The sequence below is a fragment of the Notolepis coatsorum genome (assembly GCF_963971535.1).
Source record: "Notolepis coatsorum genome assembly, chromosome: 18".
Lineage (NCBI taxonomy): Eukaryota > Metazoa > Chordata > Actinopteri > Aulopiformes > Paralepididae > Notolepis > Notolepis coatsorum.
The window spans coordinates 11,377,004-11,437,951 of NC_140182.1; the positions used below are offsets into that span (position 1 = coordinate 11,377,004).

At 44.4% G+C, this 60,948-nt stretch overlaps 1 protein-coding gene across 1 annotated transcript; it reads left to right on the top strand.

Annotated features, from left to right (window-relative positions):
• The first annotated feature begins 45,768 nt into the window (after positions 1-45,768).
• Positions 45,769-57,506, top strand: ldha (lactate dehydrogenase A4). Its single transcript, XM_084334246.1, has 8 exons — positions 45,769-45,861; positions 50,100-50,225; positions 50,750-50,867; positions 51,554-51,727; positions 51,889-52,062; positions 52,859-52,976; positions 55,435-55,558; positions 56,393-57,506. The coding sequence occupies exons 2-8, from the start codon at positions 50,100-50,102 to the stop codon at positions 56,555-56,557; spliced, it is 999 nt and encodes a 332-aa protein (XP_084190372.1). The 5' UTR covers positions 45,769-45,861; the 3' UTR covers positions 56,558-57,506.
• The last annotated feature ends 3,442 nt before the right edge of the window (positions 57,507-60,948 follow it).

Here is a 60,948-nt window from a genome sequence, read left to right on the forward strand (position 1 = left end):
ATAAAGGAATTAGGTTCAACTTCGATACACCGCCTCCGACTCCTTTATACCAGCGCTACAATTGATTGATTGATTGATAACTACTGAGCTAACATGAAGCTAACTACTGAGCTAACATGAAGCTAACTGCTGAGCTAACTGAGCTAACTACTGAGCTAACATGGAGCTAACTACTGAGCTAACGAGCTAACTGCTGAGCTAACATGGAGCTAACATGAAGCTAACTACTGAGCTAACATGAGCTAACTGCTGAGCTAACATGAGCTAACTGAGCTAACATGGAGCTAACATGCAGCTAACTAAGGGGTACGCGATTGATTGATTGATTGATTGACATGTATTCCATAATATGTAAAGTACATGTGGTCCTCGTTTGGATAATATGTAAAGTTGAAAAATCATGTAATATTATGGTAGTCAAGCATAATTACTCAACACCGTTACTTGAAAAAAATATAGCAAATTATTACTTGTGAATATGATCTTTGTTATTAAAAAAATTTAAATGCTTTCTTAATATCATGCATGCCATGTGCTCTCCTGGTATTCACCACATGTGGAGTAGCAACCATTTTGTGCAAAAAATCACAACCCTGTTACGTTTGAATGTAAAGTTTGAATGTAACAGGGTTGTGAGATTGTAACGGGGTTGTGATTTTAACACTGATTTTGAAGTTATACAATAATAGTTAAATTTCAGGGTTCAGAATAGCAAAAGTGTTGGATTTTACGAAATTTTTAGACGAGCAATTATAGAAATGGTGTGAAGGACATCTAATTATTATAGAAATGTTGACTTTAGCACAAATACATGTTTTAATCTTATTCAGAGAGCTTCCAGAGTGTCCGTAACGGGGTTGAAGAATAATGGTGTCCATATCATACAATAATGACCAAAATAATAGAGATTTCATGCCTGAGATGGGAAAATATATTTTTCTGGAAGTTAAATATGTCATTCATGTTGAGGGGTGTTCAGAAAAGTAATACCTCTTGGTAAAAAAAAAAATCCCAAAGTCCAAATCGGACTGGGTTGGTGGAATGACTCATATACTGAACTTTGTTTGGAGTCTATTACTGTCAGAATGAAGATGTCTTTGCAAATTGAGTATTGAGGGTATTGGGATGATTTTGTTTTGATCACTATGATGGATTGGAATGTGGTGTCAAGGAGGCCTATAGCAGCCAAGCGTCATGTTTTGTTTTGTCACATGTAGGCCACATGTTATCTGTTCATGCTCGCTCTACTGAAAGAGTTTTGTCTAAATGTGTTTGTTTTTTAATAAGTTTGTATAAGGACATGATTTTTCTGCAAGATACTGGTTTTTGTGTTTTGTGATTCTATCTTTCCAGCCTGGTGAAGAGCTTGGAGAAATATATTTTTCACCTGGACACTGTGTATGAATCCACCTTTGACCACCCAGACCTGGACACTGTATTCTGAATCCATCGACCACCAGAGACAGTCACCTGTCAACTAGGGGCACCTGTCATCTGGTAGTATAGAATCCATGGTCTGATTCTGAGGATTGTGTGTAAGTCTTCTCACCCGTCACCACCAGGGGTGTAAAGTACTTGAGTAATTGTACTTTGTTACAATACTTAAGTACTGTTTTGGGGGATTTGTACTTTACTTGAGTATTATTAGGTTTGTATACTTTGTACTTTTACTCTATTACATTTCAGAGAAAAAAAACATACTTTTTACTCCTTACATTTAGAATGCAGACCTACAAAGTACAAATCTCACAGGTCCAACCATTTTAATTAGTATATTTTAATTGTTTATCTGGCCGAACTAACGTTAACGTTATTAATCCTGCGAGGTGCAAGTAAACAGCCAATCAAATCCCCATCAATGGAAAATGAACCCGCCCATACCCATGCTGATTGGTCCTTGTGCAACACTAGAAATGAATGAATGAATGAATGAAAACTTTATTTAACAGATTGCAGAATGGGTACAATACAGTACGGCTCAATACATACAATTGTTAAGGGGATGCAGACCTGAGAAAGACGTTTGTCTTGTTTCCATCAGGGTCCCCCATTTTCAATTCATATAGACATATATGACATACATGACATACAGATAGTCAGTACTGCTACATCTATACATTTATGACATACCAGATTTGCAAATACAGTACTTTTTGTGATACAGAAGGAGTCAAGAAAAGGGAGTATATACATTTGACGTAGAAACTGTACATTGGAGGAGGTTGGGTGGGGGGGGGTTGGGTACATTGGGATATTGACAACCATACTGGGTAATTTACATTGGAGGTGGTTGGGGGGGGGGGGGGGCGGGGGGCACACTGTATAAACAAGTAACACTGTACATTGAGGGGGGGGGGGAGGAGACACTGTACAAACAAACACAATTGTACATTGAACTATTGACAAAACCATACTAGGTAAATGACTGTACATTGGAGGGGGTTGGGTTAGGATATTTACAGGGGATCTTTGATTAAACACCTGCTATCAGAAGAATAGACAGTCAAATCCGCATTATGCTGTGGTTAATATTGTGATATTATTCAGGGTACTCTAGTATTCTGTCTTTAATATTGTGATATTATTCAGGATAATCCAGTATGCTGTGGTTAATATTGTGATATTATTCAGGATACACCATTCTGTTTTTAATATTGTGATATTATTCATGCTGTGATGTGAATGCCGTCCATGTTAGTTTACCTTCAATGGAGAAGTGCATTAAATAATTTTAATGCAAAAAAAGTGTCCTCTGTTCTTTCATTTCAGCTTTGTCTATCGCAGAACACATTCCATTGTGGGCAGAGTGTATGCTTGGTTTCATTCCAGCCTTGCCTAAACACCAGCTGATGATTTCACTAATTGGCTCACCTCTTCAACTAACTTACCTGGTGCAATGTATAGTTAAAATGAAAACTTGGCCCACGATGGAATGAGTTTGAGACCCCTGGTCTATCCCTTTTCAAAAAAAATTTACTTTTACTTTTTAGTACTTAAGTACATTTAAAAGTAGGACTTTTTTACTTTTACTCAAGTGTGTTTTTAGCCAGATACTTTTACTTTTACTTGAGTCAGATTTTGAGACGGTACCCATACTTTCACTTAAGTATAATTTCTGGGTACTTTTTACACCCCACAAGTTGCCACAACCATCAGAACCGGGGAGGACCCGAGCCCCCGGACCCCCCTGGAGGGGGACGGGAGGGAATCGGATCCGACTGTGCGAAGAGGGTTTAGCACCTCAAACGCACAGGGTGAGCAGATCGTGGGACTTACCTTCACACAGAAGGACCCGCAACCGCTCAGGCGCGCATCCCACATGCCACCAGGGAACGGACGGGAAGTAAAACACCCCCGTCACAGTCCCCAACATCACGGGTTCAAGGTCAAGAAACCAACCCTGTGGCAAGGCCGTAGCAGCGGAGCACGGAGGAGGACCCAGCCCCAGGAACAGCTTGAGGGCCAGGACCCCCCGAAAAAGGGGGCCCGGTGAGGTCAACGATGCCGTAGCATCGGGACCCCACCAGACGGTCACTGATGACACCACCCCCCACATCGCCAGCGTATCGGACAGGGCCTAAATCAAGAGTAGGCCCTTCCCCCCTTTGGCACGCCGCCCTGAAGCACTCCAGCTTACTGCACCTGGTATTCCCAAACCTGCTTAGTTTCCGAGATCTGACGAGATTGGGCGTGTCCAGGTTGGCATGGCCGTAAGCCCCAAGAGGCTACCCCCCCACAATACTGTGGGGCCAGACGGCGTGCCGGGGAGACAACCCCAAGGGGGTTGATCCCTCAATCCAGGCAACAGGCCAGAACTCGACCTGTGCCTGGAGCATTGCGGATTAGACAGGCACCTAAAGGGTCTACTGTAAGAACTGTACCCGGCGGAAGGGGTGTTCGGTATGCTGTGCACCATGTCATGACCTCAACAAACCCGACCCCTCCAGCGGGGTCGAGGTTCAAAGGAGAGGCAGACACAATTGGCAGACGTCATGAAAGATGCGGGGGCACACTCTCGGGCAGACGGGGTCAGGCCCGGCCTCAACCCGAGAGTCGACTCTGCTACCAACACACCGGCAAACCAACCACCTCCCTATGTTTAGTTTAACACTTTCGCAGCCACTTGGATGCGTCTAAAATCACTCTAAACGGCCAGCATTTCTAAACAGACTTGCATAGTCCGTGGGGCTGTTTGTAGAGCTAAATCTATGCTTTATAGTATTGCTATCTGTCCATTCTCATTGTCAATTGAAACCATAAACCATCCCTTCAAAATGGCTTAAAGAAATTATTTTTTCATCAATATGTTCTCATTTTATAGCGTCTTGAATAGCGTTATAAGGGATTTCGGCTGGGATATTTCCTGGAAGGCGAGATACAGGCCGCTAAGCTACTAACGTTAAATCCAATGGTATTTCGGATATACAGAAGCTACAGTTAAAACTCAAACTGCATATGATCGGTATGATGGTCCACCATGAATGCATGAAAGGGGGGGGGGGGGGCGGGGGACGTCGTTTCTGATGATTGATTACCAATAACCGCGTTAGCCTCAGTAGCCACATACGCTGATCGGGTGGATGGCTATCATAACAAGGTCTGGTGCAACAGGTTGGTGCAAGGACGTCCATTCTCCATTTTATTTTGGCCATACAGAAGGAGGGCATACTTTCTTGCCACAGGAAAAGCCTCCTCTAGGCTTTCAAAATTGGCCATTTCTTTTAACTCACTCAAAAGGAAAAGGATCGCAACGTTAATGGGAAAGGAAGGCATCAACTGCATTTTTTATAGTGTTTGACAGATATGACCATCAACACTCAATCAAAGACCTTGAAAGGCAAAGAAGAGGCACCATCCAAACCAGCAGACCAACACATATTATCACAGGACAATCAAGTGTTCCTAACCAGGAAATACCTGAGGATCAGTGGGAACAAGGCTGCTCTATGTAGCTTTGTCAGCAACTATATAACCAATACAGGGCCACAGATAATCTCTTCAGAGAACACAGTATGCCCTCCTCCTGTATGGCCAAAATAAAATGGAGAATGGACATCCTTGCACCAACCTGGATGAGCTGAGGTACCGTACACACTAGCATCTACCACAGATTCATCAGCTGCAAATCTACCCCCAACAGAAGATGTCTTCCAGCAACATGTGTTGAGAGCCTTGTACCAAACAGCAGTGTGGTGTCACAGCCATCTGGCCAAGCCTCTTCTCTGGAGGGTGGAGGCTCAGAGAAGATGGGACCATTGAACCTGTGATGTTCCAGAAAGCACCGGCACCTAAGGACATTTGAGACATCACCCACCTGTACTGTAAAGATGGAAACTGCAATGATGCCAGCAAATGCCAATGTCTTTCAGTGGGCTTGACTTGCACTGAGTTTTGCTCTTGCTCTTTCCCTGACTGCCCAAATATGATACATTTGGTCACTGATGATAATGTGGATGAGTGACGGTGTTGTGTTGCTAGAATCAAGAGGTTTATTTGTCACATACATACCAAGGCTAACAGTGAAATGTCATGCCCGCATCGATTGTGCAATAATACAATAATAAAATAGACACAGAAAAAAAAACAGGTAAGACATAAGATGTGCATGATAAAAATAGACATGCTAAATTCCTGAGAAGGCACTGGTTCCTATGTACACTATTATACAATATACAATTTGAACTCCGTCATTATGTTTTACTTACTATATCTAAACTATACTATACAAGAACCACATCTGTTCTTTCCTTTTGTGTTGTGTGTGTGTGTGCTCATGTGTACTTGTGAGTGGAGGGTTCAGTGTTCAGTGTTCTGATGGCCTGGGGGAAGAAGCTGAGCCAGAGTCTCTCTGTTCTCGTAGCGTGTACGTAGGCACTTGCCTGACCACAGCAGCTTGAACAGGCTGTTGTTGGGGTGGTGGGGGTCTTTCATTATTCTGCAGGCTCTGGATTTGTACCTCCTGTTATATAAGTCCTGCAGTGGTGGTAGTGCAATACCTGTAGTACGCTCTGCTGAGCGCACCACTCTCTGGAGGGCCTTCCTGTACTGTGCCGTGCTGTTTCCAAACCAGGCAGTGATGTTTCCAGTCAGAATGCTCTCTACAGCCCCGGAATAAAAGGAGTGGAGTATCTTCCCCGATACTCTGAACTTCCTCTACTGTCTCACAGTGGCGGCTGCTGGATTTTTCTCCACTAGGGGCGCTATACTAAAACATTTTGCAAACATGTACCACGCAACCGACTCATGGCAAGACGTGAGCGATTCGACTCACGCTCACGGCAATGAATCGGCTCTTATGAACGAGTCGCTCAGCTGTTACTACAACAACACACAACAACCAGTCAAATAAAGTACAGTCTAATTCACAACTTGAAACACAATATATAAATAGAAAAGTTAGAAACAAAACTCGCTCCGTCTCCAAACACACGCAGAGAGAGAGAGAGAGAGAGAGAGAGAGAGAGAGAGAGAGAGAGAGAGAGAGAGAGAGAGAAGCGTTAGCTGAGTGGCTGAGAGAGAGAGAGAGAGAGAAGCGTTAGCTGAGTGGCTGAGAGAGAGAGAGAGAGAGAGAGAGCGAGCGAGCGAGCGAGAGAGAGAGAGAGAGAGAGAGAGCGAGAGAGAGAGAGAGAGAGAGAGAGAGAGAGAGAGAGAGAGAGAAAAAGATCGCGACTCACCAGCTAAGACAGAGTATTGCAAATCTACCTTGTTGTTGTTGTTAAAGTACTGTGTGAGATAACAACAAATAGCTGCATCTCACAACAGCATAAACTCACTTTGTTTAATTGAAACGTGGTGGGCTTGATAAAGTGTATAATCCGCTGTTGATGATGTATATCCAGACCACTGTCCACTGTCCAGACTGCATCCGATCCGCCATATAGCTTGTTAGCTGTTAGCACCACAACAAGACAGTACTTGATTTCTTTGTCCATTTCCGCGTCGAACAGACTGCAAACTACCTGGCGTTCTATCGCCATGCTCTAAGACAAACTCTAACCTTAACCAACTTTGAAAGAGTGCCTAAGCTTAACCGTCGAAAGAACTTGCAGTCACGCTCTAAGACAAATAGCTCGCATCTCAGTCACAACAACACAACTATCTCTACCACCAAGCTAGAATTGGAACATAGAAATTGGATTCGGCCAATCAGAGATCGTCTCAGCGAAATGCTGCTACGGAAAAAAAAACTGACGTCGGCCAATCAGAGAGCGTCTCCGCGAAATGCGGCTACAGAAATTCTTGACGCTGCTGCCTAGACCGCTTCAAATCGCGCCCGGATTCCAACATAATAGTCATATTTCAACGCACAACGCGTTACGCACTGATTGGCTGCGACGGATACAGCGATCAAACAGTGACGCGCACTCAGAGCGCTATTGCGTCTAGCCCGGGGCGAGAAATAATAAAAAAAAAAAAAAGTGAGTCACTTCCTGTTCAGGAAAACGAGTATTTTTTATTTTATATATTAACGTTATATTGTGCATTGGAAACACAAACATACTTAAAATTAGTAAATATTATTCATTTTAAACATGTTTATATTATTTATAGGGCTATAAAACAAAAAACAAAAAAAATATTTTTCTTGTTCTTCTCTCATATAACCAGGGGCCTGAGGGGGGGCGGCGCCCGAGCGCCCCTAGTGGCGAGCCGCCACTGCTGTCTCAGGTGATAGAGGCGCTGTTTTGCCTTTTTCACCACAGAATGTGTGTTGTCCATGTCAGGTCCTCTGTGATGTGGACTCCCAGGTACTTGAAACTGCTCACCTTGTCCACGATAGCCCCATTTATCCACAGTGACGTGTAGGGCTGACCTTCAAAGCTTTTTTTTGGCAATCGAAGCTTCGGGGCCGAGCTTCGATTTTAATTCGAAGCTTCGAAAAATTTAAAATTAAAAATTAAACTTTTTTTTTATCTTATGTTGTGGGACTTGTACAGCACTTTGGTAAACTTTGTTGTTTTTAAATGTACTCTATAAATAAAGTGGATTGGATTAATGAATTAAGTAGCCCCTTTCGTGACTGTGACGCAGCCAACAAGGTTTCACTCGGTTGTGTGATTTAATTCAAGGTGGATTGCTGTTGTCGTTTGAACAACTTCAGATTTCATGGGAACTACCAATCCCCCAAATCAAGAATGTTTAAGATGAATGAATGAAGTAAGATTTAGATTATTTGAAATATGGCCTGTGTAGACTAAACTATGCACAGAATTATGTCAGTCTACAAGGTCCGGATTCTACATGGTCCGGCAATGTAGACCTTGTAGACTCCACTACAGACCAATTATCAGTGAATGTTTTTAAGAAGGGCTACTTCCACAAAAAAACAAAGAACTCACCAAAACATCTCAGTAGCACCTTATCTAAATGTTCTATTTCATATATGGAGATTCATATTTATTTATGTATTGCATGCATTTCTACATTTTATTTCCTATTTTTTATTCATCCCAGTATCTTTCTTTCTTATGTGTGGAATTCTACAAGGCATGTAGGTGTATATGTGTTTGAGGATGATATCCTTCAAACAGGCAATAGTGATGATATAATTTGGGCAGTGCTGAGCTGGCTTACTTTCCTCCAGTGTATTTGTCCCCCGGCCCCACCCAATGGCCCCATGCGTGCGCACACACACACACACACACACACACACACACACACACACACACACACACACACACACACACACACACACACACACACACACACACACACACACACACACACACACACACACACACACACACACACACACACACACACACACACAAATCGAAGTAAAAAGAAATTTGAAAAAAAAAATTAAATTTTTTTTTTGAAAAAGATTATTATTAAAAAAAATTTAAACTTTGATTATTTTTTTAATGTTCGAAGCTTGTGCCATCGAACAAAGCTTCGAAGTATTTAAGACAGCCCTAGTGACATGTGTGTCCCCTGCTGTATTCTCCTAAAATCCACGATCAGCTCTTTGGTTTTACCAATGTTCAGGAGTAGGCTGTTTTCCCGGCACCAGCATACCAGTTCATCAACCTCCTCCCGATAGGCCTTCTCGTCATTGTTAGAGATCAGCCCCACCACCACCATGTGTCGTCCGCAAACTTCACTATGGAGTTGGAGCTGAACCTGACCATACAGTCATGTGTGTACAGTGAATACAGCAGGGGGCTCAGAACACAGTAGATTGAAATAAAGGTGTTCTATTTAAATTTCAACCTGATTCAATTGGATCTTTGTTTCCATATGAAGTATCATAAAATGTATCATATGAAATGTATAATTTATTACATGTATCATAAATATATTAACATTATAGACCAGAACATGACCTCAAGTGACTTTACTTTGCAGTAACATTGGATTTGTCAACATGCTTCTCACCACTGATAATGGGCTTTGGACTGAAGACTTCATTATGTCAATGTTTAATTTTCCTTCATTTAGAACACCTCATACATTTACTGATGTAACTCCCTGGCCATGCATGCTATATATACACATGTGGTATTGCTTGATTCAGCACAACGACACCTTTCCGAAAAAGCCCTCAACTGTGTTTCTATGACAATCCATGGCAGAGCTACTACAAAGTAAATGAGAACATTCTGCATAGATATACATTTTTTACATTTCCGCTTATTTTAAGTATGTGTACATAGGTATATATTTCCTACATGCATAAAGATATTCACATCCAGGTTTTTCTATTAGGTTAAGCAACTGTCTGACTGTTAGCATATCAAGTTTGAAAGCTCTTGGAGCTTGTATTATTAATCTACATGAGTTTATATGTCTCAACTCCCATACGGCCAGGCTATATTTTGGTTATTTTTTCCTTTGGGGGTGTATAACAATATCTATCAATTTAACAAGTTTTGCAGTAAAATATTTTTATACAAGAATCCATTTCATATATGGGAGACCTTAGAGATGAGGAAAAACATGCTTGTGTTTTGTTCTACCTCCGGTAGGGGTATCTCAAAAACTAAAGCCCTTTTTGACAGTTTGTCACAGCACTATGAGTTAGGGGTTAGGTGTCTTGCTCAAGGACACTTCGACACGCTGCCCGGGAGGAGCGGAAATCTAACTGGGAACCTCCGGATTACCAGCTCTACCACTATGGCCCCACTTTCTATTTTATTGTGAAGTAACAATTTAAATTCACATGGCCAATAGATTTGATACTGTAGTGTATTTTTGATTGATTATTAATGGTTATTCAACATTATTATAGCATTATTCAGAATGGCTAGTTGAGAGCAGGCCACATTTTAGATTGACCTTTTGTTACCAACTGAAGTGATCACAACACACACACACACACACACACACACACACACACACACACACACACACACTGTCTCACATGACCTCCAGGGACCAGTTTTGGTGTAAACCTGATTAACGACAGACCCACACATTAGTTCATGTGACAGAGATTAAGACTCACACACTTTCACCCATTAGAACCCCACTCAGACAGAGACCAAACCGGTCTACCCAGGTAGTGATAGCGAATCACAGCAGGGTATTAGATTCGAGTTGGGCACATATAAATATATATGTCATATTGAACAGTAAGACACACACGACAGGACAGAGATGTGTGTCAGAGAGATTTTGATATCGTGTGAATGCTGTGGAAACTGCCTTGCTGATTTTTGCCAATAAACCAAATTACCACTTTTGGAGCATTGCTCCGTAACCACTGTTTCCAGTCTTTTCTTCTCCTCTGAACGTATCCTGAATCAAGTGTGCCAAATTAAGTCACGTTAATTGCTGCTACCTTTTTTAATCTAGCTATCCATCCATCCATCCATCCATCCATCCATCCATCCATCCATCCATCCATCCATCCATCCATCCATCCATCCATCCATCCATCCATCTATCTACTGTATCTGTATTGATCCTCATGGTACACCAGGGAAAGCCCGTTCTATCTGTGTATATTCAGAGACTCTAACCAGGAACAAGGAGGATGTGTCTGTTTGGTTTAACTCTCCACTGAAGGGAAAGCCAGGCATTAATCCAAACTCACTGAAGCGTGGCACCTGATAGGTCTGTTTGAGATAAACAAAACATCATAGAATGTCCACTTAAATATATGCGTGTTGGATGATTGTTATTGTAGCCACTAGCCAGTTAGAAAATCATATTCATGCATGCAAGCACACGCGTGCCTTTGCATACTACTACTACTACTACTACTACTACTACATACACACACACTCACACACACACACACGCACACACACACACACACACACGCACACACACAGACACACGCATGTTTGCGCGCACCTGTGTGTTGTAAGGAGGGGGAGAGAGGGTAGAGGAGAGGGAGAGGGGAGAGAGAGAGGGGGAGAGAAAGAGAGGGGAGAGAGAGAAAGAGAGAGACCAGACAGACAGAGACAGAGAGAGATGAATGGAGAGAGAGAGACAGAGAGACAGATAGAGATGGATGGAGAGAGACAGACAGAGAGAGATGGATGGAGAGAGACAGACAGAGAGACAGGAGAGAGATGGAGGGAGATAGACAGACAGAGAGACAGAGAGAGATGGATGGAGAGAGACATACAGAGATAGGGGGAGGGAGAGAGAGAAAGGGAGAGAGAGGGGGGGGAGAGAGAGACAGGGGGAGAGAGAGGGGGAGAGAGTGCCTTTGAATACTACTACTACTACATACACTCACACACACACACACACACACGCACACGCACGCCACAAACACCACACACAGACGCACACACACACACACACACACAGACGCACACACACACACACACACCAGAATGCCTGGCAGCAAAGTCTTCTGGTATAAGCAGATCTGGAGCTAGAAGATGAGTTGGTCTCCCAGAAGCTCAACAGTAAACAGCTTCCAGGGTCTCTGGTTCCACATTAACACTTGCGCCAGTGTGTGTATGAGTGGGGGGGGGGGGGGGGGCATGTGTTTGTGTGTACATGTTTGCGTGCACCTGTGTGTGTAAGGAGGGAGAGAGAGAGAGGGTAGAGGAGAGGGGGTGAGGAGAGAGAGAGAGGGGGGGAGAGAAAGAGAGGGGAGAGAGAGGGAGGGGGGGGAGAGAGAGAGGAGAGAGAGAGAGATGGAGAGAGAGATATGGAGAGAGGGGAGAGGGAGTATGATACTACCTTTGGACATAGTATGTGGGGTGCCTCAAGGATACATTTAGGTCCTCTATTATTTTTTATATAATGTCAATGACATGCCAGCATCTGTGAAATGTAAACTATTATTGTATGCAGATGATTCAGCACTTCTGGTGGCAGCCAGGTAGGGATGTCAGGGAGATTGAGAGAGTTCTGAGTTCTGAGCTATAGAAAGTGCCAGAGAGTGGCTCATAGATAACAAACTGTCCATTCACCTATAGGCAAGACTGAGTTGATCCTTTTTGGCACAACAAGGAGACAGATTAGGCAAAGTCGATGGCATGGAGGTCTCCTGTAACGGAGCAGCAGTAGTCACAGGGAAAACTAGCATCCAATACCTTTAGGACTTTAGCCTGTGACCACACTGGACGACAGGCGCACATCTCCACTCTCCTCCAAACTACGCACCTGAATGAATGAATGAATGAATGAATGAATGAATGAATGAATGAATGAATGAATGAATGAATGAATGAATGAATGAATGAATGAATGAATGAATGAATGAATGAATGAATGAATGAATGACTTTATCTGACAATATATAAAAACAACATGTGACAGAAAGCACAGTCAGGAGATACTGCCAAGGATGAACACAGAGAAACTCAGAGCTTATTTCCATAGTGGTCCCTGTAGGGGGGTAGGGGAATGAGATGCTTAGACATGCATCATGCAGACATGACATCACAACACATCACATATACCATTTACCATTTATATACATAAGGGACTCGCAAGGGTGCCTTTTTGCTGAGTGTCTAGGTTAAGTATAGTCCCTTTTGAGCCATGTCTTCAGGCTGGACTTGAATCTAACAGCATTGACTACGATTTTCAGGTCACTGGGCAGACTGTTCCAGAAGACAGCTGCTGAATACACAAATGACTCCTTCCCCCATACAGCTCCTGAATCTGACTGGCACAAAGTCAGTTGAGCTACGCCTAGTTGGGTATGCATGGGTGTGTCCCTGATTCGGGTTGAAGTAGTTGTTGAAGTACACTGGCACTACCCCGTGCACTTCACCACGCCACGCGTTAGCCGCGGAGCGCACCGACGACATCAATGTCACCTTCTCGTCGACGGACCAATCAGATCAACCCGAGGGGGAGGGATTACAAATCTATGTACGGCACAGAAGTGGAAAGGCTTGCGTGTGTCAGAAGAGGCCTTTATTAAGTGGGCTGACGTGGTTCTGACACACTTCTTCTGAGAGCGACCCGGCCGGGGAGAACCTCCACATGATTGATGTTGTCCTGTTCCCTGGGCCCCACGGGGGGCAGGGGGGGCGGTGGGCCTGGAGCTCACACTGGCTGGCCTCGGGTCTATTTCTGAACAGGACAAGACGGGGGAGGACGAGGTGATTCCATTTCCTCCCGTAACGCCGGCGGCAGGCCCGGGCAGGTGGGACCAGGGCACAGACGCGTGGCAGTCCCAGCGCGCGGTCCCAATGCCCTGCACAATAACAGCGTGTTGCCTGCTGACCCTCTCGCTGTGGAGCGAGAGAGGGAGGGAGGGGAGAGAGGGAGAGAGAGAGATGGAGAGAGAGAGAGAGAGAGAGAGAGAGAGAGAGAGAGAGAGAGAGAGAGAGAGAGAGAGAGAGAGAGAGAGAGAGGGGGACAGGGAGAGGGAGAGAGAGAGCGGGAGAGAGAGAGAGAGAGAGAGAGAGAGAGAGAGAGAGAGAGAGAGAGAGAGAGAGAGAGAGAGAGAGAGAGAGAGAGGGACAGGGAGAGGGAGAGAGAGAGCGGGAGAGAGAGAGAGAGAGAGAGAGAGAGAGAGAGAGAGAGAGAGAGAGAGAGAGAGAGAGAGAGAGAGAGAGAGAGAGGGGGGGTGCGATGATTGAATTGGCACATTCGAGGACATGAGGGACTATGGAAAGTGAGGAAACGAGGAAGAGGAGTAACTCAATAAAGGAGGAAGATAGGTTGTTGTTTTTACATTTAGGAGAATGATGGGATGTTCTCACACACACACACACACACACACACACACACACACACACACACACACACGGGTTGGGTACCGAACTCTGTACTTTTAAGTGTAAAGTGTAAATTACATTGGTATACTACAGAGTACCGATTCACACTAGAGATGATACCTTTACATTGTGTTACAACAATGAATAACAAAATGTTCTAAATAAATAACAATGTTGAAATTGAGAAGTTTGGATGTATTTCTTACAACTAAAATAAAAGATCATTTGTTATTACAGAGAGAACCATAAAATATACCTAATGAATAATGAAAAGACCAGACCATTTATAATAATAAAAAAAACATACCTAATGAACCATGTACCTTACACCTAGGCCTTCAGTGCTGTCAATTAAGCAATTAAACCTACTTTGAATAACCTCACCATGACACCAGCCATAGGGCTACTGTCATTCAACATAACCACCATATTCACAGTGACAACATGATCGAGTGGAATGAAGTGATTTAACACAAGGCTCAACACTTGAGAGTTGCAATACATTAATTGCATTAATTGCAGAGACATGATGGTGACTGAAACAATTATGCACCGCTATTAGCAGCATGACAGGATGCTGCATCACAACTAGACATCATATCCCAAATCAATGTCATTACCAAGAAACAAGGACAAACTGACAAACAGTTACATTAGTCATACCACGACCACCAAGCAAACATCTTGTAAAACACGAACAGGATTCGACAGGCTTCCCACACAGATTCCAGCCAAGCTGCTGGGCTTAAAGAAGGCACATGATGCCCCCAAAGAGCATCATTCACACACCAGTCTATGGGGACAGAATCTGGCGTCGGAGCGCCGTAACAGATTCAACTGTAAACACATTTGTGACGGCGCACGTCGTTGACAGATGAAAACATATTCGGTGATGGCACATTACCACCAATTAAAATCTTGTGACAGCGCAGCAGACACTGATTAAAAACACAATTACCAGCAGCACATTGACAACATCATCACATTAGTACGATTTATTATTATTATTCATTTTGTTTGCAAAGAGAAATCCACTTCATTCCTCAATCAATCCAACTCACTCATTATTTCCAACACACAAAAATGTCTCGTGTCACTTGAAAAACACACAATAAGAAACCAAAAAGCCAAGTATATCCTAAAAAGTGCCCAAATAGTGGTTGAAATACTAATGTAGTCAGGTCGGCATCCTGAATGTAGATTTATTTTACCTGGAAACAGCACAGGTGGACAATCTGATTGGATAAAAGCTCAGATGTATGAGCTGGAAGCAGCGAGGGAGAGAGAATGATGTGAAGAGACGACCTTGGAAAATACATATAACATGAATGAAAATATAGGCTATATTAAATTATAAAGAATAATTAGGAAATATAATTTTCTGATTCCGACAATTTATTCTAGGCCATCAGAAAAGGTTGTGTTGCCCACTAATGAACAATGAAAAGACCAGACTATTTATATAAAAAAATATATACCAAATCAATAATCAAAAGACAGGACAGAATCTGAATCTGAAACCTTTTGTCTATTTCAGTATCAAAAATAGATTTTCTTTTTTATTGATTGATTGGTTGGTTGATTCTTTTTATTTGACTTTTCTTAAATCATCACGTGCCAGACAGCAAATGTCAGGTAAATAACCGAAAACAACACAAACACCAACAACAACAACAACAACAACAACAACAACAACAACAACAACAACAACAACAACAACAACAACAACAACAACAACAACAACAACAGCAACAACGTATTGGGGGTTCAACTGGACAATCTAGAGGTGGTGGCCGAGAGGACGAGAAAGAAGCAGGACGCTATCCTGGAGAACCCCTCCCACCCCCTCTATGAGGAACTAGCCAAGATGAGAACCCCTCCCACCCCCTCTATGAGGAACTAGCCAAGATGAGAACCCCTCCCACCCCCTCTATGAGGAGCTAGCCAAGATGAGAACCCCTCCCACCTCCTCTATGAGGAGCTAGCCAAGATGAGAACCCCTCCCACCCCCTCTATGAGGAGCTAGCCAAGATGAGAACTCCTCCCACCTCCTCTATGAGGAGCTAGCCAAGTGGAGAACCCCTCCCACCCCCTCTATGAGGAGCTAGCCAAGATGAGAACCCCTCCCACCCCCTCTATGAGGAGCTAGCCAAGATGAGAACCCCTCCCACCTCCTCTATGAGGAGCTAGCCAAGCTGAGAACCCCTCCCACCCCCTCTATGAGGAGCTAGCCAAGATGAGAACCCCTCCCACCCCCTCTATGAGGAGCTAGCCAAGATGAGAACCCTTCCCACCCCCTCTATGAGGAGCTAGCCAAGAAGAGAACCCCTCCCACCTCCTCTATGAGGAGCTAGCTAAGATGAGGAGCATGGTCAGCCATAGACATTTATTGTCATCATACCAGTACAACATCAAGTACAGTACAACGAAAATAAGTTTGTCATCTAACCAGAGTGCAAATGTAACAGTAAAGTGCAATAGTAATACAATGTACGGCCCTATTCCCTGTACCTGGTTCAACTAAGTCGATCAAGAGTCCCATTATCCAGATTCAATTAACCCGATGTTTGAAGCCGGGATTTTCCTGTTCCTCGAAGGTGGATTCAGTCTCGTTAACTCGAACCAGACTTGAGACCCAGGAAAAGTGCGCGCGGCCGCTTCAGTTGAAAAGCCAGCACGTATCGATAGCAGAAATCCTGATTTTCTAACGGCATTGATTGATTAATTGATTTAAAACTTTATTAACAGATTGCAGTACGGCTCAATAGCCTCGCCGACAAGTTAAATGCATAATCTATAGGCTAATTTTAAGTCCCTCATTACCCCAATCAATCAGATTATATTTCTTTAAACTTGCCTGCTGGCAGTAGGTTTATGCATTGGATAATCAAATGAGATCTTGCTAGCGAAAATAATTAGTTCAACTGTTTCAGAATAAGGATACGGCTCTCTTATCCATTGATTGATGTATGGTGGATCTTTTACTTATCTGCACTGTGGTGTGACGGTTTGTGCTTATGACTTTCATGCAGACGGCCCGTGTTCGAATCCCCCTCCTTCTAGTCTTTTTCTTCTTTTTGCAATGTAAATACTTTGGTGCACGTTTAGAGCTATATAAAGAATGACATCCTCAATGCATGTAGATTTATAATATTTTAACTTAAAACTAGGCTACTTTTGCGTATAATCATTAATATTATATTCCAAAAAAATTATATTGGAAACACAGGGTTTCAAACACGGGCCGTCGGGTTGACAGGTTTGCGCACTTGCCGTTGGACCACTGTGCCAGACGGGATATATACATTGTTTATCCATCAATGGACAAAGACCCGTGTTTCGAATATTTTTTTTTTGAATGAAGTTTTATCTCTTTATTCTCAAATGCATTAATGTGACGTCAACGGCTCGTTCAATTTCTCAAATCCGTCAAACAGCGCATCTCATCAGACATTTTAATCCCAGTTACAATATCACACAAAAACCACAATCCACGCATAGACACTTCAATTTTATGCTTGAATGAAACACAATCCGGGCGCTTCGTTAAGCAAATATACAGCGGAGAATATATGAAACTAATCAGAGCCAAACGGCCGATAGGTTTCATTCATTAAAAATATCCCCGCGGGATTCACATTTGCAATGCGCCTGCAGCGTGTATCGCACTCCGAGCGCCATATATGACGTGCATTATTTTATTTAGGACAAAGTAAATCTATAGGCTGAATATGATTTATTATCAGCATTTAGTTCTATTATTATACATTTCAAAAGCCCCCTCTAGGAAAACGAAACACAGAAACATAATTCAGAATGGTATAAATGGGATCTCTAGACTGTGAGAATCATTTCAGGAAGCAAGCTGTCATTTATTTGCGGGGGCGTGGCCATGGTTCATCCGGCTAACTGAAGTTAACCCTGCTCTCGACCAGGCTCAAACTTTTTGATCTGTTGTCATGGTGATTTAGACAATCGAGCGTCGGGGAATGGAAAGGTCTGGCTTAAGTCAGGCTAGACTGGAAATTATCCGGCTAACTCAGTTAGCCAGGTACGGGGAACGGGGCTGTGATTAAACTGGGTATAAAATATATAAATGAGTACTAGTGCTAATCAGATGGATGTACAGAGTTGTAAATGGCTGCTTTTTGATATAGCGCTTTTATCCAAAGTACTTTACAATTTGTTACTCACATTTTACCCATTCACTCACACATTCACAGCGGAGGCAACCATGCAAGGTGCCAACCTGCTCATCGGGAGCAATTAGGGGTTAAGTGTCTTGCTCAAGGATACATCGACACGCTGCCCGGGAGGAGCGGGAATAGAACCGGGAACCTCCGGATTGCCAGACGACTGCTCTACCTCTCGAGCCACTGTCGCCCCGAGTTGTAGTATTAATATTGTAAGGGGCTGAGGGGAATGGTGATCAATGGATGCTATGTTCCTGCCTGTTGGCTCCCCCCAATGGAGAGAAGAAGACTGACAGCTGCACACATGCAGACACACACACACAGCTGTCTTTCAATTAGCAATCAGCATGCCTCTCAAAGAGGACAGACCAAGAACATCAGAGGGTGTCTTGGAATGGAGAGTGGGAGAGCTGTGGGGAGACAACCAAACCGTGAGTTAAACAGCTGGTAAGCCGGACAGCGGCCCGGCCTAGTTAAAGACTCGACTATAGCAAAGACAATTCGGTGCTTCACTGGGAGCCAGTATGATTTTTGTTTGTTTCTTAATTTTCTGTTTTGTTTAAATAAATGCCCCTGGCCATTGTCCAGCGGGGAGCTAAAGCTGTTTGACTGTGTGTTTGATTATTTGTACAACCATATTGCACCTTCCACCTACCCCTGTCTGCTACCTTTGTTACAATATGTACAGTGATACAGGTATAAAGACACTTGGTAGTATACTACATGCTATCATACAGAGTTATATGGGTAGAGTATGAGGTATAGTTGTGATTATTATGATTACTATTATTACAGTGTAGGGCAGTTGCAGACAGATCCATCTTATCTTGTCTTTATCTTATAATAAAGTGCAACATCCACGCACACTGCGTTTGACACCTTGAGTGTTTTACAGATTGTCAGAATCAACAACCTTTGAACCCCTTTGATGATCTGAAAGGGTCCTTTATCTTGTTTAGCCTGAAGGAAGTCTGCCCGTGGAGACGTTGGAACGTCTGGATAAAAGAAATCATAACAAATAAAAAGGTTTATTAAAGTGAAACTGAATTGCTACGCCTGGCCTTCTACTAATCAAACCGAGACGACAATATCATAAATAGCCCAATATGATTTAGTTTTATACGCCATGCATGGAATCCAAAAAAAAAAGAAATTTTTAAGTTTGCACAATTTCCGTTTATCCTTGGGAACGTTTTTGAGTTTCTAATGAACATGACTTATTAGAGCCACCTGTCAGTAAAATAGAAGTTAATTTCTCGATCTCTTGACGGCTAAACAAAGTCCAATGTCTGCTTCAGAGAGCCTATAGATTATGGGAGGGAGCACACAATAACTAGATAATTATTATCTGGTTATCAATTGGCCCAGAGGTCATAAATGAAAAGTGTGGAGCTCCATTGTTTGAAAAGGTCGCTCCTCAGAGAAACTAGTCTACAGATCCAGCTGAGTCCACTAGCAGAGAGACTAGTATACAGGTCCAGCTGAGTCCACTAGCAGGAAGAAAGGAGTGAAGATGTTTGGAAGCCTCCTGGTCCGAGTCGGCGGTCGTGTTCTTCAAATAGAGCGCGCTGGTTTACGTAATGGACACGTCAAGCTGCTCGGATGTGCTTCTTCTTCATCATCATCATCACCCACCTACAATCTCAACATTGTGAGTCTTCCTGAGAGCAGGGGTTCAAGTATCATATATTTAGCACATCACATTGTTACTCGTTTAACAATCATTCATTGCCTCATTAACGCTCCTGTTACTAGTTGAGACCTGCTGCCAAATTAGTGTTAATTGAGTTTTAGCATAAATGTTATGGTTTAGAAAAACATGGATTTGCTGATTTCCTCCCTGTGTTTGTGTGCATTGTGGGTGCGTGTGTGTGTGTGTGCGTGTGTGTGTGTGCACAGTGTGTGTTGAAATATGCCTCTTAACACTGAACGACTCTGCTAATCCAGTCATAAGAGGAATAGATTGTCAGTCAGGGAAAGAAGGGTTGACTGGGTTAATGATAAGCCTGTATAAACCCATGGGTTATATCTTTTAGATGAGAGCACTGAAACAAATGCAAGACTTAATATTAATATTGCACCAATGATAAATACTTCTGCTTTGTGTATTTTCTCAATCAAAATAATTTAAAGGTGCTGTTTAAAGGTGCGATTAATCGTCTGTAGTGTGGTAGTGAAAGGGCTAATAATAATAATAATAATAATAAACTTTATTTGTATAGCACCTTTCATACAAAAATTGCTGCTCAAAGTGCTTCACAAAGTGCTTCACCTCAGACTCCTGGCTAAGACCAAAGCATATCTCTCCCAGAAGGATCTGGAGAGGGTAATCCATGCGTTCATTTCAACGCGGCTAGATTACTGTAATGCGCTGTATGTTGGCATTGACCAGTCACTGCTCCGTCGCCCACAATTGGCCCACAATGTGGCTGCCCGTCTTCTCACTGGTACCAAAAAAACGTGACCACATTACACCAGTCCTGGCTTCACTCCACTGGCTCCCCGTCCGCATTGATTTTAAATGACTGCCGACTGTTTTTAAAAGCACTAAATGGGCTGGCTCCATTATACCTGCATGGCTGAGCTCCTGCGCCACCACACCCCATCCAGAGCCCTAAGGTCTGCTGACCAGCTGCTGCTGCAGGTGCCCAGGACCAGGCTCAAAACCAGGGGGGACAGAGCCTTCGCGGCTGCTGCCCCTCGGCTCTGGAACATTAGATCTGCCCAGAGCCCAGAGGTCTTTAAATCACTGCTTAAAATGCACCTTTTTTCCCCTGGCCTTTGACCAGAGTTAGCCTGCCACCTGTACATTACGGTTTGCTGTTACTCTGGACTTTTTATCTATTTTTCTTGTCTCTTTTATATTGCTATAGTGTACTATACATTTTTCTGTAATTTTATCCCATCCTGTTTCCTACGTTGAGTGGTAGTTCTTTTGATTCTCGGGCGTTTGTTATTCCAAATAAATTTAGATATCCTAGTTTAAATCTTGCGCCAGTGGTCTATTATTGGAGGAGGCAGGGGGAGCATTGAGCTAACAAAATGTGTCCTAGGTAGTATGTTCATTTTGATTATGGATGCTCGGGCCTGTAAAGAGTTAGGAAGGCCCGACCATCTATTCAGATGAATGAATGAATGCATGCATGCATGCATGCATGCATGGATGGATGGATGGATGGATGGATGGATGAATGAATGAATGAATGAATGAATGAATGAATGAATGAATGAATGAATGAATGAATGAATGAATGAATGAATGAATGACAACTTTATTTAACAGATTGCAGAATGGGTACAATACAGTACGGCTCAATACACACAATTGTTAAGGGGATGCAGACCAGAGAGAGACTTTCATCTTGTTTACATCAGGGTCCCCCATTTTCAATTCATAGTGACAGATCGTGGCATATTTTATTATATGTACCTGCGAAGTTATATTTATTTATATTCTGATTTATTGACTAATCGCAGGGCCATTTTCAAAGAGGTCCCTGAACCTTAAGATATCTGAATGAGTTCTATAATATCCAAGAGTCTCCCCTTCACAGAGATGCCCAATGTATGCTAATCACATGCAGTGTGGGTGGCGAAACCATGCACTTCTTTTGGCATGTAATACAAATGTGTTATTTTCGGCCTATCGTAGAAATGGTGTATTTGACTATGTATATACATACTTGTACATAATGAGCCACACTGCTGTATTCATGTTTGAAGTTGTTAGTCCCCATAGTAGCCATTTCATTGTAGCGGCACCATTTGAAACGTCACTGTATAAAAGGACCTATTGTGACCTCAAGGATAATAACAGCCTCATGAACCTTTACAACCACAGAGGATATATGGCATGTCTAGGTATATTGTAAATAACAGGGGGGGGTGGGGGGCTTTCCCAGAACAGACGTGCTCACCATCCATTCACCATAGAATTCAATTCTTGCAGAAATATCTAGTATTTGATACCAAATCACATTTCTTCAAGGTCTTTGGTAACACTACCAAAGGGTTAACCCTTTCACTGCAACAATACAGAAGGTTCACCCTTTCACAACCTTCTGTAGGTTAAGCATCTGTAGTGTGGTAGTGAAAGGTTAACCTTCTGTAGTGTGGTAGTGAAAGGGTTAATGGGATCTATATGTGGGATTATTGACCATGTTTATGGTTAAATAGTTTTTGCACCAATTGGAGCATTTGATATTAGTATATACTGTATATATACTAACCTTCTTACTGTCTTCTACTATCATCTTCCTAATATACTAACTTGTCTCTACTACTCTGCACTCAACACTGCAGCACTCAAGTTTCAACACTCTGATGAACATTGTTACTCAGCTGAAAGAGTTGTACCCTTCCTATTATAAACTCATCCATAGCCTCTGGTTCTGTCCCAATCTATTTTAAGGAGGCAGTCGTACAGCCACTCCTTAAAAAGCCCAACCTAGACCCCACCATCCATAACAACTTCAGACCCATCTCCAAGCTGCCTTTTGCATCAAATGTGTTAGAAAAGGTTGTAGCCAACCAGCTCATCTCTGACAAATTCCAATCTGGCTTCCGCAGACTCCACTCCACTGAATCTGCCCTTCTCAGAGTCTCCAACGATCTCCTGATGTCTGCTGACTCTGGTGAATGCTCTGTTCTGGTCCTGTTAGACCTGAGCGCAGCGTTTGATACGGTCAACCACAGCATCCTTTTGGACAGGCTCAGGGAGTGGGTGGGCATCTCTGGGAGCGCTCTAAGCTGGTTTGCCTCTTACTTAAGGGAGAGAACATTCTCGGTGGCTGTGGGTCCTTTTAAATCTGACCCCACCCCCCTCTCATGTGGGGTACCACAGGGATCGGTGCTAGGACCACTCCTTTTTTCCATTTACATGCTTCCTCTAGGCCTCCTCATCAATAAATTCACCGGCATTAAATACCACTGCTACGCAGACGACATACAACTACTCTGCTCTTTTAAACCCGACAATTTGGAGAAACTCAGCCTTCTCCAGGAGTGCCTGCTCGGCATTGAGAGCTGGATGGGGAGTAACTTCCTCCAGTTAAATGCAAAAAAACGGAGGTGCTGATCGTAGCAGCTGAAAAGACTGCAGCTAGAGTGGCCACTCACTTGGGGTCCCTTAAAGACAACATACGTCCCCACCTGAGAAACCTGGGTGTTGTCTTCGACCAGGCCATGAACCTAGACAAACATGTCAAAACCCTCACACGCACCTGCTTCTTTCACCTCAGAAACATTGCAAAACTACGAACCATCATATCTCACTCTGAACTAGAACTGTCCGTGCATGCTTTTATTTCCTCTAGGCTTGACTACTGCAACTCACTTTTCACCTGTCTCACCAAATCATCCACAGACAAACTACAAATGGTCCAAAATGCTGCAGCCAGGCTACTCACAAGGTCAAAAAAATCATGTCACATCACTCCCATTCTGGCATCCCTGCACTGGCTCCCGGTACACTATAGAATTCACTTCAAAGTCCTCACTTTCACGTTCAGAGCACTCCACGGTCAGGCCCCTATCTACATCACTGAACTCATCCATCCCTACACCAACACCCGCTCACTCAGATCTGCCGATCAGCACCTCCTGGTGGTCCCCAGGTCCAGGCTGAAAACAAGGGGTGATCGAGCCTTCGAGGTGACGGCACCAAGGCTCTGGAACGCTCTCCCCCTGGACCTGCGAACTGCCCCCTCTGAAAACTCTTTTAAAAAACAACATTTGAGGGGAGCTCCAGTAGCTCACCACGTACCGCGAGTGCTATTTCAGCGCCGTGGACAACCGTGCTCGTCAGGGATCTGGGGCTGAGCGAGTTCGAATCCCGGACTGCAGCCGTGCCTTTCCCAGAGTGTCTTCCCCCCCATCTGAACCCTTTCAGCCTGCTTCTGTCGGTCGAACTTGACCAAGTATAAATGCGATAAACGTATAAAAGAGCCAGGGAAATGGCCAAAGTTTAAAAAAAAAAAAAAAAAACATTTGTTCAGACAGGCCTTTGGTCATACATAGGCACTCTTTCTTGTCCTCACTGTTCCTATAGTTTATTTTTAATTTTTTTTAATTAGTGACTCATGATTTTATCCAAGTATAGCTATACATTATCCCGCTTATTACATGGCTAACTTATTAACAATATACGTAATTCATTTTACACCATCGACAAGACAAGATCAAATGCAGACGCAGTTGTTCTGTTGCTCCTCTGTCATCGCCGGCAGGTGTGGACTTGATTGCACCATGATGTAGTGCAGCTGTGCGAGATAAAGCTGGGAACGAGGTTATAGCTTTCGTGACTGCGATCAAAATGCTTGATTGTGATTGGTCAATAGCGCTCTGTTGCCCCTAACAGCAGTCATTATTGCGCGTTGCCCATAGCAGCGGTGAATTATCGAGAAATAATTTACCGCTGTTAGGGGCAACCGAGCGCTATTGACCAATCACAAGTCGGGTGATTCTCATGAAATCTTGATTTAAACATTTCAAACATAATTTTTTTTAACAAACTTGCATCATCAAATTTCCTTTCCAAGTACTATAAGCCAGGTCTGGAGTATATGTGAATAATAATTAGAAAATATTTATTTACAATTTAACACCTTTTTGAACACATTTTCCAAAATAAGTCCTTCAAATTCTCATTACCGCAACAGTCTTAAAACTTCAAGACAATAAGAAAAGCGTATACATTTTCACAGTTTTAAGAATTGATTATTAACAGTCATAGACACATACCTGAAACTATGAAATAATATATATCTTTAAATAATCATTTTTAGAATAGTTTGTCATATTACTCTCATTACCGCAACACCTTCTGCAGTCGACAACCTAATTTTTGTTATATTTCATGGAAACCTGAATTTGTCTTAAAATGTCATTGTAAACCTGAAAGCACATAACAAATAGATCATGGACATGCTTTTAGAATCAAATTATAATTGTTCACTAAATTAAATAAACATTAAATTAACAGCTGTTGTGGTAATGATACATGGGTTTCGGAAATGAGATTAATGATTTCGGTAATGATAATAAGTATGCTAAGTGTTGTCAGACACAACTCGAGGCTTAAGAGCAAGCCTGTTGGTTATTCAAAGCAAACCACTTGGTGTGTCTGATTACCCACAAACACCAAAGCAGTCAATTACATTTGTGTCATTTTACTTGCATCACAACATTTAGGTAACACAACAAATTACATAATTATGAAAACCTCTAATTTACTGTCTATTTGTCAAGTTAACAGTGAACCTTTTTAATGAGAGATTATTTCAGGGCTTGCCAACGCTCACTGACTGCAGTGACTGGATGCTTTCATAAAATTGCAACTAAGGCATTTGCATATCCTCTCAATCAAATTAAGAAAAAATGCATTTGTTCAGCTCAACTCACAACTTTATTCCGTTTAACAACATTCTGTTTAGAAATACAATAAGATGCAATCAATATACAGAATAATAACAAAAACAAATAAAACCTTTTCCATAGAACAATCATTGGTTCAGGTTATATACTTCAAAAAGTGCTTTAAATACCAAAAAATAACTCAAACAATCACACATATCATTATAGGCCTGATAACGCAAAATGTGCAACTCTGAACCTTGCTTAGATAATACAATCCATATAGGCCTAAGATAAATGTGTATATTCTGGTTAAAAACAAGTAGGCCTGTACAAAATGAAATAAAAAACAAGGACACAATCATGACAAAATGGTTGTCATGTATAAAACATGCTTAGACCTGTAGAACCCCCCCCCACCCCACAACACGCATTTACACACGCCAGTGTTTTAGACACACTTCTTTGTGTATTTAGCCCAGATCTCAGCTGAAACACTAAAATGACGTGCAGAGGATGTGGCAGGTAGTGGCTCCGGGATGACACATTTGATGTCGTCCAAGTAATACCACACTTTCTCTCCATCGAACCTCCGAGATGGAATGTAGAATTTGTTCTCTCCAGCACAATTCATCGTGTCAACCTCATATTGATCATCCACAATCTGTAAAGGACATAGATAAAAGAAAAAGTACAAAACAGGACTCAGGATTTACCATTAACAAGTAACCTAGTGTCCATATCTAAAACTAGTTCTACATATACCTGTGTGATGGTGCCAGGGAACAACTCTGCATCATACTCCACAAGGACCCACTTTCAGAACAGGTCCTGGCTCTGCTTTCTCCGTATCTGACTCCACATTCGCTCCTATGAAGGAGCACTCTTTTGGGAGAAAGCATCTGCATGCACTGCCGCTAAAGCAGGATACGTCCCGGGTCTGGATTACCCCTGGTTTTGTAGATGTCAGCTATAAGCAGAAATTAAATAATAAATGTATTAAAAAAGCATATGAATCAATCAAGTTAAGCCAACTTATGACAATTCATTAATTAATTAAAACACTCTTAACAGGAGCACTCATTCAAGGGTACTACGACTATGCTTGCACATCATGGTACCAAAGCACCTCAAAGGCACTAAAAACAAGATTACAAACATCACAAAACAAACTGGTCAGACTACTGCTTGACCTTACTCCTAGAACCCACCTCACCCCTGCCCACTTTGACAACCTAGGATGGCTTAGAGTAGACGACAGAGTACAGCAACTTGCAATGGGCCTGGTCTACAAGATACACTACCCCACTAAGGTACCCATGTACATGTCAAAATACTTCCCAACGGTCAGTGAATACCACGACCACAACACCAGAGGGAGTTCCACAAATCATGTTCAACCCAGATTCGGCACAAACAAGGGTCTAAACACGTTTCGCAATTATGCCACATCAATGTGGAATGCCCTACCCACAGCCGTAAACAAATTTGAATCCCTACCCACCTTCAAAACCGCTCTCAAAGAGCACCTACAGGAGGCTGCTATTTGAAACTGGCCCCCGTAAATGTCCAAACCCTGCCATCCCAACCATCCCACCACCTCCCAATGTACAGTCTCCTCCCCCTCGTATGTATATATTTTCTGTTAGGATCTTTGTTTAACAGTACTGTATATTTGCATATTGTGTATGTCACAATTGTAACAGTACTGTATATCTGTATGTCATGTATGTCATAAATGCCATGATATATCTGTATATCTGTATGTTGTGTATGTCATAAATGTCATTATAAATTGAAAATGGGGGACCCTGATGTAAACAAGACGAAAGTCTTTCTCTGGTCTGCATCCCCTTAACAATTGTGTGTATTGAGCTGTACTGTATTGTACCCATTCTACAATCTATTGTGTTCAATCAATCAATGAATCAATCAATCAATCAAACTTGTTCAACCTCATGTCACATTGACTTACCTGGTGAGTCCCGGGCACTGTATTCAGGGATGGAGGAATCAAATCCTGGGCCGAAATGATCTCATCCTCTGTTACTATGTATAGCCTTACAGATGAGTGTATTGCCAGTTGCTTATGCAGTGTGTTGGTGTCTGGGATGCTAGTTCCATAAGCAACAAGCCGGTCTGCTAGGTTCTTGAGTGCACCCCCTACCCCATCAGGGGCACCCTTGCCATGAGATGCCTCTGAGAAGTTCCAGGTGACATATTCAAACCCTCTCATGAAAGGCACTGTCGAGGCCGGATAGAACGCCGTCTTGTTGCGGTACTGGGAGGTGGGTCCATCTGAAATAAAATGGATGTGCTTCACTTCTGGATGTTCCTCCCAGATGGACTTGAGCACTGGATTAAGATGAGCCCACGTTGCAACAGCATCATGCTTTAGGGACGCTGACAGAGAGGCAAAAGACTCCACACATCCCCCACTCAGGTATTTGACCCCACTGTATGAAGTGTCACTTGCTGGTTCCCGCCACCAAAGTGGGTGTCTTTCACTTCCCTGGTGTACTTACAGCTATAGTTAGTGCTATTGTAAAGATACTATTTATTTATTTATTTATTATTTATTCCGCCGATTTTTGTCCAGTAACTCCTGCCAGAGTTTTTTTTGGTCCAACTCGAGTTGCTATTACTTTTTGGAAAGTTTCACCGCACCGTTTGGCTACAAATCGACTTTAAACGGGAACTTTTGGTCCATAAGGAATGAATGGCAGAACATTCTAGAACATTTGTGATGTCACAGTATGATGTCATAATAGAACATTCTAGAACATTAGTGATGTCACAGTATGTCATAATAGAACATTCTAGAACATTAGTGTCACCCACACTAATTACAAGTGTGGTTCAGTCAACTCTACGACAAGCGGTTCAAAAGATACAAAAAGGGGGCACGGCCTAAGGATCAAGATGAATCCCCTGAAGGGGAGGAGCCGAACCATGGGGGTGTGGTCAACATAGACCAATGAAAGAGGATATCCCTACTGATTATGATGGCATAATAGAACATTCTAGAACATTTGTGTTCTATATATATAGAACAATTCTAACAATTCTCTCAGAAGATCTCATTCTGAAGAAGAATCAGGACTGACACAGACTGAAGCCGGCATTTCTCAAACAAGAGGCCTAAGGTCAGTGTCCACAATTTAATGTTCTAGAATGTTCTATTATGACATCATACTGTGACATCACAAATGTTCTAGAATGATCTATTATGACATCATACTGTGACATCATTTACATTTACAAATGTTCTAGAATGATCTATTATGACATCATACTGTGACATCACAAATGTTCTAGAAAAACTATTATGACAGCATGTAACATCACAAATGTTCTAGAATGATCTATTATGACATACTGTGACATCACACGTGTTCTAGAATGATCTATTATGACAGCATACTGTGACATCACAAATGTTCTAGAATGGTCTATTATGACATCATACTGTGACATCACAAATGTTCTAGAATGTCTATTATGACATCATACTGTGACATCACAAATGTTCTAGAATGTCTATTATGACATCATACTGTGACATCACAAATGTTCTAGAATGATCTATTATGACATCATACTGTGACATCACAAATGTTCTAGTATGATCTATTATGACATCTACTGTGACATCACAAATGTTCTAGAATGTGCTATTATGACATCATACTGTGACATCACAAATGTTCTAGAATGTTCTATTATGACATCATACTGTGACATCACAAATGTTCTAGAATGATCTATTATGACATCATACTGTCACATCACAAATGTTCTAGAATGTTCTATTATGACATCATACTGTGACATCACAAATGTTCTAGAATGTTATATTATGACATCATACTGTGACATCACAAATGTTCTAGAATGTTATATTATGACATCATACTGTCAAATCACAAATGGTCTATTATGACATCATACTGTGACATCACAAATGTTCTAGAATGTTCTGCCATTCATTCCTTATGACCAACATTTCCCGTTTAAAGTCGATTTGTAGCCAAACGGTGCGGTGAAACTTTCCAAAAAGTTATAGCAACTCGAGTTGGACCAAGCCGGTTGTTTCTTTTTTTTTTATCCACTTCTTCTCCCATTTCTTTTCTATTTTTCTCCCATCCCAATTTCGCCTCGCCAATTCTCCCTTCAATTCACCCCTCCCCTGTCTCGAACGTTGCCAGACCATGCCTCCCACTGGTCGGCTGCAGTAATGACGAAGCCTTGCATCACGTGTCCCCTCCGGTACACAAGGAGGCAGCCGTCGCATCTTTTCACCTGTACAGCGCGATCTCTCAGCGGCGAGGAGTAACGCGTGGGAGGCTCACGCTGCCCCCGTTACTTCCTGATTCTGCTGTACAGGCGCACCAACCGACCTGTAGGAGTCGCTGTCCACAACGTCCGATCCACACCGGCTTTCCCACCCCCTAATACTGCCAATTGTATTGTATGAACGACCAGCCAAGCCGGAAGCAACGCCGAGAGCTGGGCTCAAACCCAGCATATCCTGCGTTAGTGGCGAGCGCCTTGCCCACTGCGCCACTTAGCCGCCCTCAAGCCGGTCGTTTTGATACCTTACACTTGTGTGTGGTGTGAAAGCTCTGGCAGGAGTTACTGGACAAAAATCGGCAGAATAAATAATAAATAAATAAAAATAAATAGTATAGATTACAATAGTGTGAGTGGGTCACCTCACTGTAATCAATGTGGACGGCCACCTCTTTCTCAGTAAGGCTCTCCTTGAGTGACTTCAGCCTCTGGAACTGGTGCTGGATGTTATACACATGAATGGCCAGTATATTTACATGGTCCTGAGTGAGGTCAACAAGTTTGTCGATAGATGTGTGTGTCTTCTCCAGTGCTGTGTTTTTGACATTCGTCTCCTCCAGTGCACCATCTTTTCCCTTTTTTGTGATTTTACCTGTCCGGGTAACCCACTGGTCCCAGGAAATTATGTTTCCCTTGGTTGATGGATCAATAGTTGTAGGGAAGGTTTTGACTTGGCATTGAATGCACCTTCTGTACATGCATTCCATATCACTTGAGCTGCAGACACAGGACTCTAACTATTTCAGTTGTGGATGGTGTGGCAACAATCCCAAGCTGGTGAAGCTTCTTGATCTTGAATTGGAAATTCTCGTGGATTTTGCAGGCACAGGTTTCTCTTTGGGAAACGTTGGGTCTCACGGTCCAAAAGGGCTTCAGTCTGCAGAACTGAGCCCTTGAGAGTTTGTAGTGAGGATGCTGACTGAAATTTTTTACATGTAGTCTCTCCATAGTGTCAGTCAGTGCCCTCTTCCTGAACACTTGTCCTTTCTTGCGGACTTCCCCTGTTTTGCCATTGATGACGGTTGAGTTGTCATCCTGGTGCAAGAAACGACTCACAACATGTCCCATCAATCGTCTCTGGCTGTTGTTGGGCAGGGTCTTGGGCTCTCTCCGGTGGGTGGCTCTCTTCTCAATGGTGCCTATCAAAGGTGCTGGTCCTTTTTTCGTTTTTTCTTGTAGCTTTCTAAGCTGCTTCGTTAGGTTAGAGTATTTTCGCGACTGGATTTCCAGTTGATCTTTTGTCGCCCTCAGTTTTGACCTCAGTGAGGTTATGGTTGCCTTCCTTTTTCTTCCTGCTTTGGGGGTGGAGGTCTGCTCTGGTGTTGGGCAGTTCAAAGGTGGCTCGGGAGGGCTTGGTACTACCTGGACATCCTGCATCCTCCTTTTTCTTCTTGCTTTGGGGGTGGACGTCTGCTCTGGTGTTGGGCAGTTTGATGGCAGTTCTGGGGGGCTTGGTGGTACCGGTAGGCCTCCATCTTTCTCCGGTACCTGTGCGGCATCTGGCTCATTGATGGAGGGAGGGGTCAAATCCAAGATGGCATTCAGTGTTTTCTTTTTAGCATAATGCCTGTTCGAATTTTCTCTCCATTGTTTTTGTTTCCTTTCATATTGTTTGGAGGTAAGATCTTCCATTTTCTTGATCTTACCATTTTCCTTTAGTTTTTTATATCTAGAAATGGAAAGGAAGCATACCATAAAATTAGGAAAAACATATATGGACAGACCCTACACTAGTGTGTGTGCATATGTGTGTCCTACAGTAGGGTTCTCCCAATGTGTGTGTGTCAAGTCAAGTCAAGTCAAGAGTTTTAATTGTCACGGCATACAGGTATACAATGAAATGCGGGTGGTCTTGCCCGCAACGATGTGCAATACAGTGGTACATATAATAGAATCAAAAGAAGAAAACAACATTGTGCAGTAACAGGTAACAGGTAACATGGAGTGACATCTCGGTATCTGTACATAGTTATTTACAGAGCATATGGGACATGCTAGTTAGCTTTGGTAGTGCAATACACTGTTCCTGTTCTAATTTAAAGTGTCCTTTCCTTTGGCCATAAGTGTGCGTGTGTGCGACATGAGTGTGTGCCCGCTCATGTTAAAGTGTTAAGTGGCTGCTCGTGTGTGAGCGTGCACAGTGTGCGTGTCGTGTGTGTGTTCATGTGTGCTTGTGTGTGGACAGTTCAATGTTCTGAGCACTCAATGTTCATTGTTCATGGCTCTGATGGCCTGGGGGAAGAAGCTGAGCCTAAGCCGCTCTGTCCTAGTAGCTGGGGTTCGCAGGCGTCTGCCTGACCTCAGCAGCTGAAACAGGCTGTTATTGGGGTGGTGAGGGTCTTTCATTATCCTGCAGGCTCTGGATTTGCACCTCTTGTTGTATAGAACCTGCAGGGGGGGTAGTGCAATACCCGTGGTACGCTCGGCTGAGCGCACCACTCTCTGTAGGGCCTTCTTGTCCTGTGCCGTGCTGTTTCCATACCAGGCAGTGATGTTTCCGGTCAGGATGCTCTCTACAGCTCCTGAGTAGAAGGACTGGAGTATCTTTCCCGATACTCTGAACTTCCTTAACTGTCTCAGGTGGTAGAGACGCTGTTTCGCCTTCTTTACTACTGTGTCTATGTGTGTTGACCATGTCAGGTCCTCTGAGATGTGGACCCCCAGGTACTTGAAGCTGCTCACCCTGTCCACGGTAGCCCCGTTAATCATCAGTGGTGTGTGCGTCTCCTGCTGTCCTCTCCTATAATCCACGATCAGCTCCTTGGTTTTACCAATGTTCAGGAGCAGGCTGTTGTCCTGGCACCAGCGTTCCAGTACCTCAACCTCCTCCCGGTAGGCCTTCTCGTCGTTGTCCGAGATCAGCCCCACCACCACTGTGTCATCTGCGAACTTCACTATGGAGTTGGAGCTGAACTTGGCCACACAGTCGTGTGTGTAGAGTGAGTACAGCAGGGGGCTCAGAACACAGCCCTGGGGGGACCCGATGCTCAGGGTGATGGTGTTGGAGGTCTGACCCCCCACCCTGACGCCTGGGGTCTTTCGCTCAGAAAGTCCAGTACCCAGGCGCTCAGGGCGGAGCTCAGACCTAGCTCGATCAGCTTGTCCACCAGTCTGGTGGGGACTATGGTGTTGAACGCTGAGCTGTAGTCAATGAACAACAGTCTCACATAGCCCCCCTTCTGACGGTCAAGGTGCGAGAGGGTGCTGTGCAGTACCTGGGAGACCGCGTCGTCGGTGGACCTGTTTGTCCTGTATGCAAATTGCATAGGGTCCATATCACTGGGGAGGGAGGCACAAATGTGGTCCTTGACCAGCCTCTCGAAACATTTCATGACCACAGAGGTGAGTGCCACCGGTCTGTAGTCATTTGGACATGCTGGGGAGGGTTTCTTCGGCACAGGGATGATGGTAGACATCTTGAAGCAGGCAGGGACCACTGACTCCGCCAGTGATTGATTAAATATTGAGGTGAACACAGGGGCCAGCTGGTTGGCACAGGTCTTGAGTATACGTCCTGTTATGCCATCTGGGCCAGCAGCCTTCCTGGTGTTCACCTGCATAAATGCTCTTCTCACACTGTGTTCCGACAACGAGAGAGCGTCCCCCCCCCCTCGCGGTTGCCCCCCCCCCTCCACAACAGCCGGCGCGCCAGTGACGTCACTAGCCGGAGAGCCAGCAGCGCCACTGTCTACACCAAACCGAGCGTAGAATATGTTGAGCTTGTCCGCGAGGGAGGCGTCGTCGCTCCCCATTGAGGGGGCGCTGACTTTATAGTCAGTTATTGTCTTCAGTCCCTGCCATAATCCTCTTGTGTCGTTTTGTGCCATTTGTGTCTCCAGTTTATCAGCATATGTCCTCTTAGCAAGTTTGACAGCCTTGCGTAGAGTATAGACTGAAGCCTTATACTCCTCCATGTTTCCTGACTCTCTACCCAGGTTGTAGGCGGTGGTACGAGAGTTCAGAGCTGCTCTAATAGTGCTATCCACCCACGGTTTCTGGTTTGGGAAAATCCGCACCGTTTTCCTGGGGACAATACCATCGGCTATTGTTGTGATGTAACTCACCACTGTGTCTGCAAGCTCACTGACGTCACTGGCACTTCCTTTGAACATATCCCAATTCGTGTCTGCAAGCACGTCCTGGAGCGTGGCCTCTGATTCGTCGGTCCACTTCTTTGTCTCACGTGACACGACGGCGTCACGTGATCTCTGTTGATATGCCGGAAATAGCAAGATGGAGTCGTGATCGCTCGAGCTTGTGGACCCCGTTAATGGCGGAGCGGCTACTGCCTTGTAACCGGCTTTGAACGGGGAATAACAGTGGTTGAGTGTGTTTTTCCCTCTGGTGGAGCAAGCGATGTGCTGAAAAAAGGACGGCATCATTTTCTTCAGGTTGGCCTGGTTGAAATCGCCGGCCACTACCATCACTGCGTCTGGGTGTTTGATCTGGTGTCTGTTGAGATGATCGTGTAGTTCGCCCAGCGCTTTGCCCGTATGTGTGTGTGTGTGTGTGTGTGTGTGTGTGTGTGTGTGTGTGTGTGTGTGTGTGTGTGTGTGTGTGTGTGTGTGTGTGTGTGTGTAAAAAAAAAAAACTTTTTTATTTTTTTTATTTTTTAAATGGCACTTTTTTTGATGAGGCTCAAAAAGGCAGGTGCTCAAGCACCCCTTGGCCTCTATGTGTGCACGTGCCTGTCGGTTGATATCGGTATCGGAAATTAAGAGTTGGACAATATCGGTATATCGGTAAAAAAGCCAATATCGAACATCCTATTCCAATATTGTTGTTCAAATGGGTGGTGGATAACCTGGAAAAGCAGACAGAGGGAGTTAGACAGGGAAAAATAAATACCTGTGCAGCTCTCTCACTGCCCAGGTGAGACTAATTGGGGCTAACGAGCCACCCACTCCACCATGCTCCCTGAGAGTCAACAGACTCACCCATTAGCAGGTAGAATGGGGGTCGTCACATAGTACTAATTTATATATTATATACCCAGTTTAATCACCTGTACATTGTATATTACTTTTGGACAAATCTAATCTAATCTAATTTGCACCAATTGGAGCATTTAGAAGCTTGTTTGCTGCCGGACCCCGGAGCTGAGCCCCCCCCCCCTAAAGTTCAAACTCTGGTGACGCCCCTGGTTCAAAAGATCAAGTTGAGCTCCTTTAGCCATAAAACTTGACAGAAGCAACTCATCAGAATTCCAAAACAGCACTGTCTAACAATGACCTCTGTTGTAATGACTAAAAGCAGACACAAGGGGGAGCTATTGGAACGCTGTTTCAGTCGAGTGGGTTTACATTCCTAAAGTCTCCAGAGCAAGCATACTGTTCCTTTGATGTGGATATCAGAACACTGCTCATTAGTCCATGTAGACCAAATACCCATCTGTGAGTTGGCAAAACTTCACCTTTACTAAATAGTTTATAGGGTGAAGATAAGTAAATTAATATATCATGGTCACAGGAGTATAGCTTTTTATATTTATTGGGCATTTTCTCCAGAATTTCCCCACGCGAATCAATAAAATAATATCTTATCTTATCTTATTTAGTTATTACCCCTATTAGCCTTCTAAAGTCTACATAGACACACGTCTGACTGGACATAGTGTTATATATTTGCCAATTCTGAGCTCATTCTTTCAGTCAGGATCAAGACTTGACGTGTCATACACCTTATGATTCAGGGGAACCTACCCTCTCTTCCTGGTGCAGCGTGACGTCACCATCATGCATTACCTCAGTGTGAGGAGACCAGGGGCGTGCACAGGACTTTAGAGGGGCAGGTGCTCAAAGGCTGAAAAGGGCACTGTGTGCGCGCAAACACGATTTTTGGGGGCCCTTTTTGGGCGGGGGGGCTTTTTATGCTTTTTTGGGGGGTTTGTGTGATCAAATATTGTGACAAATATGGAGTCCTCACGTGAAAGCAAATATTTTTTTTTTTTTTAATTTCTCTTTCTCCAATTTTCTGTTTTTCTCCCCGTCCCAATTTAGTCACCGTGCCATTTCCCCCCCTCCCCTACCTGGCTGCTGTATGCATGTTCTCCTACGAGTCGTACAAGGGCGTCCCGAAGCCGACCGCACGCTTCCTCCGATACGTGCAGCGACTGCCAGTGACGTCTTTTCACTTGGCAGCGAGGACTCTCATTGGTGAAGTGTAACGTGTGGGAGGGCACGCTATCTCCACCAAGTCCTGCCCCCGCTGAGCAAGCACCAAGACCTGACCTGTAGGCGCCAGATTCCCACCCACCAGCTTCCCACCCCCTAATACTGCCAATTGTATTAGTATGAACGACCAGCCAAGCTGGTAGCAACGGCGAGAGCTGGGCTCGAACCCAGCATCTCCTGCGTTGGTTACGAGCGCAATCTCCACTATGCCACCTGACCGCCTCGTGAAAGCAATTTTAACAATATCATTTATTTAACCTGTCTAAAGCAATCATTTACACAAACAATAAATAGTATGTATAAGAATCAGTGATGAAATGCAGTGTGTGGATGAGTGAAACGTGAAGTGTGGTGCATGTGGTGTAACGGGATTTCCGATATTATCGGCCGATATTGGCATTAAATGTGATCGGAAATTATCTGTATCGGTTTAAAAAATATATATATATATTAAATTTTTTCATTTATTTAACCTTTATTTACCCAGGCAAGCAAGTAAGAACAAATTCTGATTTTATTTATTGTCAAAAGTATGCATAATGTTGTGTTAATTCCACGACAAGAGATATGTAAGGGATAATGTATAGCCTATACTCTGTCATTGTCGCAAAATAATTGACCAACACGGAGTTTAGAATACCGAGGCGCCTCGCTGAGGTGTTCTAAACGTCAGTGAAGGTCAATTATTTTGCGACAATGACCGAGTATAGGCTATACATTATCCCGCTTATTACATGGCTAACTTACTAACAATATACCTAATTCATTCTACACCATCGACAAGACGAGATCAAATGCAGACGCAGTTCTGTTCTGTCGCTCCGCGCTGTCATCGCCGGCAGCTTCGCCGGCAGCCGGCAGGTGTGTCTGATTGGCTGCACTGATGCAGTGTGTGTCAGTGGGCTTGATTGCTACAGCTGCGAACAGCGGTCATTATTGCTCGGCAGAGGTCCGTTATCGAGTAATAACGGACCTCTGACGAGCGCTATTGACCAATCACAATCAAGCATTTCGGCGAATGTTAAAACGTCATGTAAATAAGTAATGTTAATTACCTGAAATTATTCCGTTTTTTTGGGAGGGAAACCCTGCATATATCGGTATCGGTTGATATCGGTATCGGAAATTAAGAGTTGGACAATATCGGTATATCGGTATCGGTAAAAAATATCGAACATCCTATTCCAATATTGTAGTTCAAATGGGTGGTGGATAACCTGGAAAAGCAGACAGAGGGAGTTAGACAGGGAAACATAAATACCTGTCCAGCTCTCTCACTGCCCAGGTGAGACTAATTGGGGCTAACGAGCCACCCACTCCACCATGCTCCCTGAGAGTCAACAGACTCACCCATTAGCAGGTAGAGTGGGGGTCGTCACATAGTACTCATTTATATATTTTATACCCAGTTTAATCACCTGTACATTGTATATTCTACCTGTCTATCTTTTTATGCTCGCTTATGCCTGTATTTTTTACTGTTGTGAAGCACTTTGAACTGCAACCTCTGTATGAAAAGTGCTATACAAATAAAGTTATTATTATTATTATTATTATTATTATTATTATATTACTTTTGGACAAATCTAATCTCATCTAATTTGCACCAATTGGAGCATTTAGAAGCTTGTTTGCTGCCAGACCCCGGAGCTGAGCCCCCCCTAAAGTTCAAACTCTGGTGACGCCCCTGGTTCAAAAGATCAAGTTGAGCTCCTTTAGCCATAAAACTTGACAGAAGCAACTCATCAGAATTCCAAAACAGCACTGTCTAACAATGACCTCTGTTGTAATGACTAAAAGCAGACACAAGGGGGAGCTATTGGAACGCTGTTTCAGTAGAGTGGGTTTACGTTCAAAGTCTCCAGAGCAAGCATACTGTTCCTTTGATGTGGATATCAGAACACTGCTCATTAGTCCATGTAGACCAAATACCCATCTGTGAGTTGGCAAAACTTCACCTTTACTAAATAATTTATAGGGTGAAGATAAGTAAATTAATATATCATGGTCACAGGAGTATAGCTTTTTATATTTATTGGGCATTTTCTCCAGAATTTCCCCACGCGAATCAATAAAAGAATATCTTATCTTATCTTATTTAGTTATTACCCCTATTAGCCTTCTAAAGTCTACATAGACACACGACACGTCTGACTGGACATAGTGTTATATATTTGCCAATTCTTTCAGTCAGGATCAAGACTTGACGTGTCATACACCTTATGATTATGATACCTTATGAACCTACCCTCTCTTCCTGGTGCAGCGTGACGTCACCATCATGCATTACCTCAGTGTGAGGAGACCAGGGGCGTGCACAGGACTTTAGAGGGGCAGGTGCTCAAAGGCTGAAAAGGGCACTGGGCCTGTGCGCGCAAACCCGATTTTTTGGGCGCCCTTTTTGGGCGGGGGGAGGGGGCAGGGACGCGGGAACTCATTCTGACTTGGGGGTGCGGTCGAGTCAGAGATAAATAATAATAATACCATCATATTAAATGCATGCGCGAAGCAGAAGACGATTTATTGCAAGCGGCAACAACAAGCATACATCACCAGCCTACCCCACCTGTTGCGCCCCCATACCAGAACGCTACGACGGACGGGGACGTCTCTAAATGTCGTGCCTTTATTTTTCAATGTTCACTATTCGGACAACAGCCGCACACTTCCAAAGTGATTATACATCTAAAATCGCTTACCTGCTCAAGGGTCCTGCGTTAGAATGGGCGACAGGCAGCTCTCCACTTCAGTCAGTCCTTTATCCATTTTGTCCAGTCTTCTGCCTTGAAGGTGAATTTCTCTGGTGGGGGGAACTTGAAACTGACTCATACTTTCGCTTTCACGCCGTTAGCGCTAGCTACCCTGCTGTCTCTAAACTCAAACTCAAACTAGTACTAACGTTACTGTAGCAGCCTACTCTAAAGTCTATACCAACGGATTTCCAGTTCCGCGTTGACGCTTCCAGGCCGCGTCTATTCGAATCCCAACCGGTTCATGCGTCGGCTACACGCTGTTAATAACACTGCATTATCGAGACAGCGCCCCTATGACGATCTGGCAATGAAGTAGGGTAAATCTGCAGTGCCGCTTCGCTCTTTGACATTGAGTAGCCTCGGTTACAATGGAATAAATGCCAAAACAACCTTGCAGTTACACTCCCATCCAGCAGCCCCTGCCGCACCCCCCCCTTCCAGCGTCCCTGGGAGGGGGGGGGCTTTTTATGCTTTTTGAGGGGTTTGGGTGATCAAATATTGAATATTGAACTATAATAATCAGTGCAGAAGCTCACTTATCCTTGAAAGACACTTTTATTTTGATTCTATCCTGACATCTTTCAGTTGGAAGGGCGGTCTATATGCGCAAAGAAACGTGCCAAAAAAAAAGAACTTGCCATAAAAAGGGCACTTTTTTATGAGGCACAAAAGGGCAGGTGCTCGAGCACCCTTTGGGCTTTATGTGTGCACGTGCCTGGAGGAGACCATATCTCACAACTTCTCTCTCAGTGTGAGGAGAGAGAGACCATATCTCACAACTTCTCTCTCAGTGTGAGGAGGAGAGAGACCATATCTCACAACTTCTCTCTCGGTGTGAGGAGGAGAGACCATATCTCACAACTTCTCTCTCAGTGTGAGGAGAGAGACCATATCTCACAACTTCTCTCTCAGTGTGAGGAGAGGAGAGACCATATCTCACAACTTCTCTCTCAGTGTGAGGAGAGAGAGACCATATCTCACAACTTCTCTCTCAGTGTGAGGAGAGAGACCATATCTCACAACTTCTCTTAGTGTGAGGAGAGACCATATCTCACAACTTCTCTCTCAGTGTGAGGAGGAGAGAGACCATATCTCACAACGTCTCTCTCAGTGTGAGGAGAGAGACCACATCTCACAACTTCTCTCTCAGTGTGAGGAGAGGAGAGACCATATCTCACAACTTCTCTCTCAGTGTGAGGAGAGAGAGACCATATCTCACAACTTCTCTCTCAGTGTGAGGAGAGAGAGACCATATCTCACAACTTCTCTCTCAGTGTGAGGAGAGAGAGACCATATCTCACAACTTCTCTCTCAGTGTGAGGAGAGAGACCATATCTCACAACGTCTCTCTCAGTGTGAGGAGGAGAGACCATATCTCACGACTTCTCTCTCAGTGTGAGGAGAGAGACCATATCTCACAACTTCTCTCTCAGTGTGAGGAGGAGAGACCATATCTCACAACTTCTCTCTCAGTGTGAGGAGAGAGACCATATCTAACAACTTCTCTCTCTCAGTGTGAGGAGAGAGACCATAATATCTCACAACTTCTCTCTCAGTGTGAGGAGAGAGACCATATCTCACAACTTCTCTCTCAGTGTGAGGAGAGAGACCATATCTCACAACTTCTCTCTCAGTGAGAGGAGAGAGACCATATCTCACAACTTTTCTCTCAGTGTGAGGAGAGACCATAATATGTCACAACTGTAGGTACAACTGTAAATTGTACCGATAATTGCATGCCAATTAAAGACCTCTGAACAGGTCCTGCATTATTATTATTATTATTACCTCATCCCATTTCTGCATTGTAGCCTACTGTATATTGTATTGTAACTCAGTTACTTTTCTACTCTGCATTGTATATTGTATATATGTATATAATTGTCTACGTACTTGACTTCTATTTTATACTTATTGTACTTATTTTATACTTATCTATTTTTATCGAGCACAATCTCTGGAGAAAAACAGAAATAAGCATTTTATATAAAAGTATTCTGTACTTTTGTATGACAACTAATAAAGAAACTTGAACTTGAACTTCTCTCAACTTGAAAGTGTGTATTTAGGTGTTTGAAACCTCCATGTGAATTTTGGTGCAAAAACACCTTTTCCTCTGTGACTTAGAGCTATTTGTTTACATAATATATATATATATATATATATATATATATATATATATATATATATATATATATATATATATATATATATATATATATATATATATATATATATTGTGTAATATTCTCCAGGGCAATGTGAAAATATAGTTTTTTTTCTACCATCTAGTCTGTCAGTTGTACCCTCTAGTCTGTCAGCTGTACCCTCTAGTCTGTCAGCTGTACCCTCTAGTCTGTCAGATGTAGCATCTAGTCTGTCAGCTGTAGCATCTAGTCTGTCAGCTGTACTCTCTAGTCTGTCAGCTGTACCATCTAGTCTGTCAGCTGTACCCTCTAGTCTGTCAGCTGTACCATCTAGTCTGTCAGCTGTACCCTCTAGTCTGTAGCTGTACCCTCTAGTCTGTCAGCTGTACCCTCTAGTCTGTCAGATGTAGCATCTAGTCTGTCAGCTGTAGCATCTAGTCTGTCAGCTGTACTCTCTAGTCTGTCAGCTGTACCATCTAGTCTGTCAGCTGTACCATCTAGTCTGTCAGCTGTACCCTCTAGTCTGTCAGCTGTACCATCTAGTCTGTCAGCTGTACCCTCTAGTCTGTAGCTGTACCCTCTAGTCTGTCAGCTGTACCATCTAGTCTGTCAGCTGTACCCTCTAGTCTGTCAGCTGTAGCATCTAGTCTGTCAGCTGTACCCTCTAGTCTGTCAGCTGTACCCTCTAGTCTGTCAGCTGTACCATCTAGTCTGTCAGCTGTACCCTCTAGTCTGTCAGCTGTACCCTCTAGTCTGTCAGCTGTAGCATCTAGTCTGTCAGCTGTAGCATCTAGTCTGTCAGCTGTACTCTCTAGTCTGTCAGCTGTACCATCTAGTCTGTCAGCTGTACCATCTAGTCTGTCAGCTGTGCCATCTAGTCTGTCAGCTGTAGCATCTAGTCTGTCAGCTGTACCCTCTAGTCTGTCAGCTGTAGCATCTAGTCTGTCAGCTGTACCCTCTAGTCTGTCAGCTGTACCCTCTAGTCTGTCAGCTGTACCCTCTAGTCTGTCAGCTGTATCCTCTAGTCTGTCAGCTGTACCCTCTAGTCTGTCAGCTGTACCCTTTAGTCTAGTCTGTCAGCTGTACCCTCTAGTCTGTCAGCTGTACCCTCTAGTCTGTCAGCTGTACCCTCTAGTCTGTCAGCTGTACCATCTAGTCTGTCAGCTGTACCATCTAGTCTGTCAGCTGTACCCTCTAGTCTGTCAGCTGTACCCTCTAGTCTGTCAGCTGTACCCTCTAGTCTGTCAGTTGTACCATCTAGTCTGTCAGCTGTAGCATCTAGTCTGTCAGCTGTACCATCTAGTCTGTCAGCTGTACCGTCTAGTCTGTCAGCTGTACCATCTAGTCTGTCAGCTGTACCCTCTAGTCTGTCAGCTGTACCCTCTAGTCTGTCAGCTGTACCCTCTAGTCTGTCAGTTGTACCATCTAGTCTGTCAGCTGTACCCTCTAGTCTGTCAGCTGTACCATCTAGTCCAGGGGTAGACAACCCTAGGCACGCGTGCCTGCATTTTGCACTGTTGTCGCATTTATCTTGTTGAAATCCTCCCACAGGTTATTTTTACTATACCACATATTTAATTGAGACCCTTTATTTGTTTATTATTTCAATTTAGCTGGAAATACATTGCTACATCATTCAGTAACATTTGCAGAGCCTTATAACAAAAACATTATTACGGTCACCATTGTGACCAGTGGGATTAATCAACAAATTTTATTATTTATTTTTCTATTTCATTGAACATTGCACATGTTAAAAGCCATTTTTTTACTCAAAATGTGAGTATTACCAATTCAACTTGTGTTCTTAAAACAATGACAATAAACATAGTTTTATTAGGTTGAAATAATGTGGTTGTGTATACTTATTTTTCTGTTAACTTATTATGGATTGAAAACTGAAAACCTTAACACTTTGAGAGCCAGTCCGCGTTTTCCTTTTTACCCCCTTGAATGCCCAAATCCACTCCAATGTTAACGTTAATATCGCCTAATCTATGTTTTAAATTATGGCTATGTGTCTAATCTGCCCGTCGCTTATCAAAGACTCATTTTCCAGTCAACATTGTCAAAGCAGATTGTTTTTTTATCGCTTCATTTCCGTTTGATAGCATTTTGAAAATCACTCGTTTTCGCGGAAAAAACAACCCATTCTATGATAATCGCCTTTTACTGGAATATTCTAGAACGTTGTCATTTGTCTGCCTATTTATGAATCGTTTTCAAATAAACGCTAGATAATCGATAGTATATGTGTGCGCACGCACGCTCGTGCCGCTCGCTGATAATCGCTGCTCTTATTTCCTGATGGCTTTTACAGTCAAAACAGCTATATCACATATAGGGGAAACGCTTATATATCCGTGAAAACGAGTCTGATTATCCTAAGACTGATAACATAGATTCCTTACCTGAGATCAGATGGTATCCAAATGGATTATTCCAATTCCTGATCACCATTCGAAAAAATCGATCATTGTATTGATCAACCGTGTATACAGTAGAACACATAATCCCTGCTGCTCTTCAGGCTCCGGAGTGATGCCGGTCGATGCCGGCTGCGTGAGTGAGAAGTAAAATGTGGAGTCAGAAATCCTTTCTCCTATTCACTTTCATTGAGTCCAATCCAAAAGGGTGATTTACCATCTGGGAGACGATAGGGGGCGTTTTTTTCACATCTGAGCGCCGGGGGTGCCTGGAACTCCAAAAAACTATAGTTTTTTTTCTACCATCTAGTCTGTCAGCTGTAGCATCTAGTCTGTCAGCTGTACCATCTAGTCTGTCAGCTGTAGCATCTAGTCTGTGAGCTGTACCATGTAGTCTGTCAGCTGTACCATCTAGTCTGTCAGCTGTACCCTCTAGTCTGTCAGCTGTACCATCTAGTCTGGCAGCTGTACCATCTAGTCTGGCAGCTGTACCATCTAGTCTGTCAGCTGTAAATCAAATCAAATCAAATGTATTTGTAAGGCCCGACAACACACGTTAATGTCCCCATGGGCCGTACACGTCTTCTTTAACACTTTGGGTGCCGGGAGCCGTCTTTAGACGTCTTTGCTGGCCATGCTAAAGTTGCCGGGGGACGCTGTACGTCGTCTTTATATCAATATTTCAAAAATCTGCGATCGGATTCATAATGTCCCTCCGCTGGCCTGAGATCCACCAGCAGGACCCACTGAGCTCTCTGGCGGTTCAGGAGCGCCATCTGGTGGCCGATCGGCGCAAGCGCTTAACAGGAAGCGCACTAGAGGTTTTGCTAGACGTCCGTATTGCTTCCGGCCACTCGGTACATGTCCCGTGACTCTAGCTCGTCACTCTACATAGCGATCGATTGCCAATAACTCGATAAACAACATGATTTGGACGTATATACCATTATACAAGCTGGAGATGGACCGGGTAATAATATATCCCATAATGATAAAATTTCTACTCGACGATGATCGCCCAACGGCGCGCGGAGACTGGGGTGAGTTTCAGCGTGTAACGTTACCGTCTTCGATAATAACTGATATTATCAACATTTGACCCACATTAGATGATTGGTATAACGCTGCCCACGGAATTATAAACGCCCCCTCGCCCATCCGGTCAACATCAGATGACGTGTAGTAACTTCTAGAAGTACGTCTAGTTGGAATTTTTTATATCGCGCTGATTGCCATCAAACTGTATTTCATCATCAATATAATGCATTTGGGGCTATATATCACGTTCTGGAGAAAGCTGCAGAAAGAGATGAAAACATACTTATACATTAGACCATACTTTACTATGAATATGTGAATGAAAAAGTTTAACGTTGCTACACAATGAACAATACATATAGGACTTTGAATGGGCCCTAATAATGGCAATGTAGCAATAGAATTTAAAAAGTTATAGCCCTGCAAAGAAGGGGACTTTCTCCATAGACAAATAGCGCTGGCAATCTATGGTATATCATTAATTTAACCTTAGGCAACCAAAGTGTTAAACAAGTCAAGAAGAAACATCACAATAAGTCAAGAACAAAACAAGAACACCATAAGGTCCAACATTTTAAAAATAAATGCAAAATAAATGCAACACGCCCAGACATACCCCACGCGAAGGTAAGGAAAAACTCACTAAAACCTAGCAATAGGGGAAAAAAATGCACCACAGGCAATGTGGAGGAGAGAAACCTTAGAAGGGACGTTCAAGGGGGGGATCTCCCTCGATGATAGTAGTGTTGCAGTAAAAACAGGTGTTTGTATTGAGCCGTACTGTGTTTTACCCATTCTCGCAATCTGTTCATAACGTTTTCAATGAATCAATCAACCAGCTGTACCATAGTCTAGTTAGTAGCTGTGCTACTATAGTCTAGTCTACAAAAATTAATTCCAGTGGGGAATCATCGCCGTCATGATAGAATCAACCACCACTAACCAACTATAACTGGAATTGTAATCTAAGTAGTCTATATAAAAACAGGAATCAAACTGGCAACAGAAAAGGTCAAAAGGAACACAGTGTCCAGATGATGCGCGTCTCGGTCTCCACGGCCGCGTTCTGCCGCATCATCCCTGCCGCCCCGGTGGCGGTCACGTCACGTCACGTGTCCTGGCCTGTGCCGTGGACGTGACACCGCGCACACGCACCCCGCTCCTTTAAATACCGGGGCTCCGCCTCCCTCAGCCGCCACTGCATCCATTCGTCAGGTCGAAGGAACAACCAAACATTCCAGCTCCCCGGTGTTTTTGTGCATCACTCCACTAAACAACAAGGTGAGATGATCGATGTGGCTGACAGGAAGGGAAATACTGATCATCTGATTATAATCTGTTGAAAAGTTGTAGTTTATATAAACCTGAGTATTTATTGTTTCCAGATAATTAATTTGACTGTAAGTTAATCGATGACAGCTGCACGTTGTTGCGGGACGCGCTGGGTGAACTTGACGCGCCTTAATTGTTGCGAATCAAGTGTCTGATGACGTGATCGATCAGGATCATTGAACTTCGAGCATGGTGCGGAAAGGGGCGTGTCTCGATAATCAAGACTATTGATTTGTTACAACAGAACACAAGGAAAACTGCAGATGGAATGGAACCCTAACTTAATAACAATGATTATTGTGTGACCATAGATAGACCATAGATAGGCCTCTTGTGTTTATATTGATGGTGCAACAGGGTGAGAGACGAGTTTCACAACTTCGCTGCTGTATAATAATACAGATAGACGTTGTCTTGGACTGACTGGTACGTCTGTAATTAAAGAATATATCTTGTGTAATTACAGCCTGATATTTTAATTATTTACAGACATGCATACCCATCAGTGTACAGCCTATTAATATAGTTTTAATTTCCGTGGTAGGCTGTGGACATGTAGGCAGTATAGGGTTGTCAAAGATTGCCTTATTATTTAATGCTCCGAGCACATCCCTGGTCTGACATGCGTCTTGATTGTATGTTGTTTCGGAGAGGTTCTGCTCTGAGAAGGTTCTGCGCCTCTGGGTACAAATTATGAGTTATGAATTATTCGAGAACCAGTGGCGGACGTGACTCTGCTGCTGTTCGTGACTTGGGTCTGCAGACCGCAGTGCATCCTGGGAGTCGTAGTCCCATCTACGAGCCACACCCACTCCAGCTATGTTTAATCATCCACTAGCCTGTAATAATGGTGTCATGTGGAAAATTAGACCAGTTAATCAAGATATTCAGCAAAGATCCCTCCTTGATTTGAGGAACTTTAATGATTTACTGTGAGCTGTCCATCCAGCAGCCTTGTTGTGGATGTGTTGTCTATTATTATGGCCACCTGTTGACAGTCTGCTAAATTCATACACTTATCAAAAATGCTCATAATGCTAGGTGAGATGTTTTTCCTATTGGTAGCGTGCTGTTGAAACTTGTGAGGTGGATTTTTTATTTATTTTTTAACAGCATAAAGCAGATAAGTGCTGAATGTAACTGGGTGTCTGTCTCATTGCTTGTGTAGTGGTGTAAGAGAGCTCCCAGTCACCTGCTGTGGAGTGATATGAATGACCTATGGAATAGTAATGTTTGACATTTGACTCCCCCTAGCTCCTACCCCCTAACTCCTACCTCCTAGCTCCCTGGGCACTCGAGAGGCCTGGTGTTTCTCAAGTAAATGTCACAGTGAACGGAGGGACATTGATATTGCTGGTGTGCAGAGTGGCTCAAGTGGTAACAGGTGCCAGAGATTATCATAGTACACAGTGTACTCCTTCTCTGTCTCTATATGTCTCTGTCTTTCTCTGTCTCTATGTGTCTGTTCTCTGTCTATATGTCTCTCTGTCTGTGTCCTCTTTCTCTGTTTCTATATGTGTCTGTTCTCTGTCTCTATGTGTCTGTGTCCTCTGTCTGTCTATGGCAAGTTGATGTTGGTCGATGAGCAGCCTGACAGCCCGTGGATAGAGGCTGCTGGTCAGTCTGCTGGTTCCGGACTGGATGGATCTATACCTTCGACCAGAGGGCAGCAGTTGAAATAGATGGTGTGCTGGGTGGTACTGGTCTTGTAAGATGTTATTTATACGCCGTAGGCAGCGGGAGGTAAAGACTGTGGAGATATCTGGGAGGCTAGCTCCAGTGATCCTCCTTGCAGCCTTGACCACTCTGTTTTCCTTTTTGATAGTTTTCCTTTTTGTTTTCTTATAATTTGGTTTAGTCCAGTGTGGTTTCCGTCTGGTGGCTCTGCTTGCGTTTGTGAGCAGAGTCTCAGAACCATCTGGCTGAGCGGGCATCTCTCTATGGTCTCTCTGTAGGTGAGGGCTTTGTTCTGGAGTGTGTCTGGGTCACTTTCTTTTAGGTGATTATAGAATTTAAATGCTCTTTTTTGGATTTTGATAATTAGTGATTATCTTCCTAGTTCTGCTCTGCATGCGTTTGGTGTTTTCCGTTGGGTGCGGAGAATGGATTTGCAAAATTCTGCATGCAGAGTCTCAATTTGGTGTTTGTCCCATTTTGTGAAATCTTGGTTTGCAAGTGGGCCCCAGACCTCGCAACCATACAGGGAAATGGGTTCTATGACTGAGTCTAATATTTTGAGCCAGATTTGGATTGGAATGTTTAACTTTATGTTCCTTTGATGGCATAAAAGGCCCTTCTTGCTTTGTCTCAGGTCGTTCATAGCTTGGTTGAAGTTCCATGTAGCACTGATGTTTAGGCCGAGATGGGTGTAGTTCTTTGGTGTTCTAGGGCAATTGTATCTAGGAGGAATTTGTGTTGTTGTAGGCTGGGCCTTTTTTGGAATATCATAACTTTAGTTTTGGTTAGATTTACTGTCGGTGCCCAGGTCTGGGAGAATTTGTGCAGAAGATCAAGGTGCTGCTGTAGCCCTTTTGTTGGAGACCGCAGCACCAGGTCATCTGCAAACAGTAGGCATTTGACTTCGGTGTTTGCTAGGGAGATGCCAGGTGCTGCAGTTTGTTCCAACGTTTTTGCCAGTTCTCTCTCTCTCTCTCTCTCTGAACATCTCACATTCAGTTCTTGTAGCTCCTGGTAATCCTGTTCTCCAGCCCCGTTACACACACACACATGTGCAGGCTGATTTGTGCAACACACTACACGCACCTTCCCTCTGCTGTAACAGGAAGTGGGTTACCAGACCTTTTTTAAACGGTAATCCTCTCTCCGCTGCACGCTGACGTGGGGTCCTTGCTGCAAGGGGGCGATCCTCCAAGCCCCCGCAGCTTTAGAAGCTCTCCCTTCGGGGTCAGTCACGGCAGGCAGTAAGTCTATACTATCCTCCTCGGAGGTAGACATAACTGGATAATAGGTGCGATTATCCTCCTCACTGTCCCACACTTGACGTAGCCTGCGGTGTTGCGTGTGCTAAGTCATATGGGAAAGTGGTCTTAAATAGCCCTTCCTAGATGGTATTAAAGTGCATTAATCCTCTTCGCCTCGACACTACGTGCTGGTGTCCATGCAACACTGGGGGAGCGGCCTAGTCATGGTGGTGATGATGAGAGGACTGGTTCACGTCCGACTCGACCCGAGGCAGCTGTTTCCCCTGTTCTCAACCAGGAAGTATAAATAGGGCTGCGACGTGACGTCATCCGGGAGAATGATCTGTCTTCACCGCCCCGTGGCGGTGGTTGCCGTGGAGACTCAGGGTTGCTGTCAGTCAGGGAAGTCATAAGGGGGAAGTGGTCAGGGTTGCCTGCCACCTATGAACATCATTTACACACTAGTCTTAATTTACAAGGCGTTGTCATCGAGACGCTGAACCTGAAGGGTTTCAACAGCTGGAGAGAAACCCTTCAATGCTGGATTAAGAGGTGAATCCTCTGCAAGAGGAGGGTGGAGAGGGAGAGGAGAGATGGCTGGAGGGGGGAGAGGAGAGATGGAGGGGGTGGAGAGGAGAGATGGCTGGAGAGGGGAGAGGGCTGGAGGGGGGAGAGGAGAGATGGCTGGAGGGGGGAGAGGAGAGATGGAGGGTGGAGAGGAGAGATGGCTGGAGAGGGGAGATGGCTGGAGAGAGGAGGGTGTAGAGGGAGAGGAGAGATGGGAGAAGAGCAAGCTGGAGGGAGAGGGGAGAAGGCTGGAGAGGGGAGAAAGCTGGAGGGCGTAGAGGGAGAGGAGAGGAGGCTGGGATGCACGTCTGGTCCAGTCGTTCAGAGAGCTGATGACGCTGATGTAGAGTACTGCACAGTCCTGCGTGGACCATTCTTTTTAACCCCGCCTCTGCCCTCATCACTCTTTAGATGCAAAACCGCTTCTATGACGTCAATGTCACTACAGTAAAGGCTTGTTCCAACTGCCTCCAGCCAAGTCCAGCAGTGCGGCTGCAGTACCTGGTGTAGCAACGGTGAGAACGAACCGTCACTTACTCACGGTTCGCCACTCTGCCCCCTAGGGGTGGCTCACGGGACACGCCACTCTTGTGTAAGACTGGTTTGTTCCACAAATCTGTGACGCTGCGTTTCCTCATTCAATCTTCCTCTGGATCACTCACTTATGACCCCCCCCCCCCCCCCCTCTCTCTTCCTCAGATGACCACCAAGGAGAAGCTCATCACCCATGTGATGAAGGAGGAGCCTATTGGCTGCAGGAACAAGGTCACCGTTGTGGGCGTCGGCATGGTGGGCATGGCCGCTGCCGTCAGCGTCCTGCTCAAGGTAAGATGGAGGGATGTGGAGAGGAGGAGGTGGAGAGGGAGGGATAGAATATAGAGCAACCCATCAGTTACTAGTTACTTTGAAGAAAAAGATGTATGAAGATTATATACTTTCAGATTTGAAGCATGTGAACTTCAAGAGGACTTTTTTTTTTTATCAGAGCAGCATAACTGGACCACATACCACTTTAACATAACCTTTAATCAGAGCAGCATCACTGGACCACATACCACTTTAACATCACCTTTAGAGATGTAGAATGCATACTTTTACTTTAGATACTTAAGTACATTCAATTGCAAATACCTCTACTTTTACTCAAGTATAATTTGAATGGATGACTTTTACTTTGACCAGAGTACTCGTGTATCTGGGTATTTCTACTTTTACTTGAGTAAAAGGAATGGTGAATTTCCCTCGGGATTAATAAAGTACTTCCTATTCTATTTCGGGGGAGAGATTTGGGGGGAAACCCTGGTGTCTCTGTTGTCATGGTAACCGAGTGTGTGTCCCCCTCCCCTCAGGACCTGTGTGACGAGCTGGCCCTGGTGGACGTGATGGAGGACAAGCTGAAGGGTGAAGCGATGGACCTGCAGCACGGATCCCTCTTCCTCAAGACGCACAAGATCGTGGCCGACACGGGTGGGTGGCGGCGGGAGCCTCCGTTTGGAGGACGCCTCCTTGGCGCGGTCGTCTCATACCGACACGCGCGTAGAAGATGGGAATTGCATTTGTGTCTTATCTATTTGCTTTAGGGCTGACCCCTATTAGTCGACTAAAGGAGCCGTAGTCGACTAGCCAACCTCTTAGTCGAATACAAAAAAATATATATATATTAAGCGTGGCTAACGCTAATGGCACGCATACCAGAGGCTAACTGCCTACGAAAACAGGCACAGAAAGAGGATTTCACCATCTAATGAACACACTAGACTAGACAAATATCAAGATGTATCCATCAGTGGACCAATTGCATGCTTTTGCAGAGAACAAGAAGCCTTCAGTCGACTCCTTCAGACATTAAGCACCCCCCACAGCCCAAATGGAATGATACAACATTTTTAATTAAAAAAAATATATATATATTAAAAATATTATATTTTTATTTAATTTTTTAGTCGACTAACTGCAAATGTTGGCCAATCATAGTCGACCATCCAAATCCTTAGTCGGGGACAGCCCTTTTGCTTTATTATATTATTAATTCATATTCATCATTGTAATGTGGCTTCAGCTCCAGTTTAACCCTGTGATGTTGTGACTTTGAGTCAGTGGCTTCGGCTCCAGTTTAACCCTGTGATGTCCCCCCCCCCCCCCCCCCCCTCCAGACTACGCCGTGACTGCCAACTCCAAGGTGGTGGTGGTCACAGCGGGGGCTCGTCAGCAGGAGGGCGAGAGCCGTCTGAACCTGGTGCAGCGCAACGTCAACATCTTCAAGTTCATCATCCCCAACATCGTCAAGCACAGCCCCAACGCCATCCTGCTGGTGGTGTCGAACCCAGGTGCGTTAAAACCTCTGACTAACCCCAGTCTCTCCCCCCCCCCCCCCCCCCCCTCCCCTCTCTCCCCCCTCCCCTCTCTCCCCCCTCCCAGTGGACATCCTGACCTACCTCTGGTTAAACCTCTGACTAACGCTCCCTCCCCCTCTCTCTTCCCCTCCCAGTGGACATCCTGACCTACGTGGCCTGGAAGCTGAGTGGGTTCCCCCGTCACCGTGTGATCGGCTCCGGCACCAACCTGGACTCCGCCCGCTTCCGCCACATCATGGGCGAGAAGCTGCACATCCACCCGTCCAGCTGCCACGGCTGGGTGATCGGAGAGCACGGCGACTCCAGCGGTACTGACCTCTGACCTGTCTGTATACTGTATAACCTCCATCTACGGCAGGCGTTGGTCCGACGTGATGAGTCGTTAAAGTGTAAAGGCACCGGTTATAATTGGGTTTAAACCAGCCTACAACATCACACAGTACTTTGCTTTTAAGAAGGTAAAACAGTGCCCCCCCCCCCCCCCCCTGGGCTAAGCTGTCAAGATAGGAATGACTGCTTGCTAGGCTGATTTGAAAACTTTATTAACAGATTGTAGAATGGGTATAATACAGTATGGCTCAATACACACAATTGTTAAGGGGATGCAGAGAGACTTTCGTCTTGTTTACATCAGGGTCCCCCATTTTCAATTCATAATTACATTTATGACGTACACAACTACTGGTTGCATGGCAACTAGGCATCATGTGAGTAGTCATGTATGACCTGAGAGACGTATTTCATCATTGATTGCAGGTACGCTAGCTCGTGATTTCAGCGATTGACATTTTTTGCAAGATCGAAAGTTTGGTCTTAGTAAAAGTTTGTGTTGTGGCCCTCAATCCAATGTTGGGTTTTTACATTTATTTACCCGGGCAAGTAAGAACAAATTCTTATTTTATTTATTGTGAAAAGTAATTAATTCCACAACAAGAGATATGTAATGTTAATTACCTGAAATTAATCCGTTTTTTGGGGGGGGGAAACCCTGCATATATCGGTATCGGAAATTAAGAGTTGGACAATATCGGTAAAAAGCCAATATCGAACATCCCTAATCTTATGTTTTTCTCCCCCCCCCCCCCCCCCCCCCCCCCTCTCCAGTGCCCGTGTGGAGCGGCGTGAACGTCGCCGGTGTCTCCCTGCAGGCCCTGAACCCCCACATGGGCGCCGAGGGTGACAGTGAGAACTGGAAGGACGTGCACAAGATGGTGGTCGATGGGTGAGTTTGATGAACGGATCTACAGTTCTTCCTCGCACTGCAGAGTACAGACGGCGTGCTGGTGGTGGGGAACTCCTTTAAACTCGCTCCTCGTAGACTGTACCCTTCAGCTTCCACCCAGTAAATGGAAGGGATATGTGGAGCGGCAGTGGCTCGGGAGGTAGAGCAATCCCGAGGTTCCCTGTTGTTCGATTCCCGCTCCTCCCGGGAAGCGTGTCGGAAGTGTCATTGAGCAAAAACCACTTAACCCCTAACTGCTCCCGATGAGCAGGTCGGCTATATTGTCATGACTTCTCGGGAACAGGACTGCACAGACTAACGTACATCATGCCAGTTAGGGTACCTTGTAGTGTAATGTATACTGCACCTTGTGTACACCATTTATATATATATATTAAAATTATTTATTGCAACGTATAATATAACCGATGGGGCATACAGACCCTCATCTGCACCTCGTTTACACCATTTAATTTTTAGTTAATTATATTGTTTACATCTTTCATTTCTCATATTGTTATATTCAGATCAAATTGTATTGCCTATATTTATGTCTTTCTACTATCACCCTGCCCATACCTGTACCCCCCCCCCCCCTCCCCCACGCTGCTATGACGCCTGAATTTCCCCCCAAGGGATCAATAAAGGAATATCTTAATCTTATCTTATGATCTACTGATCTAGTGCCCATTTTACATCACATGGTTTAAGGGGAGATTAAAATCTTAAACTTATCTAAATGTTCCTCAGCCCTGTGGACTTTAATAATAAGTGAGTGACTTAGTGTGCCACCGCAGCCCCATGCGTGTTTTATCGCATACCTGCTGAAAACCATTGTGTTGCCACAACACAACAAACACAATCCCTGATCCAGTAAGCTCTGCACTCACAATGCACTCCAGTCCCTGCCTGCCTGCTGGCCTACAGCGTGGCTGGGACCCCCCCCCCCCCCCCCCAGGGTAGCCCCTTTCGGGACTGATGCGCAGAGTGAATACACCGTCCCTTATACCTCCATTGAAAAATCCTACAATTTAAGTCCGTCTCTCTTTTCTCTATCAAAACGCTTGGCGTACAGGTGTCTCAAAGAAATCAAAAAGCTTGGCGTTGCTAATAAACATTTTTAATATTTTTTAGAAACTAGTCAACACGGCTCAAAACGTGATCACAGCGCAGGCGCATCAGGCACCCAAAGCTGGAATTTGAGCCGTGTTGACCAGTTTCTAATTAAAAAATTATAATTTTATTAACAACGCCGAGCTTTCAAACCCTAGCGTTTGTCTGTCCGGAACCCTCATGCAACTGAGTACCTTGATACCTGTACGCCAAGCGTTTTGATAGAGAAAAGCGAGACCGACTTTAATTGTAGGATTTTTCAATGGAGGTATAAGGGACGGTGTATTCCTTCGGTGCATCACAGTCCAGAATGGGGCTACCCCCCCCCCCCCCCCCAAGGGACACATTACAGCCTCTGGCTGTGGCCCCCCCGGAACACAGCTCCCTAACTCTCCCACCAAACGGTGATCGTGCCTGTAGGGGTCATTATTCTCAGTCTGCCGCCGTGTTAATGACTTGGAGATAATTGAAGATGCAGATCACATCTATATCTACTGTATATAAATGGTGTGTTTTTATATAGCGGCTTTTATCCAAAGCGCTTTACAATTCGACTCACACATTCACTCAGACGGTGAAGGCGACCATGCAAGGTGCCAACCTGCTCATCGGGAGCAGTTAGGGGTTAAGTGTCTCTGCTCAAGGACACTTCGACACGCTGCCCGGGAGGAGCGGGAATCGAACCCGGGAACCTCCGGATTACCAGACGACCGCTGTAGCTCCTGAGCCACTGTCGCCCCTCATGTGATAGTGACCTGCCCTTACTGTAACCTTTGACCTGCCCTTACTGTAACCTTTGATAATGTCACACCGTCGTTCAGGAGTTTGCCCTGAACTCCTTTTACATTTGCCAAGTCTTTTGGGAAGGTCAGCTGTTTATTATAGCTTGGTCATTGGCAAAGGTCATTGGGATTGGGATTGGCAAAGGTCAGGCCTGAACTGAAAGCAGCAGAAGGTGGTGGAGGGGAAGGAAGCGCTTCACTCACGGCTCAGAAGAAACGTGGTGAAAACCAATTGACTGTTAATTGTATTTATGGTGATTGCAGTGAGTGCTGCTCAGGAAGCACTATTTATTTGATTTTAATACTTTATATACTAATAAGTATCTTGTACAATATCATCCTAACTAAGGATGAGATTGTTGATGATGTAATTGATGTTGATAATGATGTAATGTATTGAATATTGTAAGTGCTGGACCCCAGGAAGAATAGCTTTTGTCGAGTGCAAAAGCTAATGGGGATCCTAAATAAACATAAACGCAACTCTCCTTGGGGTCCCGTTCTGACCGCATGTGTCTCTCTGCCTCCGTCTCTGTCTCTCTGTCTGTCTCTCTGTGCTCCAGTGCCTATGAGGTGATCAGGCTGAAGGGCTACACCTCCTGGGCCATCGGCATGTCCGTGGCCGACCTGGTCGAGAGCATCCTGAAGAACATGCACAAGGTCCACCCTGTGTCCACCCTGGTCCAGGTGAGGCTCCGCCTTTTTTAATGGGTCAAGGATATTTGTAAATGGACTGCAAATGTATTGTCGTCATGCAGCACAAGTACAGTACAACGAAAACACGTTTTTCATCCAACCAGAGTGCAAATGTAACGGTAAAGTGCAACAGTAATATACAATGTACAAGTGATTAAACTGGGTATAACATATATTCATTAGTACTACACAGAGTATAGTGCTAATCAAATGTATGTACAGAGTTGTCGTATTAATATGTACAGGTGTAAAGACACTATGGTAGTAACTAGTACGTCATACTGGCGAGCAGTGTAACTAGTAAGAGTAATTAAGGGGTATCTACAGATATGTAACAAGGGTTATATGCAGGTATGTACAGATATATATATATATATATATATATGAAACGGATGGTACCGCGAGGCGCGGTCACGATGGACTTCAGGTGTTGTGAAGTGACTGGGGCGAGTAGCGGTGCTCTGGGTTCAACTCACTCTCATCCTCAAAAGACGCATAAGACACGTTGCAAAGCAGTGAGTTCACTTCTTGGTATAGAGGTCTGTGCTGTCGACCCGTGGTGGTGCAGCAAGACCACAGGTTCGAAACTCCCTCGGGGCATCGAAGTTTTAAGGTGACGATATGACAACCGTTACATATATATATATAGTACAGCATGATTGTACATGCAGAGTTGTATAGGTTATGCAAATGTATAGAGATAAACAGACGGAGATAGACGAATGACAACAGAGATGGACAAAAACACAACAGACAGAGATAGACAAACAGTCCCCAGCTGTTCCTCACCTGACCCCTCTGCCCCCCCCCCCCCCCCTCTCTCAGGGCATGCACGGCGTGAACGACGAGGTGTTCCTCAGCGTCCCCTGCGTCCTGGGCAACAGCGGCCTGACCGACGTCATCCACATGACCCTGAAGCCCGACGAGGAGAAGCAGCTGGTGAAGAGCGCAGAGACCCTGTGGGCCGTCCAGAAGGAGCTCTCCTTGTAAAATAACCTCCCCCCTGACCTCTGACCTGCCAAGCCACGCCCCCCCCCCCCCCCCCCGAGACCCTGTGGGGTCGTCCTAGTTCCTCCTTCCATGACTGAATCCCCCCCCTGAAGCAGACCTCGAAGCCGTAGCCCTTATAGCACACTTCGTCCTCCCTGTGTACAAAGATCTCACAAGGCATTGGGCATAATGGTGTAAATTGTGTGTATTTTACGTTTCGTATGTGCGATTCTACATTGTTCTATTGCTGCTGTGATGAGGTGGCTGTTTTTTTTTGTTTTCGCACGGAAATCTCCCAGAGTTTGATGGGGACGTTCTGTTCTCTCTAGACAAGAGGGCTTCTCTATTCTCGACCACCTGCCATAGCGACACTTGAGCATAACCCCCCCCCCAGGCCTATGTCCTGTGACACCAAAGTACCTTAACTCTGTATAGACACACATAACGGCAACCGTCGGTTCTCACCGGTCGGTGCTGAAGCCCGCCTCTTTGTACACAAACTTAACGTTGAATGCACTGCGAAAGGCACGTTCTACTACGGTATCGGTACCAGGTGACTCCCAGGTGAGGTCCTTTAGCTAATGCTCACGTTGTGTTTCAACACGAGGATGTATTCTTCTTCTGGTGATATTGGTAATTAAGTGGATGAAAATCTGACTTTACGAGTGGAAGAGCGAACCGATGGGGGAAATGATTAATATTTTCAATGGAAATTCTCACTTTTTTTCATTTTCCCTTCTTGATTTATTATAATTTCTCCGTCTGGCTCCTGAGAAGCCCTTAAGCAGACGAGCTCTGTGTCGATGGAAAAAAGCTCTTGTGGTGTTTTAGGCGACGTGTTCTGTGTTCAGATTCACCCGCCTCCTCTACTGCACTCGTCACGGCAGCTGGATTGTTGCTGCTTATCTGCTCTGCCACCAAATAAACCTACGAGGACGATGAAATGAAACCCATGTCTCTTCTGTCTTTGTATTCGATTCTTGATTGATTACTTTATTAACAGATTGCAGAATGGATACAGTACGGCTCAATACACACAATTGTTAAGGGGATGCAGACCAGAGAGAGACTTTCGTCTAGTTTACATCAGGGTCCCCCATTTTCAATTCATAATGACATACGCAACATACAGATGTATATTATGACATGCAGGTATACAGTACTGTTGCATACAAGATATGCAAATATACAGTAGTTAAACAGAGATCGTAACAGAAAATATATACATATGAGGGGGAGGAAACTACATGGGGGGGCCATACAGATATATATATCATGACATTTATGACAATACATGACATACAGTTCTAATGTGTTGTCATCATGCAGCACAAGTACAGTACAACGAAAATAAGTTTGGCCTCCAACCAGAGAGCAGATATAACAGTAAAGTGCAACAGTTATACAATGTAGAGGTGATAGTCCAGTTGCCCTACCTCAAGCCCCACCCTCTTTTCCTGATGGGAATTGCATCTCTCTCTCTTATATTAGATTGAAAATGTATTGTCATCATGCAGCACAAGTACAGTGCAACAAAAATATGTTTGGCATCCAACCAGAGTGCAGATGTAGCGGTAAAGTACAATAGTAATATACAATGTACAGGTGATTAAACTGGGTATAAAATATAGAAATGAATACTACTGAGTGAGTAGTGCTAAGCAGATGTATGTACAGAGTTGTATTCATATAAGTAAGACAGTATGACTACTACTGAGCGGCAGCGTAAGAGTAGGATATGTAGATATATAGTAAGGGACTATGTGCGACGGGTGAGGATGGGTATATGTGTGAATAAATATATATATATAGTATACACGGCATTATAGTGCATGCTATCATACAGAGCTCCCCTACTGTTCCCTCTCCCCTACTGTTCTCTCTCCCCCTCCCTACTGTTCTCTGTTCCCTCTCCCCTACTGTTCTCTGTTCCCTCTCCCCTACTGTTCTCTGTTCCCTCTCCCCTACTGTTCTCTGTTCCCTCTCCCCTACTGTTCTCTGTTCCCTCTCCCCTACTGTTCTCTGTTCCCTCTCCCCTACTGTTCTCTGTTCCCTCTCCCCTACTGTTCTCTGTTCCCTCTCCCCTACTGTTCTCTGTTCCCTCTCCCCTACTGTTCTCTGTTCCCTCTCCCCTACTGTTCTCTGTTCCCTCTCCCCTACTGTTCTCTGTTCCCTCTCCCCTACTGTTCTCTGTTCCCTCTCCCCTACTGTTCTCTGTTCCCTCTCCCCTACTGTTCTCTGTTCCCTCTCCCCTACTGTTCTCTGTTCCCTCTCCCCTACTGTTCTCTGTTCCCTCTCCCCTACTGTTCTCTGTTCCCTCTCCCCTACTGTTCTCTGTTCCCTCTCCCCTACTGTTCTCTCTCCCTCTCCCCTACTGTTCTCTGTTCCCTCTCCCCTACTGTTCTCTGTTCCCTCTCCCCTACTGTTCTCTGTTCCCTCTCCCCTACTGTTCTCTGTTCCCTCTCCCCTACTGTTCTCTGTTCCCTCTCCCCTACTGTTCTCTGTTCCCTCTCCCCTACTGTTCTCTGTTCCCTCTCCCCTACTGTTCCCTCTCCCCTACTGTTCCCTCTCCCTCTCCCCTACTGTTCCCCCTCCCCTACTGTTCTCTCTCCCCCTCCCCTACTGTTCCCCCTCCCCTACTGTTCTCTCTCCCCCTCCCCTACTGTTCTCTCTCCCCCTCCCTACTGTTCCCCCTCCCCTACTGTTCTCTCTCCCCCTCCCTACTGTTCCCCCTCCCCTACTGTTCCCTCTCCCTCTCCCCTACTGTTCCCTCTCCCTCTCCCCTACTGTTCCCTCTCCCCTACTGTTCCCTCTCCCTCTCCCCTACTGTTCCCTCTCCCCTACTGTTCCCTCTCCCTCTCCCCTACTGTTCCCCCTCCCCTACTGTTCCCTCTCCCTCTCCCCTACTGTTCCCTCTCCCTCTCCCCTACTGTTCCCTCTCCCCTACTGTTCCCCCTCCCTACTGTTCCCTCTCCCCTACTGTTCCCTCTCCCCTACTGTTCCCTCTCCCTCTCCCCTACTGTTCCCTCTCCCCTACTGTTCCCTCTCCCTCTCCCCTACTGTTCCCCCTCCCCTACTGTTCCCTCTCCCTCTCCCCTACTGTTCCCTCTCCCTCTCCCCTACTGTTCCCCCTCCCTACTGTTCCCTCTCCCCTACTGTTCCCCCTCCCTACTGTTCCCTCTCCCCTACTGTTCCCCCTCCCTACTGTTCCCTCTCCCCTACTGTTCCCTCTCCCCTACTGTTCCCTCTCCCCTACTGTTCCCTCTCCCCTACTGTTCCCTCTCCCCTACTGTTCCCTCTCCCCTACTGTTCCCTCTCCCCTACTGTTCCCTCTCCCCTACTGTTCATACAGAGCTAAGAGTTATGTGCAGGTGTACAGCAAGTCACATTATGCAGGTATATTCAGACAAATATGGGTATATATGCGGTAATATAAAGATATAAATGTAAACATGTGGTGTATATACTAATTAGGTTTGTCTTTTTACACAAACCAAGGAATCTATAAAAGAAGGAAGGGTCATCGTGTCACTGTGTAGCGCATGAACGCACATTGGTGCAACGTGTGGAAACGTTGGGTCCGGCCGTCTCCTCGTTCGTGACGTTTAAACGTTACCTCGGGTGTCCGAAACCTCTGCGATGTTTTGCGTTGTTAACTAGCTAACGTTTGATATATTGGTTGATGTATATTTCATCAGATAGCTGGTATATATATAGAATTTTAATACAGACTTCAATAGAACTGACACCAGAGGTCTGGCACCAAGCAAGAGCATAGAACACTGGTGTTCTGACGTGATGACCCTTCCTTCTTTTATAGTTTCCGTGACGCAAAAACAATTGCCAAATTGCAATATAATAATACATAACTTTTACACATGAATTACATACTTTTAAAGAAAAGAGAAACCGTGTCTGTGACTTGTTTAAAACATGGGACACCCTTTCTGCAGTATTGCCAACAAGATGCCCAGGATAAGCAAGGAAAGGTTGACGGATGTTGTCAAGACCCTTTAATGCTCTGTGTTTATCCAGAGGACAGACCCTTTAATGCTCTGTTTATCCATAGGACAGACCCTTTAATGCTCTGTATTTATCCAGAGGACAGACCCTTTAATGCTGTGTTTATCCAGAGAGACCCTTTAATGCTCTGTATTTATCCAGAGGACAGACCCTTTAATGCTGTGTTTATCCAGAGAGACCCTTTAATGCTCTGTATTTATCCAGAGGACAGACCCTTTAATGCTCTGCAGTGTTTATCCAGAGGACAGACCCTTTAATGCTGTGTTTATCCAGAGAGACCCTTTAATGCTCTGTATTTATCCAGAGGACAGACCCTTTAATGCTCTGCAGTGTTTATCCAGAGGACAGACCCTTTAATGCTCTGCAGT

Excerpts from the sequence above, each read along its gene's own strand:
- ldha (XM_084334246.1), top strand. The coding sequence starts at position 50,100 with ATGACCACCAAGGAGAAGCTCATCACCCATGTGATGAAGGAGGAGCCT. Across the intron at positions 50,226-50,749 it reads CCGTCAGCGTCCTGCTCAAG|GACCTGTGTGACGAGCTGGC; the intron begins GTAAGATGGAGG and ends CCCTCCCCTCAG. Across the intron at positions 51,728-51,888 it reads GCTGGTGGTGTCGAACCCAG|TGGACATCCTGACCTACGTG; the intron begins GTGCGTTAAAAC and ends TTCCCCTCCCAG.